The sequence below is a fragment of the Camellia sinensis genome, chromosome 13 (assembly GCF_055761805.1).
Source record: "Camellia sinensis isolate YWXY chromosome 13, ASM5576180v1, whole genome shotgun sequence".
NCBI lineage: Eukaryota > Viridiplantae > Streptophyta > Magnoliopsida > Ericales > Theaceae > Camellia > Camellia sinensis.
The window spans coordinates 47,252,382-47,324,470 of record NC_138973.1 but is presented as its reverse complement, the minus strand read 5'-3'; the positions used below and the strand labels follow the sequence as shown (position 1 = coordinate 47,324,470).

General features: G+C 39.8%; 1 protein-coding gene across 2 annotated transcripts; it reads right to left on the bottom strand.

Moving 5' to 3' along the window:
- Nucleotides 1-29,241: 29,241 nt before the first annotated feature.
- LOC114256479 (uncharacterized) lies at nt 29,242-68,185 on the bottom strand. 2 transcript variants are annotated; one of them, XR_014348821.1, is made up of 4 exons: nt 68,019-68,150; nt 64,708-64,918; nt 62,938-63,003; nt 29,242-29,787 (listed from the first exon to the last, which is right to left on the bottom strand). XR_014348821.1 is itself a non-coding variant. In XM_082902176.1 (4 exons), exons 2-4 carry the CDS (start codon nt 66,071-66,073, stop codon nt 29,389-29,391), a joined length of 471 nt encoding a protein of 156 aa, XP_082758302.1. In that variant the 5' UTR covers nt 66,074-66,121; nt 68,019-68,185; the 3' UTR covers nt 29,242-29,388. The 2 variants fall into 2 exon arrangements, 1 of the variants encoding a protein (XP_082758302.1); XM_082902176.1 differs by lacking the exon at nt 64,708-64,918 and adding an exon at nt 66,068-66,121 and having other exon boundaries at nt 68,019-68,185.
- Between the last annotated feature and the right edge of the window lie 3,904 nt (nt 68,186-72,089).

Below are 72,089 nucleotides of genomic sequence, written 5' to 3'. Positions count from 1 at the left end.
TAGAACTAGAAAAATATATTTGCTCCCACTAACCTTAAGGTATATACGGTTGTCCACAACGTTTTTCAGAAAACCATATGAAGTAATAACATTATGGAACTTTAAATATCACTGTCGGGAAGCTTGTTTTACTCCATATATGGATTTCTTGGGCTTGCAAACTAAGTGACTATCTTTATCAGAATAAAAACCTTCAGGTTGCTTTATGTATACTTCTTCCTCAACATCCTCATTTAAAAATGTCGTTTTCACTTCCATTTGATGTAACTCTAAATCAAAATGAGCTACTAATGCCATGATGATTCTAAATGAATCCTTCTTAGAAACCGGAGAGAAAGTATTATGATAATCGATGCCTTCTCTTTGAGTGAAACCCTTGGCTACAAGTCTGGCCTTATATCTTTCGACATTGCCATTTGAGTCTTTCTTGGTCTTATAGACCCATTTACATCCAATAGCTTTAACTCCCTTAGGCAACTTGACAATTTCCCAAACTTGATTCTTAGCCATAGATTCTAACTATTCCTTCATGGCATCATACCATAATTTAGAATCATCCCTATTCATAGCATTGGAAAACGAAATAAGATCATCCTTAGGTTCGATGTCAAAATCAGACTCCATTAAGTATACAAAATAATCACCAGAAATTGCTAAATTTTTAGCTCTTGAGGATCTCCTTAATTATGTGGTCTCAATTGGGATTTGAGCTATAGGCTCTATGTTGACTTGTTCCTCTTGTGGTGGAAGTTCTTGAATTTGTTGATCTTCAAGGATATCAGGTTGATTATCTTGAAAGACAACCATTTCACCTATATTTACGGGTGTTGTATCTGGATCTCGTTATTCCTTCCACTCTATCTTTCGAGGGTAATTCCCATTAGGGTCAACTTCCTCAATAAATTTAGCATTTCTGGCTTCAACAATTCTAAGCGAATTTGAAGGACAATAAAATCTGTAACCCTTGGAGTTTTCTGCATAGCTTATGAAAAACCACTAACTGTTCTAGGGTCTAATTTCTTTAAATGTGGGTTATACACCCTCACTTCAACTGGACAACCCCAAATGTGTAAGTGTCTTAAACTTGGCTTCCATCATTTTCATAACTTAAATGGTGTTTTGGGAACAACCTTGGTTGAAACCCTGTTTAAGATATATACAGTGGTTTTCAAAGCTTCACTCCACAAATTTATAGGCACATTAGAATAACTAAGCATGCTCCTTATCATGTCCATAAGTGTTCAGTTCCTTCTTTCAGTAACACCATTTTGTTGTGGTGTGCCAGGCATTGAATATTGTGCAATAATGCCTTCTTTCCAAGGTTTCAAAATGTGGTATTACGTAACAGTTGCGATCGCTACGTAACGGTTGTGACGGTAGGCACCACGCGTTACTTCCGTTTTTGCGGTGTGATTGAGATTCACAGGTGTATCGGCCGTTACGGTCGTCGTAGCCTCCGTAACGGTGCCGTAACGGCTCATTACTCACCGTTACACTCTTTTTTTAATTAATTCTTTTCAAAAAAAAAGCAAAAGCAAAGGCTGAAAAATTATGAATGTCATTGTGCATACCTTTATTATGATTGAACAGATTTTGTCTTTTCTCTTTTCAGCCCGTGAAAAATTTTGAGGTGAGATTTCATAATATTCAAAATACATCCACAAATTTTGAGATCTTTATATACTCTACAACTGCAATTGATTCAAATTTTCATATTTACAAATTTTCAACCATCTTTAAAAAGAGTGGTTCATGGGAAGATGAAGACAGAGAGAAGAGGAAACATGGATGAGTGAGAGATAGAGAGAGAGAGAAGAAGGAAAAGATGAACCTGTGTTGAAGATGAAGAAGTAGATGAATATTCAAGGCTGCCTCTGTATTGAAGACAAAGAACATTTGATCTGTTGCCTTATTTATTTTGTTTGTTTGGTTGCCTCTCCGACTATAGCTTTAGAACCCTTGGGAACATATATAATCAATTGTTTTTCTTGGGTGGTCTGCAACCTGCATTTCGATTTTGTTTTTGTTATTGTTCTTGTATTTTTTTTTTTTTTTTTTAACAATGATCTCTAGCTAGTATAAAGTTTAAAATTTTTATGGTGATATATTTAGCAATTTTAATTTAAATATATATATAGCTATGCACTTACTTTTAGCATTTTACATATAATAATTAGTGATTGATTTTTTTTTTTTTTATTATATCTAAAAATCATAACACCTATAATTATATTAATACATTTTATATATATCAGTTTTTATTGAATTTTTTTTTCTTGTAGGTTATTCAAAAAGATAACAAATATTCAAGTGATTGAAGCCCAAAAAACAACTATGTATGAATTTTTTTCTTTATAATTTATAATTTATTTTTTATTTTTTATATGATTACATTAACATGTAAATTCCAAATGTATAAATAGTGGTTGCATTTTTTTTTATAATCATTTCATTTAATATTTAATTATAAATATTTTTTATTTTGTTATTGTAATGTGTTGTGACAACAATGTTGAAGGCATAATTTTTTTTTTAAAAAATATTTTTAAAAGAAAAAAATCAATACCTCAAAAAAAATTCTTTATAATTTTTTTATAAATAATTTTTATCTAATTACATTAGCATGTAAACTCCAAATGTATAAATAGTGGTTGTATTGTTTTTAATAATAATTTCATTTAATATTTAATTATAAATATTTTTTATGTTCTTATTGTAATGTGTTGTGACAACAATGTTAAGGCACAATTTTATTTTAAAAATATCTTTTTTTTAAAAAAAAAATCAATATCTCAAAAAAAAATTCTTTATAATTTATTTTTTAATTTTTATTTGATTACATTAGCATGTAAAGTCTAAATGTATAAATAGTGGTTGCATTTTTTTTATAATAATTTCATTCAATATTTAATTATAAATATTTTTTATTTGGTTATTGTAATGTGTTGTGACAACAATGTTAAAAGCACAATTTTATTTTAAAAATATATTTAAAAAAAAAAAATCAATACCTCAAAAAAAATTCTTTATAATTTATTTTTTAATTTTTATATGATTACATTAGCATGTAAAATCAAAATGTATATATAGTGGTTGCATTTTTTATTACTATTTTATTTAGTATTTAATTTTAAATATGTTTTTATTTTGTTATTTTAATGTGTTGTCACAACAATTTTGATGGCACAATTTTATTTAAAATAAATGTCTTTTCTGTAAAATAAAAAAAATATTTTTTAAAAAAACAATAGGTCAAACAATGCCATGAAAAATGTTTTTAATCCTGATTACAATAGCATGTAAAATCTAAATGTATAAATAGTGGTTGAATTTTTTTTATAATTATTTTATTTAATATTTAATTATAAATATTTTTTATTTTGTTATTGTAATGTGTTGTGACAACAATTTTTTTTTTAAAAAATCTTTTCTATAAAAAAAAATACAAAAAAAAAAAAAACAATAGCTCAAACAATGCCATGAAAAATGTCTTTATTCCTAATTACATTAGCATGTAAAATCCAAATGTAGAAATAGTAGGGGTGCAACTCGGGCGGGTTCGGTCGGGTTGGGGGTCTGCCCGAGCCCAACCCGAATTGTATTTGGCAGTGCCCAAGCCCGCCTAAGCCCGACCATGAACCCGAGCATTGCTGCCCAAGCCCGGCCCAAGCTTTGTATTTTGAACTCGGGTTAGCCCGAATTGCCCGAGTCTAGAAACCTGTAGGTAGATCTAAGGGTAGACATAAAAGATGCTAATCTAATGGTAGAAGACTAACCAAAAAAAAATAAAAAATCAAAATTAAGACTAACTATTTTACTTAATAGAAGACTAACCAAAAAATAAATAAAAAATAAAAATTAAGACTAACTCTTTTACTTAATTTATATATATTATATAATTTATTAAATTATATATATATATATATATTATATTATATATTATATAATTTATATAATATATTAAATTCAATTCGGGTTTGGGTTGCTCGGGTTGGCCATTGGTTCTGCCCAAGCTCAGCCCGAATTGCAATTCGGACATCAAAAATCTGCCCAAGCCCGTCCAAATTACAAGATATAGTTGCCCAAGCCTTAAAAAAACTCGGGCTGGGCTCGGGTTGCTCGGGTTGAGCCCGCCCGAGTTGCACCCCTAAGAAATAGTAGTTGAATTTTTTTTATAATCATTTAATATTTAATTATAAATATTTTTTTTATTTTGTTATTGTAATGTGTTGTAGTGGTTGAATTTTTTTTTATCATCATTTCGTTTAATATTTAATTATAAATATTTTTTTATTTTGTTATTGTAATGTGTTGTGACAACAATTTTATTTTTATTTTTTTTTATGACAAAATTTGTTGTGACAACAATTTTTACGGCAAAATTTTCTTTTTTTAAAAATATCTTTATAATTTATTTTTAATTTTTATATGATTACATTAGCATGTAAAATCCAAATGTATAAATAGTGGCTACATTTTTTTTACAATCATTTCATTTAATAAATGTAAATATTGTTTATTTAGTTAGTTCAAATTTTGTAGAAAAATGATTTTGTAAACATTTAAAATAAATTAAAAAATGTATCAATGATGCAGAATTTAAATCCACAAATGCCACGACAAAAGGGTGTCAATAATGAACCCCCAAGTGATGATATTGGTTGGAAATTTGAAACTCCAGTTAAGGCACTAGGCATCATATTATTTGCAAATTTTGTGGACATCTTATTAAAGGTGAGATTACACGTTTCAAACAACACTTACCACATCAGACGGGGCAAGTGCATTCTTGTCCTAGTGTTAGTAGAGACGTGATGCAAGAAATGATGAAACATTTACAAGATAAGAAAATGAGTAAAGCAGACAAACAAAAGAGAAAAGCTTAATTGGAAGCACATATTAGGGGACATGATCTCTATGATGAGGATGAAGGAGGAGATTTTACCGATATTTAAGATAATGACTCTAACTCTGATCCAGAGATGACTAGGGCTAGATAAGCAAGTATTCGTTCACAACAACAATGGAAGGAAAGGCAACAATTTAGACGAGATACTGCAGATCATGGATCACAATATGATGCAAGTGGTAGTTCTGGTACAGGGGGTAGTGGTCAAAGAATGCCAAAAGGGTCAGGTATTGCTAATGTTTTTCGTCGATCACAATTCGTGCATGAAATTAGTGGGAGTGGACGTAATTGGATTAATTCCAATGCTCCTAAAGCAAGGTTGAGAGCAATGGATATAGAACTCCAAAAGAGCAAGAGTACAAAGCGGCGAAAAATCTCTACAATGAATTTACAGAAGTTAAGAGAGAGATTGAGACGAACAGTATCCAAGTTTATACTCTATAATCGTATTCCATTCAATACAGTTGATTTACAGTATACACAACCCATGCTTGATGTTACTGCTGAAGTAGGGCCAGGAGTAAAGGGTCCTATTGGTTATGAAGTTTCTGAAGTATATTTGGACATGGAGCATGATGAAATAACAGAATGGATAGGATCATTCAAGGGAATTTGGGCAGAGAGAGGTGTATCCATCATGTGTGATGGTTGGAGCAATCTAACTTGGCAACACATCATCAACTTCTTAGTGTACTGCAATAGAGGCACTATATTTCACAAATCAGTTGATGCCTATAATATTATTAGTAGGATTGCTGAATATTATTTTGGGTTGTTAGATAAAGTTGTTGATGAAATTGGAGAGCAATACGTTGTTCAAGTGGTGACTGATAATGAACCTGCACTGAACGCTGCCGACAAAATGTTAATGAGAAAAAGAAAACATTTATATTGGATAGCTTGTTTGGCACATTGTATCGATCTCATGCTAAAAGACATAGCCAATAAAAAAAGTGTAGCAAATGTGATTGAAGATGGTAAAACCATCACCAATTTCATTTATAATAGTGGATGGGTGTTAGATTTAATAAGAAAATTCAATGGAAATAGAGAATTGATTCGACTTGCCATCACTCGATTTCCTACAAATTTTATTGCCATTGAGAGTATTGTTAGATATAAACAACAATTGAGAGCTATGTTTAATAGTGATGAGTGGAAGAAATCTAGATAGGAGAAGGCAAAGACTAGGCAGCCTTAAAAGGTGAAAGAAAATTATTTTAGGAAATGAGTTTTGGTAGAAAGCAACAGAACTTTGTAAAGTTCACGAGCCACTAGTCAGAGTATTGAGGTTGGTTGATGGGGATGAGAAGCCAACAATGGGTTTCATATATGAAGCTATAGATAGAGCAAAGTTGGCAATTAAAAGAGATTGTCGCTACTACACCGAGTATTGGAAAATTATTAATACTCGATGGTCTTTTCAATTACATCAAGATTTGCATTCAGCTGGTAAGTGTTATGATTTCAATTATAAAATGTATATTTACTTACAATTATTAATTGTCCTTTTATTTTTGAAGGATATTTTTTAAATCCTCAATTCCAATATGGTGTTGCCTCATCAAATGAAATAATAAGAGAAGTGATGGATGGATTTAAAAAAGTAATTACCAGATTGGAACCTAATATAGATGCTCAAGTGAAAGCAACAAATCAAGTATGTACCAATTATTTAAATTTTAATAGTAATAATCTAACTTTTGCAAATGTTACTTGTAATGATTGTCCAAATTGTAGTTGTTGCTGTTTCGAGATAAATAGGAAACTTTTTGGCACTCCTGTAGCACAAAAAGTATGGAAATAATCAAATCCAGGTTTTATTTTCAAAATTACAAATTTACAATATATGAATACTTAAATAATTTTCTAGCATATTTTGACTTATGTCTAATGTTATGTAATTTTGTACAGCTGAGTGATGGATTATTCATGGTAGTTGTGCTCCTGAACTTAAATAAATAGCTGTTAAAGTGTTAAGTCAAACCACCACATCATCTCACTGTGAACGTAATTGGAGTACTTTTAGTCTCATCAATATGAAGATGAGGAATAGATTGAAATATAAGAAAATCCAAAGATTAGTCTTCATGTAGACACCCCATTTTTTACCGTCTTCAAGATTTGAATGTCATCCTTGTGCATTCGATGATTATGACTGTATGTGCTCGTTTTAGTGCCCAAAATTCTCGACAGAATGCCCTATCTTTGAGTCTTAAAACCCTGTCCATTCTAAGCTTTGTTTTGGACCAAAACTTTGGTGCTTCAAACCTCAAGACCCTGGGACCAGCAGGCCCCCTCTGGTGGGCTGTCGGCCACCAATTGTGCCCTGCCGGCCATCATTGGTGGCCTGCCAGCCACATTAGTGGCCTGTTAGCCATCAGTGTCTTTTTTGCAGATATTTTGTTGACAGCTGTTCCAACTATTGGCACAATTGGCTTTATCTCTCTACACGTGTATGAAGGGATTTATCTCAGCCAAATGCATGTTTTTCTATATATAAGGGGTCTCTTCCCCCATTTTTGAGGGTTGGAATTTTTGGAGCAAAAATCTCTCTTTCTCTCTCTCTACATTTCTCTCTCTCTCTCTTGCAAATTTGTGCACATTAGCCTACATACTCTACACTTTTGTCTGCACCTTCTTAATCAAAGTTGATCACCTTTGGACTAAGGTTCCTTGAAGACTTCTTGAAGCTCTTGAAGTTGGTTTTGACTTGAATTGTTGTCTAGAATTGATCTTTGCTTCAAGAGGTATAACACTTGTCCTTTTACCTTGCTTTGTATACTTGTTTTTCTATCTTTTCACACTGATTTTGGGCTGTTTTTGGGCTATAAAAACTCTATTTTTGTGGTTTGAAATTGGTGGTTTTATGCCATTAAAGGTTAGGGGGTAGCTTACCCTTATTTATTCCTTGTTTGTAAGGTCTTTCCACTTTTGTTTCCAATTTTCAAAGCATCCTTTTTTGGGATTTTGAACACTAAATTTCAGAGTATTTTCAGTGGTGAAAATCATGTTTTGAAGTCCAAATTTGGAGGGGTTAGCCTCCACTCCTTGTGTCTTGTTTACTAGCCTAGATAGCTCTATGTGTTAGCTTATTTTTCTAACCATTTGTAGCTTAATTCCAGCATGTTTTAGGCTCTGATTTGGACTGCTTTAACTATATTTTCGGCTAGTTGTTGCATTTGAGTCTTGTATTGCATGCTTCTAGTGTAAGTGTTCTCACAAGCTTGATGTATTAGGCCTTTAGACACCACTTGTTTGAGTTGATTGCATGTTTTAGTGTTTTTCTCACTTAATTTCAACACTCATTAATCTCGGCATCCTCCTTCATTTCTTAACCTTTTTATTTGCTTTGAGGGTTGTTTCAACCTTAGGATAGTTTAAGCTTGGGATTGAGGTCCATGCTTAATGGTTTAATCCTCTTTTGAGGGTTCATTATCAACGGCATGACATCTCTCTCTTGCCTTACACTACTCCTTGTTTGACACTTCCTTCTCTTTAGAGGACTTCTCACCAATGGACTTAATTGGTTAAAGAATGGTTGGTAATTAAAATGATTAACTAAAAGTTGAAAGCAAAGATACGAATTTGGTTGTGTTTTGGTGTGTTCAATTGGATGTTAATTGAACACAAAGAAAATTGGGCATTTCATACTTAAAGTAATGAAATGTGCCAATTTTTCTAAGGGCTCCATTGCCCTTGATCATGCATGATAGGGTGATGGTTTTTGGTCTTGGTTGTGCATTTATTGAACTTGTACATCTTGGTTCCTAAGCCATTATGCAATGAAATTGCTTGAATTGATGGTTTGAGAACCAAGTGTATCACTCCTTTGAGATGTTTTGACGATAAGGAGAGATACATAGTACAAACAACCTGTGAGAGAACCATCTCTTTGCCCTGTTTGCTCTTTGTTGCAGCAAGGAATAATGCATCATCAGTGGCCGGCCGGCCACTGTTACTGGCCGGCAACCCCCTATTGGTGGCCGGCCGGCTACCACTTCTGGCTTGCCGGCCACAACTGAATTTTGAGCAGAATGCTTGTGAAGTAGAGCAACTTTGACCTGGAAGTGGAAAATCAGTGCAAGGGTTGTGTAACAAAGGCTTTTGGAGGCAGACAGTGGACTTTCTTCAGGTGGAAACCGAGCATGCATGGGCCTCCCTTGCTTCCCGGGACTAGTTAATTAGTTTAATTAACAATTAGTCATTTATTTGTTGTACTTAATTAGTTGTAGCTAATTAGCAAAGTGTTGTACTTAGTTAACTAATCCATTTTGTAATTAATTAGTTGTAACTAATTAGGTTGTTTTGTACTTATTTAATTAGTCTAGATTTGATTCGTTAAATTAGTTTGTATTGTAAATATTTAATTAGCTTAGCCTAGTTAAATCATTTGATTATTGTGTTTAATTAATTAGCTTAGAATAGTTAGTTAATTAATTCAAGTGTTGTAATAATTAGTTAAGTAGTTTAGCTTAGCTAGTTTATCCATTCGGACTCTCTAGCTTGAGGACATCAATGTTGTAATAATATGTATAGCTCCTAACCCCACGTCTTTCTCCTTTTTATTTATCCACTTTTGATGGTTAGATTAGGGGCATCACGTTTCAATTAGTATATCGCATGTTTGCATCCATTCATTTGTTATACATACACTGAGGCTCTGTTCATCATTCTAACTGTATTTTTGTTTATTACTTCTTTGAATACGTATTTAAACGCAGCAAATAACATGTTAAGTAGCCAAGCTTATTTTAGTTGCATTATTTTATGCGTTGCATTAGCCATCTTGTATAGTTAGAAATCATGCCTATTTTTCTAACTCTTTTGTTTTATCTTAGCTTGAAGTACTAGATAAGCTTTTATTTGCTTTATCACACTTGCATGAGTGTGAGTGACTGCCATGATTAGCATGCTTGCCATGCGGCTAAGTGCTTACTTGTTGAACTGTTTCAGTGCCTGTGAATGAATGTTTGTTGCTTGAATTTGAATGATTCAATGAATTTATGTTTAAGCCCACTTTGTCAAGTGACAAATTCAAGCTTTAAGCCCACTTTTTTAAGTGGCAAATTCAAATCCTTTTCAAAAAACAAACATGAAATTGAATTGTTCTAATTCAGGCAAACTAGTCTATACCTTGTTTACGCGCATCACATAGTAAATGCTAGCCTAAAAAACCGGAACAAGAGCATATAATGTTGATAAAAATCATATCATGATTAGTAGAGGCTGATCTTTGATCGGACGAGCGGGGGTGCTCAATTCATGACCTTCTCCTCTCGTACCTAAGTTCCCGAGCCTAGACAATCTTGGTGATAACGGATACGTGACCTTTGGCACGAGTCATGGATTTCCTAAATTTTTTCAAAATAAAATATTTAGGTGGCGACTCTGTATCTAGAAAAACAGTCCAATTTTGGCATTTTTGATTCAAAATCGATTTTCCAAAAGATTTGCCGGATTTGGACTCTTTGGTGTTTATTAATTTCATATTGCACTTGTGAAATCAGATCAAGAACCGCGGGAGTTCGAACTGTAGAGCTTCTTTCAAACTTTCGAAAGGGGGTGCGAAAAAGTCGAGTTACAGTTTCTGGCGACTCTGCTGGGGATTTAAAGAACTTGACTTGAACTCATGATATGACATTTTATCTACACTTATATGTTTCTTTGCATTGCATTTGCATTGGTGCGTTTAAGTCATTGTGTTTGTTATCTGTTATTCCTGGACGGTTTACCGGAGGCTTGCTTGAAAAAGCTTGCCAAAAGGCTGACTGGTCACAAGCTTTGCCATGATGGGAACACAACCCTTAGATCTGGATTACCACTGTACTATTTGATTCGCCTTTCATTTTTCGGTGTTGGGTGCTAGAGGTCTATTAGGTAGTCTTGCCGAGGTACTCTTTTGACTATTTGGCCTAGTTGCATATTAAAAGCCATAGAGACTGTTCCAAACTAGGATAGGATGCTTACCCGAATACAGGATTGTGTGAAGCCACATTGTTTGAATAGTGAACCCTAGTTCCTGACGAAACTAAGACAGGGTAACCCTACCCCCTCATCGGGGTGTTTTGGTTCTCACTTAACTGGTATGTGCTTTTAGAGTGAAACTCTACAGGAATGTGTGTATCAATTGCAAGTTTGGATGTCAGATCTAGGGGCAGAAATTTAGTGTTGAGTGCAGTCCTACAGCTTTGATTACATCTGTGTGTTGTTCACATCTGAGCTGAGGTGCTGTGCAGTTTCTGATTTTTGTTTTACTTTTGCTTTATTTCTTTTTGCTAGGTAGTCTATCATAATTGCTTCGGATAGTTCGGATACCCCCCAAGAACTCTGGACCCATGTAAGAAGACTTTATAGATCCAAGGATCTTGTTAGGGGACAACTTGTGTTTGCTTCGCTCCCACCGGTTACTAGACGGAGAAGAGTTAGGCACAATGCCCCAGTTCAACAATCACCTGTAGCTAGTCAGGCTCAATTTTCTATATCTAGGCCAACAAAAGATCACTCGCCTATTCAGATGACTCAGTACCCTGCAGCCAGTATAGAGGACCTGATTCATTATCTCTAACAAACAGTGGAAACCATGCAGCAAGATGTTGCTCACCAAGCTGAAGTTACAGCCCATCAGGCTGAGGTCATCAACAGGCTGCAGCAACAGCAACCACAGTCGGCAGCGGCTTCTGCATCTCATGCACCTCTTGCGGGTATCCCAGCACCCGGAATCATTGTCAATGTCCAAGAGAATCTAGGCAATCTAGTAGACCCCATCCCATCGCAAACCTCCAAGGTACCAGTGTACCAAACTGAGTCTCCGTTTGAATTCGAAGTTGACCCGACTGTACTTAAGGTCAACAAGCTGGAGAAACTTTTCAAGCAGGCACAAGGTGTGAACTCAATCCTCGACATCGAGGATGGATATATTGACTCTACAGTAACCTTGCCAGACCGGTTTAAAATGCCACACATGGATCGGTTCGATGGCTCTGGAGATCCTATGGTTCATCTGCGGTTGTTCTCAAACATCCTGCGACCAATGGGCCTCACCAGACTTCAAAAGCTGTCGCTTTTCGGCTAGACCTTGTCAAGAATAGTGGCTACTTGGCATGCAAAGTTGAAGGACTCTGTGAAGCGGAGCTGGGAAGAAATGGCCGAGGCCTTCATCGCACAATACTCATACAATATGCAGATCGAGGTCACCACCCATGATCTTGAGGCAACCCGTCAAGAGCCCAAGGAAGGTTTCTCAGACTTTGTAATGAGGTGGAGGGCCAAGGCTTTGATGATGACTACTAGGCCATCTGAGAAGGATCAAATCAGGATGGTGGTCTGCAATCTACAAGGGAAATTATTACAGAAGATGATTGTCTTACCATTGTTCACATTTATTGAGCTCCATGAAATAGGGGTTCAGATTGAAGATGCAATGAAACAGGGGTTGATAACTGATGAGAAGGAGCAGGCCAAGAGGCATTTTGTGCGCAGTTCCAATGCAACCACTAGTGGAAGCATAGCTGCACGACCATTCGATGTGAGTGTTGTCACCATCACAACAAAGACTGCCAATCCTTTCACCAGTGCAACTCCACAAACCTCAAACAACCAAGCCCGATCCCAGAGGACCTTTACCCCACTCTATATGCCTTTATCACAAGCCCTGAGGGTGCTGATAAAAAAGGGGCACCTCAAGCCGTTATAATCTTGTCCACTATCGGATCCTCTCCCACCGAAACACAATCCAGCAAGTATTGTGCGTTTCACCAGCAACATGGTCACGACACTGACCAATGTTTCAGGATGCGTCACGATATTCAAGATCTCATCGATAACAAGATGATCGCACTACCCCAAAAGCCAAATGTAACCACCAACCCTCTCCCAGTCCACAATCAAGTTCCCCCACTTCGGAACCTAAATCTAATCCATACACTGGCCATCCCATATGACCCCAGCGTATATATTACCCCTTCCCACCTACCTAGACCAACGATGTTCATTCTTGAAATCACAAACTTGTGCGTGATGGACACGTCTAAACCCGTGGTGGTGACATTAGCCGAAGAAGAGAGGTTGGCCTTAGAGGAGAGTATGAGTCCGCTGCCTGAGTGCTCTGAGGATTTGACTGAGGAGAAATATGATCCGTGCCACTACATTGTGCCAGCTGATCAAGTTAAGCCCGAAGTGGTATTGCCAACAGCAGTGGAGGTCAATGTGGTTCGGGAGGATGGCCCGAGCCAAGGTTTGGATGATCTAGTGAAGCTGAAGGAGAACTTAGACAATCTGTAGTTCTATGACGAACAAGATCAGGGAGACATGCATATTGACTGGTTTGATTTGAATGGTTCAACGGATAACTCAGGGTGGTTGAGTGATGAAGCTGACCAGGAGGAAGGAGTTGAAACAAAACTAGAAGAAAAGGGATTAGGAATTGCTACAGTGGCCGAAATGGCTGAGAAAAAAGAGAAACTGCTGAAGAACACCAACATAGAATAATCAGCTCAGGAACTGGGCATTGTTATTACTACTGATACAGAACAAGAAGCTGCGTTGAAGCAGTTTATGTAAGAAAGAGATCAAGACAAACAGGAAGCTGGAATGGCCCAACACCCTGCGGGGGATACTTCTGATGTGAGAATGATCAGAACGGAGCTGGACAATTGTTTGTCGATTGCCGGAGGTGTATGGTGGGATGATAATGATCTACATCTGGCCCACACAGATGAAGACTGGGATGGATGCCTGCCAGACAACACATGGTACGCTGAAAAGATAGACTATATGACTAGAAGTGGGCGGTATTTCAAGCCGTCGCACTTGGACCAAGCTGAAGCCTCCGGGAAAGATAAAGAGGTTGGGAAGTAGAAAGAGAAACAGTTGGAGGAGAAGGCAATGCTGAAACAACTGACGAAAATCCAAGTCGACATTTCGATCTAAGGGTTGCTCATGGCTTCTCGAGTGCATCGACAGGCTGTATTATCAGCAATGGATAAAGCCAAATTGTCCATTAACACCACCCTTGAACAACTTGTGAGATTAGTTTTCACAGGTGGTGCCAGTCTAACCCTAACCTTTTTCGAGAAAAAACTCCTGCCAGAAGGCTTAGCTTACAACCAACCTCTGTACATATCAGTGGAATGCAAAGAAAAGTGGGTGCCAGTGGTATTGATCGACATCGGGTCAGTTATCAATGTCTGTCCTTCTCGTACAACTTATGCCATTGGCCTGAAACCAACAGATTTCATGCCTACAGCCCAGATGATTCGGGCGTATGACAATACGAGCAGAGAGGTTATAGGCATGGTACATATTAGAGTTCAAGTGGGCCCAACTCAATAGGATATCGAGTTTCATGTCTTGGATGTGCCGGCCACCTTTAACTTATTGCTAGGAAGACCTTGGTTGCATTAGGTGAAAGCTGTCTCTTCTACCCTCCACTAAATACTGAAATACCCTTATGGGAAGGGAGTGGCTATTGTGTTTGGGAATTCGTCTATACATCCTCCGCCAGAGGTAACTACACCTGTGCTAGAAATTGTTCATGGCGAGAAGGATGTTTTCCTTTCAGGTTTTACGTTAGCTGAGGCCGGAGCAGTGCAGAACATCTTGGTAACAGATGAGGACATGTATGTCAGTGCCCAATCAATCTATTTCATGCTCAAGCTACAACATGTGCCAGGAATGGGATTGGGAAGAAATGGTTGGAAGGGCATCACAACATTGGCCGATGTGCCGCATAATCCGCATGCCTTTGGTCTTGGCTATGTGCCTACCAAAGAGGATTGGGTCAGGAAGAAAGAAGAGATGGCAGGCAGAGCTAGAGCCAAGTAGGCCGGGAAATGCTATGAGCTTGTTCATAGGCCGATCTAGGGAACGCTAAATGGTCATTTTGTTCGAGAAGGAGAAGACTTCCCATTCTGCGGCTTTCCTGAGCCCTGGTTGAATTCTGAGAAGCAGTGTGTTTCTAGCTTTGAAATTTTCTTTGACTTGCAGCTGCAAGACAGTGATACAGAGAAAAAGGTTGAGCCAACTATTAAAGTTGAGGAGAGCATGGAAAATGACTCAGACAATAGCGAACTTGAAGTAGGGGTAGCACTGGTATGTCTCATTTCAGATCTTCTGGCCGACTCAGTGAGCTTGGGGGATAACCTTATCATCTCCATGATCGGGGACCAGCCGAGTGTGAACCCTTCTAGCAGCATTTTGGATGCATCTGAAACACTATCTCTTGTTTGGCAACTAGAGGAGGGCTACCTGTCTAGTAGTTTTGAGTCGGGTAGTGAGTTAGAATCTGATTCTAGAGTCTGTGGAGTCGTAATCGGATTCCAGTTCTTCTGAGTCTGAGTCCGGTATTTCTGGGGGTGATAACCCGGATGCCAAGGTCTTGTCCAGGTCGTCTTTTTCTTTTTCTTGTGAGTTGGTTGTGACCGAAGAGCTGGATGAGCTGGACCTTTTGAATGAAAATGCCACTGCAAATTCTGAGTATTTCTCTATGCCGCTTGTTTATTGCATTGATCAGGGTTTTCAAAATTTTAATGAAAATAGTAAGAAAGGAATTCTTCTGGGTTTGAAAAATTTGATTAATCGAGAGGAGGAGAGGTTTGCAAAACCCTTTCTTGATGAAACCGAATCAGTGTGTTTGGTTTGAGTTTTCTAGATTAAGATTTTTGAAAATTGAGTTTTTTTTGTTTTCGTATTTTTTTATTTTTAGTGAATATTTTTAAAATTTTAAATATTTTTTTTTTTACTTTTTTTACTTAGATGTATCTAAAAAGTTAAAAAAAAAATGTGAAAAAATATTTTAAAAAATTAAGAAATACATAAAAATACAAAACATGTACTGAATTCTTGTATTTTTTTTTCTATTTTTGGTATTTAGTGAATTTTTAAAACATTTTTTTTTTTACAATTTTTTTACTTTTTAGGTGTATTTATGTTAGGTGTGTCTAAAAAGTAAAAAAATTGCATAAACTATTAAAAAAATTCAGTAAAAACAAAAAAATAAGGAAAATAAGAAAGTAGTATTTTCTGAAAACTGTTTTTAGAAAAATGGAATCAAACATAGCCAAGAAGGATCCGCGTCTGGTCCAGATCGGGTCCACGTTGTCTTCGGAGGAGCGCGAGTGCTTAGTCGCTTTATTAAAAGATTTCAAAGATGTTTTCGCGTAGTCCTACGAAAACATGCCTAGAATCGATCTTGAGGTTGTACAGTATCAGATCCCTCTGGACCCCGAGGCCCAACCCGTCAAGCAAAAGTTGCGGAGAATACGTTCGGATTGGGCTTTGAAAATTAAGGAAGAAGTTACCAAACAGGTTGAGGCAGGGTTCTTGCTTTGTCTGAGTATCCAACGTGGTTGGCCAACATTGTTCTAGTCCCAAAGAAAGATGGCAGAATTAGAGTCTGTGTCGACTTCAGGGATCTGAATAAGGCTAGTCCGAAGGATGATTTTCCCTTGCCACATATTGATGAGTTGGTAGACTTCACCGCGGGTCGTGCATTGCTCTCCTTCATAAATGGATTTTTCGGGTATAACCAGATTCTGATGGCGCCCGAGGACAGAGAGAAAACCGTCGTCACTACGCCGTGGGGAACTTACTACTACAGGGTGATGTTGTTTGGGCTGAAGAATGCCGGGGCTACCTATTAACAGACTGGAACCACTATTCTGCATGATATGATCCACAAAGAGGTCGAGGTGTACGTGGATGACATGGTTGTCAAGTCCAAGAAAAGAGAGGGCCACTACAACACCTTGAAGAAATTCTTTCATCAGATTAGAGAATATAGACTGAGGTTAAATCCACAGAAGTGTACTTTTGGTGTAACAATAGGGAAAATACTGGGCTTCTTAATCACACAGAGGGGCATCAAGGTAGATCCTTCCAAAATCAAGGCCATCCTAGAAATGCCATCACCGAGGACTAAAAAGGAGGTGCGAGACTTTCTAGATAAAATGAAATTCATAAGACGGTTTATTTCTAAATTAACTTTGACTTGTGAACCACTATTTGGTCTCCTGAAGAAAGGAAAGAAATTCCGATGGAATGATCGGTGTCAATTCGCTTTTGAATAAATTAAGCAGTACCTTCAGAATCCACCTATGTTGTTGCTGCTAGCGCCGGGGAGGCCTTTGATTCTGTATCCGTTAGTCACAAATACCACAATGGGATGCATGCTTGCTTAGGAATCTGAGGATAAGATGGAGAAAGCCATCTATTATTTGAGCAAGAAAATGCTGGATTATGAGACCCGCTACATTCCGTTGGAGAAAGCTTGCCTAACCTTAGTATGAGCCACCAGGAAGTTGAGGCACTACTTGTTAGCTCACTCCGTAATTCTGGTTTCGAGATTAGATCCCATCAAATATCTCTTTGAAAAACCAGCGCTTATGGGTAGGCTAGCCCGTTAGTTGCTTCTTCTCTCTGAATGTGATCTGAAGTATGTTACTCGCAAATCGGTCAAGGGAAGAGCAGTAACGGAGTTCTTGGCAGATCACCCAGTGAAAGGAGATGGAGTAGTAAAATATCTGTTCCCAGATGAAGCCATTCTCCAAGTCGAGGTGGAGACTTGGACAATGTACTTTGACAGAGCGTCCAATCAATACGGTTACGGGATGGCTGTGTTGCAAATAGCACCCGACAATTCCCACATACGTTTAGCCTTCAAACTTCGATTCAAGGTGTCACGACCCGAACCCGCCCCCTGTGGGTTAAGGACGTAACTAACCATTAATCACGAGATTATTTGCGGCCTCAAACCAAATCAGATACGTTTTAACAGAGTTAAGGGGGGGCCAAACGGAAGTAATTTCAAACTTTTATCCATAAAGCTGTGCTTACATGTGTAGACGTGCCCGAACGTCCCGGCTCCGCGCGGCGAATGGCGCGAAATCCGTTTTGTTCATTGAGCTACTACAGTTCGGACTCAATGTCACGGTTCTGAATCTAATCTCATAAAGTGCAATGCAAGACCGACAAATCACTAAAGAGTCAAAATCCGGCAAATCATTTTGAAAAACTGATTTTTATAATGAAGTGCCAAACATGGACTGCTTTGCTAGATACAGAGTCGCCATCTAAATATTTTTGTCTTGGAAAATTTAGGAAACCCTGACTCGTGCCTGAGGCCACGTGCCCGTCATCACCAAAGTTGCCTCGGCTCGGGAACTTGGGTACGAGAAGGAAAGGTCATGCAATGAGCACCCGCGCTCGTCCGATCAAAGATCGGCCTTTACTAAGCATGATATTTTGTTTTTGAAAACACATGTGTTCTTATTCCGGTTTTATTAGCTAGCTTACTACGTGATGCGCACAGCATACAAGTATAGACTAGATCGCCTAAGTTGGAACAAAACTTCTCATGTTTGTTTGAAAATGGTTTGAAGTTGTTACTCGCAAGTAGGCTAAGACGTGGATTTGCCACCCTCAAGTGGGCTTAGAAAACATGACTTTGCCACTCTCAAGTGGGCTTAAAACTCGCATTTCAATTAATTGTTCCAATTCAAGCAATCCAACCTTCAGTCACAGGCATTCAGGCAGTTATATCATTTAAGCAGTTAGCCTCATGGCAAGCATGCTATCATGGCAACACTTACACACATGCAATATGCTAAAGCGTAAAAGCTTACCTAGTACTCCAAGCAAAAAAAAAAAAGACGCTAGTTAGTAATCGATGCATGATCCTAGCTATGTTACCTAATGCAACACATGCAAAAATACAACTAAGATAGGCTCGACTATTCTAAGATGTCATGTGAAATGTAACTTGATAACCATGTATTCAAATTGGAATTGAAATACAATGCAGTTAGTATGATGCGCCGAGCCCGGTGCATGCAAAACAGATGAATGGATGCACATATGTAAGCATAAGGATGCTAATTGAAATATGCCCTAAACTAACCATCGAAAGCGGTTAAGTAAAAGGGAGAAAGACGTGGGGTTGGAAGACATTCACACACTCACGCACACTTATTACAAAATTCGCCCTCTCGACGGAGGGTCCGAATAAATCAACTAGCTAGCTACGCTAATTAATTATTACAAAAACCTTAACTAATTAAACAAATTAATTAAGTTACAAAACCAACTAAGTAAGAAAAGAAAGAAGCTAAAAGAAACTGCCACAACCCTGTCTTGGAATGATGAATGAATGATGCATGCTCGGTCGGCTTCGCTTGGAAATCCGTTGCCATGCCTCATGTTGCCTCTATTTGCACTGTTTTAGACTGCTGAAAACTGTGTCAACTTCTGAAACACTTCTGATCCACCTCAGGGATATGCTGAAAGGTCATCAGCTAAGAGGTAAGGCCATCGGCCAAGAGATGAGGGTAATGGACCAGTTTTGAAGCTATCGGCCAAATACTTATAGCCGATCGGCACACCAGATAGCCGATCGGCCATCTCTTCCTGCAAACTGCTCCTTTTGCTGCAACAGAGCACAAACAGAGGCACGACAATGTATTTGCAAGAAAATGTTGTGCAACTACACTCCTTATCATGTTTAAAGCGCAAAGGAGTGTAGTGCTCGACTCTCAAGCCATCAATCACGCATTTCGATACATGATAACCAAAGAGACCGAGTTGCACAAATCAATATCATATGAATGCACAAAAACACATAAATGCCTTAAACTCTATCATGTTTGATCAAGACTGTCGGCGACCGGGGATTGAGGCACGTTTCATCACTTCAAGTATGAAACGTCCCTCGTTCCTCGTGTTTGGCTTGACACCCAAACCAAACACAATGCAATGCAAGTTATGCCAAAGATAATGCAAATAACAAGCATGCAAACAACATGGCATGTAACAAGTATGCAACAATGTCATGCAATGCAACTAGTATGCAACAACATGCAATGCGACAAGCATGCAACAACATGCAACAACATGCAAAATAGACTTAAACTAAAATGGACAAACCTCAAACATGCCAAAATCAGTGGCCAATAACACCAAGACTAAGGTACCAAAAGGCAAAACATGTATGCACACATATTGGTCCATAAGCTAGGCAACAATGCACAATCCTCAATCATGATGAAGAAGTGACAAGTATGAGAGTATGGCAATGAAGTAAGCTCTGAAATCATGTGAGGAATGATGCCAAATCATGCACATAATACAAGCATAGCATGCTAGGAGGTTCAAAGCTTAAGGCTAGCCAAGGAACTTGTACCAAGGCCACATGAATCAAACCCCAAAGGGCCAAGGACAACCAAAACAGTCCTAGAACATGCCAAAATGAGTCTAAAACATGCATGGACCAAAGCTAAAACAAGCCAACATGAAGGGCATAAGGCAAGATGCATGTAAGGCCAATAAAGGGATATTACACTACACCTATCAAGACCAAGCATGGCATGACTTAACCAATAAAAATCAGAGTTATATCATGGCAAAATAACCCTAAATACACATTGAAATGATAGCTCGCAAGCTTAGGCATGAAGGCATACGCAAAGGCTCATGTTCAAGGCATAAAGGACCAACCTTTCAACGCATTGAAAAAGTGAAAGATGTGAGTGCATGGTAATGAAACATGCTCTGAAATCACATAACAAATTATGCCAAATCATTCAAATAGGTCAAGCAATGCATGCTAGTGGACTTGATGCACAAAGCTAACAAGCTAGGATGAACCATAGCTATACAAATCATGGCATGAATGGCCAAAACAAAAAAAAAAAAAAAATCAAAGCTTAAGCATGCTAAAACATGACCAAAAGCTTCTTAGAGTTAAGCCAAAATCATGCTAGAATGACATGTTAAAGCATGATATACATTAGGCTAATTTATGGAATTGCACTACAAGTGCATGGAGCATGCAAGGGCCAACCAAACCAAACCTTAACAGAGGTATGACATGGCAAAACATCACCAAAAACATGCTGAAATAGAATCAAATCATGCTAGAAAGGCATGCTACTTCATGAAGCATACAAGACTAGTTTGTGAGAAATACACTACAAGTGTATAAACCATGCAAGGAGTGAGTCCACCAATCAAAATCAAAGTTATAACATGTCAAAATAACACCAAAAATATGTTTGAACTAAGCTAATTCAAACCACAAAAGCATGCTACTTTGTAAGGCTAACAAGGCTAGCAAAGAGGATTTACACTACAAGTGCAATAAGCATGCAAGAGGTGACCAAGACAACCAAAAACAGAGTTATGGAAGGTCTGATAAGTCACAAAAAAGAGCCTAAACAAAGCCATAAAGAAGTAAAAACACATGCTCATTTGGTTGGCCATCAACACTAGCAAGTAAGACAAGAGGAGAGGGGACCACCCTCTCCTATTTGGGCCCTCAAAACAGGCTTTTTACCACTAAAAATCCTCTAGATTTCAGTGGTTCTAAGGCCAAAAGAAGTTGTTTGAAATGTTTGAAAGTTAGCTCACAAGGCCTTACAAGCCAAGGAGCAAAAGGGAGGACAACCCCCTAGCCAACCAAGGCACAAACCAAGACTTTTAGGAATGAAAAATAGAGGAAAAATAGAGGTTTTTGTAGTTCAACACCACCCCAAAAAACACCTCCAAAGTAGTGTGAAAAGATAGCCAAGCAAGTGTGTAAAACAAGCTTAAAGGGAGGGAGATCTTACCCTTGATGTACAGCTGCAAAACCAGCCCAAAATCTGAGCCAAAACACCTTTTGGAGCTCAAACAAAGTCCCAAGTAAGCTTCAAGCAACCTCCTCCCAAAGATAGGCAACTTTGATCAAGGATGCATAGGCAAACTAGTTGTATTTCTCTACTTCTATGCACTTCTATGCACCAAAAGGCAAGAAAGAGCGGCTTTAGAGCGAGAGGCAGAGATCAAAACTCTGAAAATTGTAGAGAGAGAGGGAATTTAGTGAGAGAAGCTCTTAAACTTTCTTGAGAAGTTCTAACCCTTTAGAAATGAGATATTTGGCTCTATATATAGCAAAAGGCAAGAGTTTGGTCAAAATATCTAAATATGGGACAGCTGGAGGTTGTGTGGAAAAGCTGGAGATAAAATATCTTCAAAAAAAATGAATTTGGGTCACTCTTGGCCGATCAGCCATCTTTTGTGCCGATTTGCCACCTATCTGCTACTTTTTGGCCGATCGGCCAACAAAATTTGCTTTTCAAACCCAACTTCAAATGGGCATAACTCCTTCATATGAACTCCTTTTTAGGTCATTCTTGTATCCAAATTGAATCCCCGAAAGTAAGATTTCCAATGGTGGAAGCCTTGCATCAAAATTTCAATTGTGAAAAAAGTTATGCATGTTTTGGTGAAGCTGCTCAGTTTCGGTCCAACCGGAATGATGCCCAACTTCAACTAACCATATCTCTTCCATCTAGACTCGGTTTGAGGAGATTCTTGAATGAAAAATGAAGCCCTGGAAGTCCTCTTTCCAACGGTGGTGGACTTATAGCTTAAATCCAAGTGTATGGACAGATAGGCCTGATTTAGCGAGGACCGCTTGACTCTCTCTTAGCAATTCATACCCAACTTCTTCCTCAGCTAGGTTTCTTCCCTCTTCTCCTCTATTCTTCAACTCCAAACCCCTAAACAAGGTGTTTTGAAAGATTTTTCAAAGATTTCAACTCTCTTTCATTCATTTTCACTTTGTCCTTGCTCGGTTTACCGAAAAGCGCAACATTTAACAAAATGCGAGCCTCGGAACATTATAGAAACTTCTTTTCAAAAATATTTTGAAAGAGAGGGTTTTAAGGTCTAAAAACCATTCAAAATAGCTTTGGTCCAAAATGGGGTGTGAGGTTAGGATTTGACTTTCCTTTTGCCGCCCTGCACATCTTTCATCACCAAGTAAACCATTAGTAGCGCCCAAGTCTTAAGGGCGGTAAAAAATGGGGTGTCTACAACATGGCACGCATAACAATCTATTTGCATACATGTTAATAACTCACATCAAAACATGTAATAACACAAAGTTCTGTACACACAGGATCATCCAAGTCTTAGTCAGCCTAACCAAAACTTATATACAAAGATAGACCAATGTTTTCGCCAACATGACAAAATATAACAAAATAGCAAAAGGGCGAAAATGAGTCTCATGCGTGAGACGTTTCGGCTGACTCTTCAAAACCTTGACTATTTCACACAACTTCACTGAGGCTGGGTTTGGACCTCCCTTGGCTCACCTACAGACACATGAATGAGCGTGAGCGAATGCCCAGTGAATAATATCAAATAAAGAAGTTATACGAACGGTGCTTAGAACAATAACCATCAAACGGCCTTGGGTCCAATTCATATTTCTATCAGGCATATATATATATATATATATATATAAATATATAGGTCAAGTGACTGAGATTCCAAACACATCAAACGGCCTCGGGCCCAATTCATTCATGTCCGACGGCCTTTAGCCCAATCATTCCTGTCTGACGTCCTTTGGCCCAATCATTTGTATTCATTCATGTCATACGGCCTTCGGCCTATTCATTAGCCCATTCATTCATATCCAACGGCCTCTGGCCCATTTATTCATACCCAACGGCCTCTGGCCCATTCATTCATGTCAGACTATCATTCGACTTAGACTATCATTCATGTCAGACTGCCTTTGGCCCATTCATTCATAGCAGACGGCCTTAGGCCCAACCATATGGCATAGCAAACATTTGTCCACAATTCAAATTAACAAACTTATAAAACTTATCGGGGAATAAGTAATTAGACAAATAACATACTTCAGAATATCCTTATTAAGATATTACTCATAGTGTTCTGCCGGTGGATTCACCCTTGAGCTTGACCTAACACATTACATAACACATATGGGTCACAAACGATTCAATCCGTTCTTAGTTCATACATTCCTCTTAGGCTTCTTTCTTATCCTTTTAATTCATTCTTAATGCTCAATGTATGCCTAAGAGTGCTTAGAAGTGAAAGAGAATGGAAAACGAGACATAGAACATCTTTACAAAATTTCTGAAACAGGGGTCCCTGCTCGAGCGTGGACTTTCCCGCTCGAGTGGACCCATTAGATCTGCAAAAGTACTGGTTGCCTCACTTTTACGCTCGAGCGTGAATTCGGACGCTCGAGATGAAAGTCTCACTACATAGCTCCCCGCTCGAGCGTGAATCTCCCCACTCGAGCGGACATCCATGCCTGCAAAACTTCTGGGAGCTCGTATTTCCCGCTCAAGCGGCGCCTTCCCCCTCGAGCGGACATGCCAAATTCTGGAAAATCCAGAATTGTTCTTGGGGCTTGAACTTGATATTCAAAGGCTCCAAAGCTCGAATTAAGGTACCAAAATAGGGAAACACATTATATATCATGAGTACACAAACAATATGACGCCAATTGCTTAAAATCATGGTCCAATCTTCAAAATTAATCAACATTTCTCTAGTATAATCAAGGCTCATGCATTCAACCCTCATATAAGCTCCATATCTTCTATAATCAAACATGCATGCAAATTTTTGACTTCATTTCTATTTCAAATCATGCAAATGACACTTATTATTATGGAACCCATGAAAATTATGCATGCATGTGAAGATTGGTGCCCAATTCTCCATGTTCAACATTATTCATGCTAGCTTATGCAAATTTCAAGCTCAAACATACAATTCATGGCAATCTCCTACATGCATGTGTCTATTGACTCCCAATTCATCAAAACTAACTCAATTCATGTTCTTGATCACCATTCAACTTTGAATTCACAAAGTTACAAACTAAAATCTATGAATTTACTCACCTAGGAGCTTCAAACACCCAAATTCTAGCCAATTCTTGAGTTAATCTTCAAGATTTCTAAGCCTCTTGCTCAATCTCCAATTGTTTCCCTCTCTCTCTCTCTAGCCGACCCTCACTCTCTTTCTTTAGAGCAATTTTCAGCTTTAAGCTCAAATAAATGAATATAAGTATAATAGAGCTCCTTTTATAGTCTCTCACTAATCACATTTGGTTAGAGTTAAATAATAAAGCTTAATTAATCGTTCTGAATCTAATTATTTTGATCCAAATTAATTTTCAATTAAATTTCACCGTAGGCTCTAAAAATTACGTTAATCACAAAGGTGTAGTCAATTTCGATTTATGTGGCCGATAAGGCCTTCAATTTTTAGTTTATAACAGTAAGTTGAACAGATATTCCTATGGTGAACAGATAGAAATTCAAAACCACATATATTCATATAAGTGGCACACAAAATCATATCAAACACATAATCACAATCGTAATTCAGATTAATTAGCATAATACGGAACAGAGTTATCACACAAGGTATCCAATGACAAAGCAGAATATGAGTCGTGTATTGCTGGTTTGGAAGTCGCCCTGGAACTAGGGACGAAAAGGTTGGATGTTATCGGAGACTCGAACCTAGTTGTGTCTCAAGCAAATGGAGACTGGAAAGTTAAAGAAGAAAAGATGAAGATGTATCATCAGACCCTGGATGTTCTGATTCCTAGGTTTGAAAAGCTGACTTTCATGCATCTACTAAGAGAGAACAACAAGTTTGCTGACGCCTTATCAACTCTATCTTCTATGATAAACATCCCACGTGGAGTCCGAATGCGTCCGATCATCATTGAGTAGAGATACATGCCGACCTACGAGACTATCGCCACAATAGATGAAGCGCAAGACTAAAACCCTTGGTACTATGACATCTGGAACTTCTTGGAAAATGAAGTTTATCTACCAGGGGCAAATGCCAAAAACAAGAGGGCAATACGGCGGATAGTCGTCTAATTTACCATCTGCGCAGGTAAACTGTACAAGAGAGGTCATTTGGGAATGCACAAGTTGTGTGTCGAAGAGGATGAGTCAAAGCGCCTGATGGAGGCCATCCACGGGAAAGAGTGCGAAGTGCATATGAACGGAGTAATGTTAGCCTGGAAGATTCTCAGGCAGGGTTACTACTAGTCTACCATGGAGAAGGATTGTATTGGTTTTGTTCGGCAATGCCACAAATGCCAAATTTATGCCAATCACATGAACATCCCACCGTCAAAACTGTACAACATGACTTCGCTATGGCCTTTTTCGGTATAGGGAATTGACGTCATTGGTGTAGTCACACCAAAAGGATCGAATGGGCATGAATACATTATGGTGGCAATTGATTACTTTACAAAGTGGGTGGAAGCTCAGTCCTACGTAGTGTTGAAAGCAGTACATGTGGCTAAGTTCATCCGAAACATCATTTGCCGATATGGAGTCCTAAACGAAATCATTTCAGATAATGGCTTCCATTTCAAGAAAGAAATGATAGACTTGGAGAAATACAATGTGACTTTTCATAAGTCGTCTACATACCGACCGCAAACCAACGGAGTTGTTGAGGCCGCTAACAAGAACATCAAGCATATTTTGTAGAAAATGGTTGAGACCTACGGGGACTGGCCAAACAAATTGCCATTCGCACTCTCGGGCTATAGAACTTCAATCCGGACGTCTATAGGGGCAACTTCTTATTATCTTGTCTATGGGATGAAAGCTGTTTTGCCAATCGAAATAGAAGTCCCGTCATTGCGAGTTATGGCTGAGTGTCAAATAGTAGAGGCGGACTAGCAGCAGAGCAGGTTTGAAGAACTGATGCTGTTTGATGAGAGAAGGCTGAAAGCATTGTATCATGTTTTGGGCTATCAATGCAGAATTGCTAGGGCCTTTAACAAGAAGGTTAAGTCCCGAAATCTCAAAGAGGGGAATTTGGTGCTGAAAGATAACCAAGCTCCCATCCATGACCCTAGGGGCAAGTTTAGACCCAATTGGATTGGTCCTTACATCATCAAAACTATTTGGTCGGGTGGAGCTGTCATTCTCATGGACCTAGATGGCCTAAAATTTTCCCTACCGATCAACATGGACAAGTTGAAGAAATACTATCCCTGAGAGGCTGGCTAGGTCGAAAACCTGGAAGGGCGACCTAGGCAAAAGTTAGAGCATAAAAAAATTAGAAATAAAAAAAAACTGAGCTCGCAAGGTTGAAAACCCTAAAGGGTGGCTTTGGCAAAAGTTAGAACGCAAAATGAGAGAGATAATACTCGAGTGAACCTAAATCGAGCTACGTAAGGCCTGATTTCCATCTTCGGGATACGTAAGCAACTTCATCCTGAAGTTCGGCCGTAAACACCTCCAACTCAATTGTCCTGTCCATGTGATTGATCAGGTCATCTTTGTCTTTTCTACACCTGAGAGTTTGGTTATGATCTTTACCATGAAAGTTGGTTACAGTGCTGAGTAATGTTATTTAGTCAAGGGGCAATATGTGATCTTTGGATTCGAGGTTGTACATCTCAAGGATTGATTCCGTACGTGTCAAGTGGTGATCCTTTTCGAAAATGGTTTTGGAAAGTTTTGATAAATGTTAATTTTGTTCAAATTTTACCTTTTACAACTTAGGCCATTTTTGGAACAAAAGGAAAATTTTCAGTGCTCACAACTTTAATTTCATTGATTTCAATACAAAGTTCTCCAACTCTCTCGATACAAATCAAAGTTGCTTTTATTATATTGAAAAAAATTGAAAAGAAATATTAAAGCAATAAACTAGGGGCATAGACGAGTCAAGTGCTCCTGCGTCCCCTGCTCGTGCTCGTGGAAGCTTCTGATGCCAAAGTGGGCCCGGTTTGTGCCTCATTCTCAAGCTAAGCCAGGCATTTGCCAGAAAGGACATAACTGAAACTAGGGGCAGGGGCTAGAAGTTCTCTTGTCCTCCAAGCAGTGAGTTATCTAGCCAAATGTGAACCTTAGATGGAGAATGAAACCAGATACTCTACCCCCTCCTCTGGGCAAATATGATCGTGCCTAAACTGGCACCTGAACCAAAAAGGAAAGTAGAATACACAGTGAGTTAGGCCGATCAGCTGAATGCCGGACTGCCAAGCTATGCTGTAGCTCATCTCGGTTAGTTTAAACTAGGGGCAACGCCAGGTTATGTCAGCAGCAGACCTGTTGCACATCCACTCGCACCATCACCCTTCATTCAAGAAATCCACTAGTCGGTGGTGGAAGAAATAGCCTCGAGCTGAGTATTCAAGGCAAGAGTCCACAACTTTCAGCTTATTCATAAGCCACTCTTGGAAAGGGATGAAAGAAAAGAGAGGTTAAAGAATAGAGAGATGTATGTTGAGAGAAAAATGAGAAAAGCGCTCTGAGAGAAAAATAGAGCATGAGTGCCGAGAGATGTGAGAAACACATATTAGAAAGGGTGGGAAACATTACCTGAAGAAGTAGTGGACTTCCCGCGAATCTGGTAGTCTCCCGTCGATAGAAGGCGTTTAAGCCCATCAAAGTCTCGGTCAGTGCCAAGCCAATGCAACTCTTGCCTTCTTTCAGGCCTTGCGCTACCTCGATCAAGCGAATGCTAGATCCGCCAAAACTAGGGGCAAAAAGGAAATGAGCTAGCATACATAAGCAGAGGGCATGCTGTCGAAAACCCCGCCAAAGACAATCGTCGCGGTCACCGGCATTGAAAAATCGACGAATCAAACTGGGAATGTCTAGCTTTCCGTTGTGGGCTAGAGATCAAGCCTCGTGCATAGTGAGCCCACACATCCGTCCTAAAGCTTAGGCGTGGTCAAAATGGGGCTAAGGCATGATCTTCTCATCACGCCAAGATTCCGTTAGCGCTTGAAATTCTTCAATTATTGGGCATATTTCTTGTCCCCCGAAGCTAAAGATGTGTGTAATTGGGTTCCAGCATCTAGCCACGACATGAAAGAACTGAAAACAAAGTGGAGTCTGACTTAATGAAAAAAATGCATTTAAGCCGAAACCCCATAAATTCACCTTTTCCAAGCTGTTCAAAGTCGCATTCCAATCCGCGAGGTTTTGGATAAGAAATGGCTCCACTTGTGGCAAAAACAACGGCTAGAATGAGTTCTGGAGAAGAAATGACGAAGTTGAAGCTTTTGTAGAAGATAAGGCAGTAAGTGGAAGCCAGTTGTTAACAATCTAGAGGTTCTGTACATTGGTGGCTGGCAGGCCACTGCTGGTGGCCGGCAGGCCACATTGGTGGCCGACAGTCTTTCTCCTCTAGCCGACAGTCTCCTTTTTGGCCTATTGTCCACCTGTGTGTTGGAAGGTGTGGGTAGCTTGTGTTTTGTCTTTTTTTTGTGTGTTTTGGATGGTCTTTTGTCCTTTTGTTTTAGTCTTTGCTTGTATTTGTATTTGAATTATTGTTATTCTGTGTATTGAGTTGTATTGAGTTGTTTTGTTTATCGAGTTGTATATTGCATTTTGTATTTTGGTTGTTGGTCGATTCATTATCCGATTAAGCATCTTGTTTTAATCAAGCACTCTTGGACATTTCAATTCTCTGTCCATTTCATGCATATATGGTGCTCATGATACAAAAATGACAACACATTTTTTCATAAAAATATGCGTCGATTTTATTCCAATCATGGCTTTTTATAAAAGAAGGGTACAAGTTTTAAAGCAAAATAGAACTTCCTAAAGCTATACATGTGCTAATGTTACTAACAAAAAGAAACTAAGCAAAATACAAATAAATCAGTGCCAGTCTTCGCAGGTACGAGAGGCCCTCTTTGTCCTCTTCTTGGGTGGAGACTCAGAGCTATCCCCATCAGCGCCGTTGTCCGACTCAGATGCCGAGCCAGAACTAGAATCATCGCCGATGTCTGCTCCAGAGCCTGACTCATCATCACCTCCAGATCTCGAGCCACTATCATGCCCACTCTCGGAAGACTCAGGCTGTGGACTCACTGCCTCCTTGGAGCCACTGGTCTCAGCATTGTCGTCACTCAACACTGGCTTCAAGGGGCTCCTCCAACCTCGACTTCGACGCTCCTCACGGTTGCGTGCTGGGGCCCATCTTTCTCTCCTCTTTGCTGCTGGGGGAGGTAGTGATGGTGCAGGCGCAGTCGCTGGTGCTCTCGGTATGGCTGGAACCTGAAAAAATATAGTATTAATATATCAGATATAATGTATAGTTGTAGATGCAGTATGATAAAAGTGGTGGAATGCAATGAGCCAGCTATAGTACAAATATAGTTGTAGCACGACTTTTTCGTGCCCCCTTTCGGAAGTTTGAAAGAAGCCCTACAGTTCGGACTCCTGCAGTTTTGAATCTAGTCTCATAAGTACAACGTGAAATTGATAAACACCAAAGAGTCCAAATTTGGCAAATCTTTTGGAAAATCGATTTTGAATAAAATTGTCAAAAATGGACTGCTTTTCTAGATATAGTGTTGCCACCTAAATATTTTATTTTTGGGGAAATTTAGGAAATCTATGACTCGTGCCAAAGGCCACATATCCGTCATCACCAAAGTTGTCTCGGTTCAGGAACTTAGGCACGAAAGGGGAAGGTTATGAATTGAGCACCTCCGCTCACCCGATCAAAGATCGGCCTCTACTAATCATGATATGATTTTTATGTACATTATATGTTCCTGTTCTGGTTATTAGGCTAGCATTTACTATGTGATGCACGCATACAAGGTATAGACTAGTTTGCTTGAATTTGAACAATTCAATTTCATGTTTGTTTTTCAAAAAGGGTTTGATTTTGCCACTTAACAAAGTGGGTTTAAAGCTTTTGAATTTGCCACTTAACAAAGTGGGCTTAAACGTACATTCATTGAATCGTTCCAATTCAAACAACAAGCCTTCATCCATAGGCACTCAAACAATTAAACCAAGTAAGCACTTAGGCTCATGGTAAGCATGCTAGTCATGGCAGTCACTCACACTCATGAAAGTATGCTAAAGCACTAAAAACTCACCTAGTACTCCAACCTAAGATAAAACAAAAAAAAAGTTAGAAAAATATGCATGATACCTAATTATACAAGATGGCTAATGTAACGCATGCAATAATGCAACTAAAATAGGCTCAGCTACTTAAAATGTTATTTGCAACAATTTCATAGCATGCGTTTAAACACGTATTCAACGAGGTACTGAAACGATAATGCAAGTTTGAATGATGAACCGAGCCTCAGTGCATGTAAGACAAATGAATGGATGAAAACATGCGATATGATAATTGAAATGTGATACCCCTAATCTAACCATCAAAAGCGGATAAATAAAAGGAAGAAAGACGTGAGGTTGGAAGACATACACGTTACTACAACATTCATGCCCTCGCGCAGGAGGGTCCGAATGAATAAACTAGCTAAGCTAAACTACTTAACTAATTATTACAAAACTTAAATAAATAAATTAACTAACTTCTAAGCTAATTAATTAAGAATTTAACTAGGCTAAGCTAATTAAATATTACAACACAAACTAATTTAATTAACCAATCTAAACTAAGTAAATAAGTACAAAACAAACTAATTAGTTACAACTAATAAATTACAACAAATAAATGATTAATTGCTAATTAAACTAATTAACTAGTGCCAAGAAACGAGGGAGGCCCATGCATGCTCGGTTTCCACCCAAAGAACGTCCACTGTTTGCTCCTGAAAGCCTCTGTTGCACAACTCTTACACTGTTTTCCTCTTCCAGATCAACTCTGCTATGCTTCACAAACACATTCCTCAAAATTCATTGGTGGCCGGCAGGCCAGAAGTGGTGGCCGACCGGCCACTGGCAGGGGGTTGCCGTCCAACAATGATGGCCGGCCAGCCACTGATGATGCACCATTTCTTGGTGCAACAGAGAGCAAACAGAGTAAAAAGAGGGTATTCTCACAGGTTGTTTGTACTGTGTATCCCTTCTTATCATCAAAATAAGCTCAAAGAAGTGATATACTTGGTTCAAAGACCATCAATCAAGCAATTTCATTACATGATGGCTAAAAAACCAAGGTGTACAAGTTTAATAAGTGCACAAACAAGACCAAAACCTTTACCCTATCATGCATGATCAAGGGCAATAGAGACCTTAGAAAAATTGGCACATTTCATCACTTTGAGTATAAAATGCCCCAATTCTCCTTGTGTTCAAATTAACATCCGAATTGAACACACCAACCAAAACAATTCTTATCTTGCAAAATTTTAACTTCCAATTTTGTTTACTCATTTTGCCTTACCAACCATTCTTTAACCAATTAATTTCATTGGTGAGTAGTCCTCTAAAGAGAAGGAAGTGTCAAATAAGAGATAGTTTAAGGCAAGAGAGAGGTGTCATGCCATTGATAATGAACCCCTGAAAGAGGATTAAACCATTAAGCATGAACCTCAATCTTAAGCTTAAACAATCACAAGGTCAAAACAACCCTCAAAGCAAACAAAGAGTGAAGAAATGAGGAAGGTTGCAGAGATTATGCTTGCTGAAAATAAGTGAGAAAAGCACTAAAACAATGCAATCAACTCAAACAAGTGGAGTTTAAAGGCCTAAAACACCAAGCTTGTAAGGACACTTACACTACAAGCATGCAATACAAGACTCAAATGACTTAACCAATCCAAAACAGAGTTAAAACAGTCCAAAATAGAGCCTAAAACATGCTGGGATTAAGCTATAAATGGCTAGAAAAATAAGCTAACATACAAAGCTATTTAGGCTAGCAAACAAGGCACAAGGAGGGGAGGCTAATCCCCCCAAATTTGGACTTCAAAACATGATTTTTATCACTGAAAATACCCTGAAATTTAGTGTTTAAAAGTCCAAAAATAGATGGTTTGAAAGTGGGAAACAAAGGTGGAAATGCCTTATAAACAAGGAATAAAGAAGGGTGAGCCACCCCCTAACCTTAAGTGGTTAAATGGCCTAAAATCACTAATTTCAGCCCACAAAAATAGAGTTTTTTTACAGCCCAAAAACAGCCCAAAATCAGTAGGAAAAGATAGAAAAACAAGTATGCAAAGCAAGTTAAAAGAGCAAGTGTTATACCTCTTGAAGAAAAGATCAATTTTAGGCAACAATTCAAGCCAAAACCACCTTCTAGAGTTCCAAGAAGACCTCAAAGAATCTTAGCTCAAAGATGATCAACTTTGGTTAATGAGATGTAGGCAAAAGTGTGGTGTATGTAGACTAATGTGCACAAATTTGCAAGAGAGAGAGAGAGAGATATTTTTGCTCCAAAAATTTCAACCCTCAAAAATGGAGGAGGAGACCCCCTATATATAGAAAAACATGCATTTGGCTGAGATATATCCCTCCATACATGTGTAGGGAGATGAAGCCAATTGTGCCAACAGCTGGAACAGCTGTCAACAAAATATCTGAAAAAAGACACTGATGGCCGGCAGGCCACACCATTAGCCGGAAAGGCACAAGGGTGGCCGGCAGCCCACCAGAGGATGCTTGCAGGTCCTAGGGTCTTGAGGTTTGAAGCACTAAGGTTTTGGTCCAAAACAGGGCACAAAATGGACAGGGTTTAAAGGCTCAAAGGTAGGGCATTCCGCCGAGGTCTTTGGGCACTAAAATGAGCACATGCAATCATAATCATCGAGTGCACAAGCGATGACGTCCAAGTCTTGAGGACGGTAAAAAATGGGGTGTCGACAATTGCCCCTCTTTGACAGAACTCGGAAGTCATGAAATGACGTGAGTGAATATCAAAGCCCGAAGACGACCCATTTTGACAAGGTCGAAAGACTTGGACAAACAAACAAAAAATGGTTGCGCCCGTAGGCTACCTACATATCCCTTTGCAAGGAATCAAACCAACATAGTTCTGGGGCAAGATGCAAAATGATATGCATGCAAAGCAGTTTGAAGGTTGGAATTATACGCTTCGCGAAGCCGACCGTGTTGAAGACTCATGATCATGTGAGATGATGCATTTAGCAATAACAAATGTGATAATCAAGAATGAATACAAAAAGCAAGATAACAACGTATGAATGAGTAGTTTCAAGCTTAAAACCACCACAAGTTTTGATACAAGAGATAAAACACACTCTAACCTTACCAAAACAAGAGACGAGGAAAGACAACACCACTTATGGTTATGTTTCACACATCTTGAGAAACTGAGAACAAAACCGCTCGAGGTTGTGTTTCACACGTCCCGAGAAACTGAAAATCGCCCAAGACCACGTTTCACGCGTCCTGAGAAACAAAGAAGACCATTTGGGTTCGCATTTCACGCGTCTTGAGAGACAACACAAAAACTGCTCGGGCTCGTGCTTCGCACGTCCCGAGATGAAACTCGCCCAGGGTCGCGTTTCACTCGTCCTGAGAAAAACAACCGCTCGGGGCCATGTTTCACACGTCCCGAGATGAAACGCGCCCAGGGTCGTGTTTCATGTGTCCTGAGAAACAACCACTCAGGCGCACACTTCGTATGTCCCGATGTAAAACCTACCCAGGGCCGTGTTTCACACGTCCTGAGAAATAACCACTCGGGCGCGTACTTTGTACGTCCTAAGGTAAAGCCCATCTAAGGCCGCTTTTCACGCGTCTTGAGAAACAACCATTCGGGCGTGTACTTCGTACGTCCCGAGGTAAAACCTACCCAGGGCTGCATTTCACGCGTCCTGAGAAACAATCACTCGGGCGCGTACTTCATACTTCCCGAGGTAAAACCCGCCCAGGGCCACATTTCACGCGTACTGAGAAACAACCACTCCGGCGCATACTTCGTACGTCCCGAGGTAAAACCCGCCTAGGGCCGCGTTTCACACGTCCTAAGAAACAACCACTCAAGCGCGTACTTCATACGTCCCCGAGTAAAACAACAGAGAGGTGTGCGATAGATGCACCAAAGTGAACAAGTGCGATAGATGCACAAAATGAAGGAGTGCGATAGGTGTGCAATAGATGCACGAAGTGAACAAGTGCAATAGATGCACAAGGTGAACAAGCGAATGTGTGCGATAGATGCACTAAGCAAGTGAATATGTGCGATAGATGCACTCATGATGCTAGCTATTAAGCTATACAAGTTCTCCTACCGAGACACGAATGACTTATCCGAAACTCCTTTGAATGAACCGTACGTACAATACCTTACATTTCTTCGAATGAACCGTACATACAATATCGTTTGTCTGTGTAAGAAAGAAACTTAACAAGTGCGATACAGTAATAATGCACGTTCTATGTAAGACAAACAACCGAGATACAATGTTAATTGAAAGCATGTTCTGCGTGCAACAAGAATGGAAGCATGTTCTATGCGTGATTCATAACGGATGGCAAACGCGCATGCAATATTCGTGAAATGCATATCTTATACAATGACGTATGTGAAATGCATATTCTATGTAGCAAAATGAAATGCATATTCTATGCAAGGAGCAGAGGCATAATTTGACAAAAACAAATTCAGTAGCACCTTCCGATTTACCTCTCAATATGTTTAAAGGATACACCCCGTTCATGTTGACAAGTGACGAACATCGCGTATCAAAAACACAGTTTTGAGCTTCTGTAGAGACAATCTGAACTCAGCAGTGAATCTCCCTTGCACTTCTTGGGAATCAAGGACACAAAACAACATTACGACTCAGAGGGAGGCCGTAGACCACCTGCCGGCCTTCAAATACTGTTGCTAGCCACAAAAGTGGCCTGCCAGCCACTCGTGGCAGATTCGAGCATTTTGGTCTTTTCACCCATGGGTCTTTAAGTATAAGACTCAGGGTCTTATTTTCTCATCCCCCACATCCGAAATTCTTCCTTCTCACCCTCTAGGTGCTCCTTCTCTCTAGGTCCGCGCTTTCTACGTTTTTTCCAACGCCCCACGTGAAGTTTATTCGCTAAACCCTCTTTGTTTCCTCCGTTTTGAACCGATTGAAATTTGATTTCGGTGCTTTTTCTTGGAGTTTCACCACTTGAGGCTTGTTCCTCTAGAGTTTCTCTCGGGTGCTGTGCCTTTTCCTGGGCTTTGACTTTTTCTTCAATTTTCTCTCTCCTAGGGTTGACTTTTTCCAAGTTTACCCTATTTCCTTCATTTTTCTTCATTTTTTGACCACTTTCTTATCTTCTTTCCAGATGGCGGGCGACATTCCACATGACGGAGCTCCCTTCGAGATTCCACCCCAGTTATCACCTCCGACAGAGATGGAGGCTGAGCCTGAGCCTGAGCCCGAGATATTATCGCTGGGAGTACGCCCCTTCGATCCCATGACATACCATCCTCGGACACACGTATTGCCACCTGAGGGTATTAGGCATTTTAGAGAGTTCGCGCGCCGGAGGACCTCTTACTGTAGAAGCCGGACTCCCATTTATCCCATGGCGCCATCGAAGTATACACTGTATTCTAATGCTTTCTTCACTTTACATTGTATTTCTTGCTTTAACTGTATTCCTTGCTTCAACTATATGCTTACACTGCATTCCTTGCCTCTTGCTGCATTTCTTGCCTTAATCACACTCTTGCACTATATTTCTTACACTGCCTTTCATCTGTTTGTTCTCATATCACTGTATATCACTGTTCTGATCATAGGACTCTCGCTCCATCAGGGGCTGCGGAGCCACGTCAACGAGGGACTGGTATCTGGAGCTCCCCGCCGGTGTACGCTACATTATCGATGAGGCCGGCTTTGGCCTGTTCTGCATTGGGCTATCGCGCCATATCCCGAGTCGACCACTTCTTGGCGCATTCGTGGAGCGGTGGTGGGATACCACCAACTCCTTCCACTTCTCCACTGCCGGGGAGATAACGATGACTCCCTATGACTTCTCCATGCTCACAGGAGTAAGAGTAGGGGGTGATCCGATCCCTTACGACATGGACATGGACGAGTGGGAGGCCACATGGATACTTTTGCTGGGAGCACGCCCACCTTTCTTCTGACCGGCCATGGTCTGATACAGCTGGTTCATCGAGCACTTCTGCGGGAGAGAGCCAAAGACCCCAGAAGAGACTGAGCATTACGTCCGGGGCTTTTTGATGTTCCTTTTCGGTACCACCTTGTTTGCGAACAGGTGGAACATCGTAGGGCTGTATCTACTGAGCGCTCTGGTGACCCTACCTCAGGTCCGGCTCTATGACTAGGAAGGAGCTAGCCTTGCCACACTATATGGCTATATGAGCTCGACTTCCCACAAGAGGGGAGACAGGGTTGGAGGCTATTAGAGAGCCTAGGAGGTATGCTTTACATTACTGCTTTACATTTTCTATCTTTTATTTTTATACTTTCTGCTTTGCACTTTTTGTACACTGTATACTACATTCTTTACATCTATACACTGCGCATATCCTGCATCATCTGCATCTATACACTGTATGCTCACTGTTGCCTTCTACTTTCTATATTATGCATTCTACATTCTGTATTCTCGGTATCTGTACTTTGTATACTCACGGTTTCCTTTTGCTTTGAGCTTTGGGTATATGCATATTTCCCGACCCTTGCTTTGGAGCTAGAGGTAGAGATGCCCCCCGTTGTACCGTAGTCTCATCGGTATGATGACAGATGCCTGCGGAGGACCCGAGAGACCTTCTCATTCTTCCACCGGTACTTCGACACAGTGACTGCGAAGGAGGTAACCCAAACTCACAGTTATTTTTGTTTTATCAACAACTGATAATGACTAACAATCTGTATATTCCCTATTTGCAGATCGCTTGGCAGCCTTGGGCGACGATGCCGGCTGGAGTTAGAGACTAATACGCCGAAGCTTGGGGGGCCTCCCATTTTTGGCTTCTACTGGAGGACCCAGTTTACCGAGCCTGGCTTCTAGGCGAACAGTTCGTGCGCCAGACTATTGGTTTGTCTAAGCCAGTAGTTCTTATGACGCCTCCAGCATCTATGAGGACTAAAAAGAGCCTCTCATTCCAGGAGATAATTCAATTCACCGGGGCTTGGATGCTGAATACTTCCTCGAGGAGGGAGATTATCCGACATTCATCTAGACACACCTCATGCCTCCATTGACGGGTTCTCGTGCAGACAGAGCAGCGGGTGCCCCCATGGCAAGTAAGACTCAGGCGACAAGGGCCAGAACTGGAGGGGTTCCTTCTGTTGGACAGGCTACCGATTGGCCAAAGATCCCAACCATGCTAACATGTTGGAGGTCAGCCGGGACGTCCTACCAGATTCTGATCAAGCCGGCAGAGGCTGAGCATAGATACATCCGAGCTCGCGATGCACCTCAGTATGTACCATATTTTCTTCAGCTTTTCGTTTTCTTTCTGATATTTGTTCCTTCCGGATACTGATCATTCCCAATACATCTACAGGCACCCCCAGAGTATACTGAGGGACTGCTCGAGCTAGTAGTTTCGTTCGAGAGCATGATACTAAGGAGGGAGGCACTACTTAGTCTCCACGGCATCCAGGTATTCTCCTCTATTTTCTATCCGCATTTCAGCATTTTCCACACTGTTGTGCACATCATTCTCACTGAAGCATTGATACTCATATCACAGCATGCATTTTGCCCCTTGTCCCATCACACGGATATGCTGCACTGACACACTGCAATGCATTTGCACTGTATCTGGCTCATTGCATTCCACCACTTTCATCATACTGTATTTGCAACTATACATTACATCTGATATGTTGGTACTGTATCTTTTCAGGTTTTGGCAATCCTAAGAGCACCAGTGGCGGCGACTGCACCTGTACCAGCACCACCTTCTCCAATAGTAGATGGGAGAGAGAGACAGGCCCCAGCACGCAGCCGAGAAGAGCGTCATGGTCGAGGTTGGATGAGCCCCTCGAAGCCAGTGTTGAGTGACGATGATGCTGAGACCAGTGGATCTGGGGAGGCTGTGAGTCCACAGTCTAAGTCCTTCAATAGTGGAGATGATGGTGGCTTGAGATCTGGAGGTGATGCTGAGTTAGGCTTTGGAGCAGAGAGCGGCAACGATTTCAGTTCCGGACCGGCATCTGAGCCAAACAACCGCGCTGATGGTGACAGCTCTGAGTCTCCACCGAGGAAGAGGACAAAGAGGTCCTCTCGAGCCTAAGATGACTAGCGCTGGTTTATTTGTACTTTTGCTTAGTTTCTTTTTGTTAGTAACATTAGCAGATGTATAGCTTTAGACAAGTTTCATTTTTTTGTTAAAATTTGTACTCCTCTTTTGTAAAAAAAACCATGATCGGAATAAAAACCTTGCAGTTTTTATGAAAAAGAGTGTTGTTATTTTTGCATCATGAGCACCATATATGCATGAAATGGACAGGGAATTTGAAACCAAGAATGCTTGATTAAAATAAGATGCTTAATCGGGTAATGAATCGACCAATAACCAAAACATGAAATGCAACATACAACTCGATAATCAACACAACAACAACTCGATAAGCAAAACAACTCAACAAACTCACTAAAACCAAAAGGACTCAAAACTAGACCTTAAAACACACAAAGAGCAGAATAAAACACATGCTTCCAGCACTGTTCAGCACAAGGATGGATAGCAGATTTGAGAGGAAGGGTTCCAGCACTGTTCAGCACAAGAAATGGCCTGCCGGCCATCAGCAGTGGTCTGCCGGCCACTAATGTGCAAAACCTCCAGATTTTTGACAGCTGGCTTCCACTTATTGCCTTATCTTCTACAAAAGGTTCACCTTCGTCATTTCTTCTCTAGAACTCATTCTAACTGCTGTTTTTGCCATAAATGGAACCATTTCTTGCCCAAAACCTCACAGATTGGATTGCGACTTTGGACGGCTCAAAAAAGGTGAATTTTTAGGGTTTCAACGTAAATGTACTTTTTTCATTAAGTCGAACTCCACTTTGTTTTCCGTTCCTTCACGCCGCAGCTAGATGCTGGAACCCGATTACACATGTCTTTAGCATCGGGGGACAAGAAATATACTCAACAATCGAAGAATTTTAGCCATTAATGGAATCTCGGCGCGATGAGGAAATTATGCCTCAGCCCTGTTTTGGCCACGCCCAAGCTTCGAAACGGATGTGCAAACTCACTATGCACGAGGCTCGATCTCTAATCCACAATGGAGAACTGGATATTCCCAGTCTGATTCATCGATTTTCTAACATCGGTGACCGAGGCGACCTTCTTTGGCGGGGTTTTAGGCAACATACCTTCTGCTTATGTATGCTGGCACATTTCCTTCTTGCCCCTAGTTTCGGCGGGTCTAGCATTTGACTAGTCGAAGTGCCCCAAGGTTTGAAAGAAGGTAAGAGTTGCATTAGCTTGACATTAGTCGGGACTTTGATGGGCTTAGACGCCTTCCATCGGCGAGAGACTACCAAATTCGCAGGAAGTCCACTACTTCTGCAGGTATTGTTTCTCGCCTTTCTCATATGTATTTCTTATATCTCTCGACACTCATGCCCTGTTTTTCTCTCAAAGCCCTTTTTCTCACTTTTCTCTCAACATACATCTCTCTATTCTTTAATCTCTCTTTTTTTTCATCCCTTCCTAGGTATGGCTAATGAACAAACTGAAGGTAGTGGACCCTTGCCCTGCATACTCATCTCGAGCGTACTTCTTTCGCCACTGACTAGTGGATTTCCTAAATAAGGGATGGTGGTGCCATTGGATGTGCAACATGTTTGCTGTTGACATTGCTTGGCGTTGCCCTTGGCTTAATCTGACCGAAATGAGTTACAACATGACTCGGCAACCTGGCATTCAGCTGATCGGCCTTACACACTGTGTATTCTACTTTCCGTTCAGATTCAGATGTCAGTTTGGACATGATCAGGTTCACCCAGAGAAAGGGGTAGAGTACCCGGTTTCATTCCCCATTCGAGGTTCACATTTGGCTAGGTATCTCACTGCTTGGAGGACAAGAGAGCTTCTGGCCCCTGCCTATAGTTTCAATTGCGTCCTTTCTGGTGAATGTCTGGCTTGGCTCGAGGATAAGGCACAAACCGGGCCCACTTTGGCTTCAGAAGCTTCCACGAGCACGAGTAGGGGACGCAAGAGCACCTGACTCATCTATGGCCCTAGTTTATTGCTTTGACTTTCTTTTCAAGTTTTTTTTTTTGATGTAATAAAAGCAACTTTGATTTGTATTGAGAGTTGGAGAACTTTGTATTGAAATCAATGAAATTAAAGTTGTGAGCACTGAAAATTTTCCTTTTAATCCTAAAATGGTCTAAGTTGTAAAAGGTAAAATTTGAACAAAATCAACTTTTATCAAAACTTTTTAAAACCATTTTCGAAAAGGATCACCACTTGACAGACACAAAATCAATCCTCGAGATATACAATCCCGAATCCAAAGATCACAAAATGCCTCTTGACTGAATAACACTGCTCAGCACTATAACCAGTTCTCAGAATAAAGATCACAATCAAACTCACAAATAAAGAATCGACAAAGATGACCTAATCAAACACATGGACAAGACAGTTAAGTTGGAGGTGTTTACAGCCGGACTTCAGGATGAAGTTGCCTACGTATCTTGAAGATGGGAATCAGGCCTTACGTAGTTTGGTTCGGGTTCACTCAAGTATTAACTCTCTCATTTTGCACTCTAACTTTTACCAAGGCCACCCTTTAGGGTTTTTAAACTTGCAAGCTCAATTTTTCTTTATTTCTAATTTTTGTGCTCTAACTTTTGCCTAGGTTGTCCTTCCGGGTGTTCGACCTAGTGAGCCTCTCAGGGATAGTATTTATTCAACTTGTCTATGTTGATTGGTTGAGAAAATTCTAGGCCATCCAGTTCCATCAGAATAACGGCTCCACCCGACCAGATAGTTTTGATGATGTAAAGACCAGTCCAATTGGGTCTGAACTTGCCCCTAGGGTCATGGATGGGAGCTCGGTTGTCTTTCAGCACCAAATCCCCCTCTTTGAGATTCCGCGACTTAACTTTCTTGTTAAAAGCCCTAGCAATCCTATATTGATAACCTTGAACATGATACAATGCTTTCAACCTTCTCTCATCAAACAATATTAGTTCTTCAAACCTGCTTTGCTGCCAGTCCGCCTTTGCTAATTGACACTCAGCCATAACTCGCAGCGATGGGACTTCTATTTCGATTGGCAAAATAACTTTCATCCCATAGACAAGAGAATAAGGAGTTGCCCCTGTAGACGTCCGGATTGAAGTTCTGTAGCCCCAGAGTACAACTGGAAATTTGTCTAGCCAGTCCCTGTAGGTCTCAACCATCTTCTGCAGAATATGCTTGATGTTCTTGTTGGAGGCCTCAATAGCTTCATTGGTTTGCGGCCGGTATGTAGATGACTTATGGAAAGCCATATTGTATTTCTCCAACAAGTTTATGACTTCTTTCTTGAAATGTGAGCCATTATCTAAAATGATCTCGTTCGGGACTCCATAACGGCAAATGATGTTGTTTCGGATGAACTTAGCCACATGAGCTGCTTTCAACACTGCGTAGCACTGGGTTTCCACCCACTTTGTGAAGTAATCAATTACCACTAGAATGTACTCATGCCCATTCGACCCTTTTGGTGTGACTGCGCCAATGACGTCAATTCTCCAAACTGAGAAAGGCCATGGTGAAGTCATGTTGTACAGCTTCGACGGCAGGATATTCATATGGTTGGCATGAATTTGGCATTTGTGGCATCGCCAAACAAAACTAATACAATCCTCCACCATAGTAGATCAGTAGTAACCTTATCTGAGAATCTTCCGGGCTAACATTACTCCATTCATGTGCGCTCCGCTCTTTCCTCCATGGATAGCCTCCGTCAGATGCTTTGACTTCTCTGCTTCGACCCACAACTTGTGCATTCCCAAATGACCTCTCTTGTACAGTTTACCCCCGCAAATGATAAATTGAATGGCCATCCGCCGTATTGCCCTCTCATCTTTGGCATTTGCCCCTGATGGATAAACATTTTTTCCAAGAAGTTCCAGATATCATAGTACCAAGGGTTTTGATCTTGCACTTCATTTATTGCAGCAATAGTTTCATAGGCCGGCGTGTATCTCTGCTCAATGATGATCGGACGCATCTGGACTCCAAGCGGAATGTCTATCATAGAAGATGGAGTTGATAAGGCATCAACGAACCTGTTGTTCTCTTTCAGTGGACACATGAAAGTCATCTTTTCAAACCTAGGAATCAAAACGTCTAGGGTCTGATGATAGATCTTCATCTTTTCTTCTCTGACTAAGTCTTCATTTGCTTGAGAAACAACTAGGTTCGAGTCCCCGATAACATCTAACCTTTTTTCCCCTAGTTCCAAGACAGCTTCCAAACCAGCAACACATGCCTTGTATTCTACTTCGTTATTGGATACCTTGAACCGAAGTTTGAAGGCTGAAGGTATATGGGAATTGTCGGCTGCTATCAACAACACACATATCCCATAACCTTACTGATTAGACGCTCCGTCAAAGTACATTGTCCAAATCTCTTCCTCAACTTGCAGAATGGCTTCATCTAGGAATAGGTATTCTACTGCTTCATCCCCTTTCACTGGATGATCTGCCAAGAACTCCGCTACTGCTCTCCCCTTGACCGACTTGCGAGTGACATACTTCAGATCGAATTCGGAGAGAAGAAGTAACCAACGAGCTAACCTACCTATAAGCGCTGGTTTCTCAAAGAGATATTTGATGGGATCTAATCTCAAAACCAGAATTACAGAGTGGGCTAACAAGTAGTACCTCAACTTTCTGGTAGCCTATACCAAGGCTAAGCAACCGTTCTCCAACGGGGTGTAACGGGTCTCGTATTCCAACATTTTCTTGCTCAAATAATAGATGGCTTTCTCCATCCTATCCTCGGATTCCTAAGCAAGCATGCATCCCATCGTTGTGTCCGTTACTAACAGAAACAAAATCAAAGGCTACTCCAACTCTGGCGGTGACAACACAAGTAGATTCTAAAAGTACTGCTTGATCTGCTCAAAAGAGAATTGACATCGATCATCTTATCGGAATTTCTTTCCTTTCTTCAGGAGACCAAATAGTGGTTCACAAGTCAAGGTTAATTTAAAAATAAACTGTCTTATGAATTGCACTTTACCCGGAAAGCCTCGCACTTCCTTTTTAGTCCTTGGTGGTGACATTTCTAGGATGGCCTTGATTTTGGAAGGATTAACCTCGATGCCCCTTTGTGTGATTAAGAAACCCAGTATTTTTCCTATTACATCGAAAGTACACTTCTACGGGTTCAACCTCAACCTGTAGTCTCTGATCCGTTGAAAGAATTTCTTCAAGGCAGTGTAGTGACCCTCTCTTTATTTGGGCTTGACAATCATGTCATCCACATACACCTCGACCTCTTTGTGGATCATGTCATGTAGAATAGTGGTTGCAGCCCTTTGATAAGTAGCCCCGGCATTCTTCAACCCAAACGGCATCACTTTGTAGCAGTAGGTTCCCCACGGTGTAGTGAAAATGGTTTTCTCTCTGTCCTCGGGCGCCATCAAAATCTGGTTATACCCGAAAAACCTGCCCATGAAGAAAAGCAAAGCATGGCCTGTAGTGAAGTCTACTAATTCATCAATGTGTGGCAGGGGAAAATCATCCTTCGGACTGGCCTTATTTAGATCTCTAAAGTCCATACACACCCGGATTCTGCCATCTTTCTTCGACACTGGGACGATGTTGGCCAACCAAGTTGGATACTCTGATACTAGCAAAAACCCCACGTCGATTTGCGTGGTAACTTCGTCCTTAATCTTTAAAGCCCAATTCGGACGTATTCTTCGTAACTTTTGTTTGACGGGTCGGGCCTCAGGGTCGAGAGGGATCCGATGCTGTACAATCTCAGGATCGATTCTAGGCATGTCTTCATAGGACCACGCGAAAACATCTTTGAAATCTTTTAATAAAGCGACTAAGCGCTCACGCTCCTCCGAAGACAACGTCGACCCGATCTGGACCAGATGCGGATCCTTCTCAGTACCCATATTAAAAGCAATGATTTCATCAGCAAGGGGTTTTGCAAACCTCTCATCCTCTCGATTAATCAAATTTTTCAAAACTAGAGGAATTCCTTCCTCTTCGTTTTCATTAAAATTTTGAAAATCCTAATCAATGCAACAAACAAGCAGCACAGAGAAATACGTAGAATCTGCAGCGACATTCTCATTCGTAAAGTCCAGCTCATCCATCTCTTCGGTTACAACCGACTTAAAAGAAAAAGAAAAAGAGAACCTGGACAAGACCTTGGCATCCGGGTTATCACTCCCAGGAACACCGGACTCAGACTCGGAAGAACCGGAATCTGATTCTAACTCCACAGACTCTGTGAAATCAGATTCTGGTTCACTACCCGACTCAGAACTACTAGACAGGTAGCCCTCCTCTAGTTGCCAAACGAGAGATGATGCTTCAAATGCATCTAAAATGCTGCTAGAAGGGTTCACACCCGATTGGTCCCTGATCGTTGAGATAGTCAGGTTATCCCCCAAGCTCTTTGGTTCGGCCGGAAGATTCGAAATGAGACATGCCAGTGCTACCCCTGCTTCAAGTTCGCTGCTGCCTAAGTCATTTTCCATGCTTTGTCTTGCTTCAGTAGTCAGTTCGGCCTTTTTCTCTATATCATTGTCTTGTAGTTGTAAGTCAAAGAAAATTTCAAAGCCAGGAACATGCTGCTTCTCAGAATTCAACTAGGGCTCGGGAAAGCTGCAAAATGGGAAGTCTTCACCCTCTTGAACAAAATGGCTGTTCAGTGTTCCCCGGATCGGCCTGTGAACAAGCTTATAGCACTTCCCGGTCTGCTTAGCTCTGGCTCTGCCTACCATTTCTTCCATTTTCCTGCCCAATCCTCTTTGGTGGACGTATAGCCAAGACCAAAAGCATGCAGATTATGCAGCGCATCGGCTGATGCTATGACACCTTTCCGACCATTTCTTCCTAACCCTATTCCTAGCACATGTTGGAGCTTGTTCATGAAATAGATTGATTGGGCGCTGACATATAAACCCTCATCTGCTGCCAAGATGGTCTGCACTGCCCAGGCCTCAACTAGAGTAAACCCTGAAAGGAATGCATCCTCCTCGCCATGAACAATTTTCAGCACAGGTGTGGTTACCTCTAGTAGAGGATGGATGGACGAATTCCCAAAGACGATCGCCACTCCCTTCTCGTGAGGGTATTTCAACATTTGGTGGAGGGTAGAAGAGACAACTTTCACCTGGTGCAACCAAGGTCCCCTTAGCAGTGGCTGGCACATCCAGGACATGGAACTCAATATCCTATTGAGCTGGGCCCACTTGAACTCTGATCTGTACCGTGCTCATAACCTGTCTACTCATATTGTCATAGGCCCAAGTCACCTAGGCTGTAGGCACAAAATCTGCTGGTTTCAAACCGATAGCATAAGCTGTACAAGATGGACAAACGTTGATAGCCGACCTAGTATCGACCAACACCACTGGCACCCACTTTTCTCTGCACTCCACTGATATGTATAGAGGTTTGTTGTGTACTAAGCCTTCTGGTGGCAGTTCTTTCTCAGAAAAGATTAGGGTTGGACTGGCACCACCTGGGAAAACTAACCCCACAAGCTATTCAAGAGTGGTGTCAATGGACAATTTTGCTTTGTCTATCGCTGATAGTACAACCTGTTGATGCACTCGAGAAGCCATAAGCAGGCCCCATATTGAAATATCGACTTGAATTTTCTTTAGCTGTTTCAGCACTGCCTCTTTTTCTGACTATTTTTCCTTCTGCTTTTCAGCCTCTCTATCTTTCCTGGAGGCTTCAGCTTGGTCCAAGTGTGGCGGCTTGAAGTACCATCCACTTCTTGTCATGTGGTCAATCTCCTCAGTGTACCAGGTATTGTCTGGCAGGTCTTCACCCTAATCTTCATCGGTGTGAACCAAAAGTAGATCATCATCTTCCCACCATACACCTCCAGCAATCGACAAACAATTATCCGGTTCCAGACTAATCATTCCCTTATCACAAATATCCCCCATAGGGAGTTGAGCTATTCCAGCTTTCTGTTTGTCTTGATCCCTTTCTTGCCCAAACCGCTTCAACGCGGCTTCCTGTTTTGTATCTGCAGTACTCACAGCACCCAGTTCCTTAGCTAAATTCTTGATACTGGTGCTCTCTGGCAGTTTCCCTTTTTCCTCGGCCATTCCGCCCACTGCAGCTATTCTTGCTTCCTTTTCTGTAGGTTTTGGTTTAGTTCTTTCCTCCTTGTCAGGCTCGTCACTAAGCCACCCAGAGTTGTCTGTCGACCCATTCACATCAAACCAGTCAATCTGCACGTCCCCCTGATCTTGTTCGTCATAGAACTGCAGATTGTCTAAGTCCTCCTCCAGCTCCACTAGATCATCCAGTCCCTGACTTGGGCCATCCTCTCTAACCACATTGACTTCCACTGCTGTTGGCAATACCACTTCGTGCTTGGCTTAATCAACTGGCACAATGTATTGGCACGAGTCATACTCCCCCTCAGTCAAATCCTCAGAGCACTCGGGTAGTGGACTCATACTCTCCTCTAAGGCCAACCTCCCTCCTTCTACCATTGTTACCACCACGAGTTCAGGTTGAAGTGTGGACGTGTCCATCATGCACAAGTCCATTACAACGTCGGTCTGGGTAGGTAAGAAGGGGTAATATATACGCTAGGGTCATAGGGGATGGTTAGTGTATGTATTAGATTTAGGTTATGAGATAGGGGAACTTGGTTGTGGGCTGAGAGAGGGTTGGTGGTTACATTTGGCTTTTGAGGTGGTGCTATCACCTTGTTGTCGATGAGATCTTGAATCTCATGATGCAGCCTAAAGCATTGGTCAGTGTCGTGACTGTGCTACTGGTGAAAAGCACAGTATTTGGCTAGGTTGTGTTTTAGTATGAGAGGATCCGGTAGTGGGCGAGGCTGTAATGGCTTAAGATGCCCCTTTTTGATCAGCACCCTCAGGGCTTTTGATAAAGGCATATAGAGTGGGGTAAAGATCCTTTGAGACTAGGCCTGGTTGTTTGAGGTTTGTGGAGTTGTACTGGCGAAAGGATTGGCAGTCTTGGCTATAGTGGTGACGACATTCACATCAGATGGCCGCGCAGTTGTGCTTCCACTAGTGGTGCATTGGAACTGCGCGCAAAAGGCCTCTTAGCTTGTTCCTTCTCATCCGTTATCAACCCCTGTTTCATTACATCTTCAATCTGAACCCCTATCTCATGGAGCTTAGTGGATGTGAACAACGGTAAGACAATCATCTTCTGTAATAATTTCCCCTGCAGATTGCGGACCACCATCTTGATTTGATCCTTCTCGGATGGCCTGGTAGTCATCATCAAAGCCTTGGCCCTCCATCTCGTTACAAAGTCTAAGAAGCCCTCTTTTGGCTCTTGACGGGTTGCCTCAAGATCACGGGTTGTGACCTCGATTTACGTATTGTATGAGTATTGTGCGATGAAGGCCTCGGCCATTTCCTCCCAGCTCCGCTTCACAGAGTTCTCTAGCTTTGCATACCAGATAGCCGCTATACCCGACAGGGTCTGGTTGAAAAGCGACATCTTTTGAAGTCAGGTGAGGTCCATCAGCCACAGGATATCTGAGAACAACTGCAGATGAACCATGGGATCTCCAAACCCATCAAACCGATCTATGTATGGCATTTTCAATCGATCCGGCAAAGTTACCGTGGAGTCAGTATATCCATCTTCGATGTCGGGGATTGCGTTCACGCCCTGTGCCCGTTTGAAAAGCTTCTCCAGCTTGTTGACCTTGAGCACAGTTAGGTCAACTTCAAATTCAAACGGCGCCTCAGTTTGATACACTGGTGCCTTCGAGGCTTGCGATGGGATGGGGTTTACCGGGTTGCCCTGATTCTCAGCTTAGGTATTAGCAGTAATTCCGAGTGCTGGGATACTCGCAGGAGGTGCATGGGAAGCAAAAGCCGCTGCCGGCTGTGGTTGCTGTTGCTGCAGCCTGTTTATCACTTTGGCTTGATGGGTTGTAACTTCAAACGGCGCCTCAGTTTGGCAGGCAGCATCTTGCTGCATGGTTTTCACTGTTTGTTGGAGATGACGAATCAAGTCCTCCATACTGGCTGGAAGGTACTGAGTCATCTGAATAGGCAAGTGATCTATTAATGGCCTAGATGTAGAAGATTGAGCCTAACTAGATGCAGATGATTGCGGAACTGGTGAATTGTTCCTAACTCTCCTCCGTCTAATAACCAATGGCAGCGAAGCAAACACAGGTTGTCCCCTAACAAGATCCCTGGATCTGTAAAGCCTTCTAACATGGGTTCAGAGTGCTCGGGGGATATCTAAACTGTCCGAAGAATTGTGATAAACTATCTAGCAAAAAGAAATAAAGCAAAAAGGAAAGCAAAAATCAAAAACCGCACAACACCTCAGCTCGGAAGTAAACAACACTGTAGACGGGCCCTTGGGCCTCACTACAGTTCAGGACTCAAAGTCACAGTCCTGTATCTAATCTCGTAGAGTGCAATGCAAGATCGATGACTCATCAAAAAGTCCAAATCCAGCAAATCATTTTGGAAAACAGATTTTTTGAAAGAAGTGCCAAACATGGACAGCTTTGCCAGATACAGAGTCGCCACCTAAATATTTATTTTGGGGGAATTTAGGAAACCCTGACTCGTTGCCTAAGGCCACGTGTCCGTCATCACCAAAGTTGCCTTAGCTCGGGAACTTGGATACGATTGGGGAAGGTCACTTCGTGAGCACCCTCGCTCGCCCGATCAAAGATCGGCCTCTTCTAATCATGATATCTAGTTTTGAAAACACTATGCGTTCTTATTCCGGTTATTAGCCTAGACTTACTATGTGATGCGCACAGCATACAAGTATAGACTAGATCACCTGAATTGGAACAAAACATCTCATGTTTGTTTATTTGAAAATAGTTTGATGGTGCTACCCGCAAGTAGGCTAAGACGTGGATTTGCCACCATCGTGTGGGCTTAGAAAACAAGATGATTTGCCACTTTCAAGTGGGCTTAAAACTCACATTCGATGAATTGTTCCAATCCAAATAACCCAACATTCACCCGCAGGCATTCAGGCAGGTATATCACATAAGCAAATAGCCTCATGGTAAGCATGCTATCATGGCAGTCACTCACATACATGCAAGGATGCTAAAGCATAAAACTTACCGAGTACTCCAAGCCAAAACAAAAGATATGTTAGAAATCCATACATGATCCTAACTATACAAAAATGCCTAATGCAACACATGCAAAAATGCAATTACAATAGGCTCGACTATTCTAAACATAGCATATGAAATGCTACAACTAACAAGTATTCAACTTGGAATTGAAATACAATGCAGTTAGTATGATGTGCCGAGCCCGGTGCATGCAATACAGATGAATGATCCAAACATGCAAGCATAAGTATGCTAATTGAAACATGCCCTAATCTAACCATCAAAAGCGGATAAATAAAAGGGAGAAAGACGTGAGGTTGGAAGACATATATCACACGCACGCACACTTATTACAATTGTGCCCTCGCTCGGAGGGTCCGAATAAATAATACAAGCCACCTAATTAACTAGCTAACAAGCTACTTAATTATTACAAAACCCTATGAATAACTAGTTATAACTAATTATTACACAACTTAATAAGTTAATTATTATAAATAACAAATGCTAACTACTTAGTAAGCAGTAAAAGAGAATTGCTCCAGCTCTGTTTGAAGAAGAGGAGGGTATGCATGCTCACTTCGGTTCCTTGCCTCGAAACGCCTTCCGGTTGCTCTTTAGAGGCTCTGTTTGCAGGGTGTCTTCCAGTGTTTGTTGCTGCAACTTACCAAAACACTGCTGGGGAATTCACCAGTGGCCTGCCGGCCATGAAAGGAGAGATACCGGCCAACAACAGGGCACTGCCGGCCAAGGGTGTGACACTGCCGGCCATCAGTGGTGCACTGTCGGCCACTGGTGTGCTGTGACACCAAACTGCAACAAAGCACAAAATAGAGGAATGGGAGGGTCTCCTAAGGGTATAGACGCACTATGCCGCCCCAAATCACCTCAAAACATCAAGGGAGAGGCCTAGTCGGATCCACGACCATCAATCATGCATCCCGATGCATGATGGCCAAAGATCCAACTTGTGCTAATCAATATGAAAATGAATGCACAAATAAAGCAAGTAAAGCCTAGAACTCTATCATGAATCATCAAGAGCTTCGGCGACCGAGAATTGAGACACATTCCATCACTCGGAGTATGAAACGCCCCTCGTTCCTCGTGTTCGGATTAACACTTAATCCAAACAATGCAACGTGTAAGGATGGCAAACATGCAATGTGAATAACCTAACAAGGCTAATGACATGAAACAAGCACATAGGCATGATATGAGGTGACAACCTTGAACAACATGGCAAAATGCAACATGGATATGCAAACATGCAAGGCACGCAAATGTGGGCAAGTATGCAACAACATATAAGATGAAACAAGCATGCGACAACATGGTAAGATGGGCTTACACCAAAGATGGGCAGCTTTCAAATAAGTCCAAATCAGTAGCCATAAGTGATGAATTGATGGCATGAAAAGCATGAAATGGCAAGGCAAACATGTATGCCAAGTGGCTCAAGTATTAAGGCACAAAGAGGACAACTCTTAAACACACTTAAGGAGCAACAAACACGGATGTATGACAATGAGGTAAGCTCTGAAATTTCATATAAAGTGATGCCAAATCAAATCAACCATGCAAGCATAGCATGTCATGATGCTCAAAGCTCAAGGTAAGCAAAGGGACTTAAACCACGGCCATACAAGGCAAGCCCCAAGGGGCTGAGGGGACCTAAAGCAGTCCTAGGGTAGGTCCAAACAAGACCAAAACTAAGCTCAAAGCTAGCCAACAAAGGCTAGAACACAAAACCAAAAACATGGAGCATGCAAGGCTTTAAAGAGGCAATGCATTACACCTATTGAAACCAAACATGGCATGGCTTGGGCGACATAAAACAGAGTTATATCATGGTATAATAGGACCCAAAATGTGCTGAAATGATGAGCCAAAGGCTTAGGCTTAATGGCATGCACAAAAGCTCATTCTTGAGGCATAAAGCACAAGCTCTATAAAGCATTCAAGGCATGTCAAATGCAAGTGTATGACAACATTTCATGGACTGAAATAGCATATGGAATGAGGGCAAAGCATGCAAACATCACATGTATGGCATGGTAGGGGCCTCAAAACCCAAGACTAGCCTAAGCATTTACACTATAGCTATACAAAGCATGAGTGATATGTCCATGGCAGCCCAAAACAGTCCTAGAACACTTCAAAATAAGCATAAAATCAAGTTTGAGTAAAGTCAAAATATGCTAGTATAATGAGTCAAAACATCATGCACAAGAGGCTAGTAAACAAGATTTGTTCTACACCTATATGGAGCATGCAAAGGATGATCGAACCAACTATGGATAGGGTCATAACATGCCAAATGATGACCAAATATATGCTGAAATGTAAACCAAACAAGCTAAAATGACATGGCATGGCATGGCATGGATCATATGAAGCTAGTTTAGGAGATTTACACTACAAGTGCATCATGCAAGCATGGAGTAACAAAACCAACCCAAAACAGGTTCATGGCATGGTAAAACATCACCAAAAACCCACTGAAATGGACTCAACACAAGCTAAGCACACATGCTACTTTGATGAGCTATGGATGGAGTTACACTACACATACTATATGCATGCAAAATATGACCAAACCAGCCATGGACAGGGCCAAGGCAGGTCCTAAAAGTCACAAAAATAGGCCTGAACCAAGCCTCAAAAATACATAGAAGGATGGTCCTTTGGAAGGCCAAAAATGCAAGCAAAGAGGAACCAAAAGAGAGGGGGCCACCCCCTCTGATTAAGGACCTCAAAACCACACCTTTACCACTGAAAATCCACTGGATTTCAGTGGTAGGAAGGCCAAACCAAGGCTAGCTCGGAGGCCTTAAGGCATGGCTTAAAACAAAGCCAAACAAAGCATGCAAGAGGGCTACACACCCCTAACAACAAAATGACCTTAAAAAAACTTAAAAATGACTTAAATACAAGACTTTTTTCAGTTATAAGCAAAGCCTAAATCAATATGCAAAGAGGGCTAAAGCAAGGTGCAAGAAAGTGCAAAAATGGGGAAAATACTTACCCTTGAAGACCCTCTTCGAAACCAGCAACTTCAGGGGGTAGAAACTCACTTTCAGACCTCAAGAAGACCTCCCAAGAAGCTTTTTCCAATGGTGGTGGTGTACCTCTAGGTGTTGTAGTGTAAAAGTGCAAGGAAAATGGACTAAACTACAACAATATAGAGAGAGAGCAAGAAATATAGAGAGAGGGAGCTGTATCTCTTGTAAAAATGCTGAACCTCTGATAAGTAGAGAGGACCTCTCCTTATATAGAGGAAAATCAATTCAAAGCTTCTTGAACAAGCTTGGCAAGAGCTTCATCCCTCCATACACGTGTATGGAGGGGAAATTAAACGATTCTAGCTGGCTCAAAAGATCTGCCGTGAAACCTACTGAGAGAGGGATGCTGCTGGCCATCAGTGATGACAGGCAGTGGCTCATTGATGGCCAGCAGGGGTCACTTTTGGCTGGCATTGGCCAATCATGGCCGGCACACTCCCATAGAGGCCGACAACAAAAATCAGTCCTAGTCCCCGTTTTGAAGAAAGCCTAAATCCTTCATCTAGATGCCTTTTCAGGTCATTCTTGAGCCTAAACTGTAGCCCCGGAAGTCTTCTTTCCAAATTTGGAAGCCTCACCTCAAAATTCCATGTGTGCTAAGAGATATCCCTCTTTTAGAGAAGACTGCTCAGTTTCGGTCCAACCGAATTGATGCCCAACTTCCAACAACCATATCTCTCCCATCCAGACTCGGCTCGAGGAGATTCTTGAATGAAAATTGAAACCCCGGAAGTAAGCTTTCCAACGGTGGTAGCCTCATAGCTGAAATCCAAGTATTAAAAAGGATAGGCCTGATTTGGCGAGGACTTCTCGTCTCTCTCTTAACGGTTCATGCCCAACTCCTTCCCCGACTGGGTTTCTTCTCTCATCTCCTCTTTTCTTCAACTCCAAACCCTAAACAAGGTGTTTTGAAAGATTTTTCAAAAGAGTTCATCTCTCCTTCATTCATTTCCACTTTGTCCTTGCCCGGTTTACCGAAAAGCGCAACATTTAACAAAATGCGAGCGTCGGAACATCGTAGGAACCTATTTTCAAAAATGTTTTGAAAGAGAGGGTTTTGAAGGTCTCAAAATCTTTTGATCAAGATAGTTTTGATCCAAAAATGGGTATGAAATTGGGATTTGACCCTCTCCTTGCCGAAGAAATCGAACCCTTGCACTGCACAACTTTCACCACGAAGTAAACCGTTAGTAACGGCGTCCAAGTCTTAAGGGCGGTCAAAAATGGGGTGTCTACAAACACACAATTGTAATCAAAAGTTGTAGAATTACACTCAACACTGACTTTTGCCCCCAAATTTGATACCCAAACTTGCAACTGATACACACATTCTAGTAGAGTTTCACTCTAAAGGCACATACCAAGTAAGTGAGAGCCAAAACACCCCTATGAGGGGGTAAGGTTACTATTCAAGCAAAGTGGTTTCACACAATCCTATATTGGGGTGAGCATCCTGTCCTAGTTTGGAATAGTCTCTATGGCTTTCAATATGCAACTAGGCTAAATGGTCAAAAAGGGTACCTCAGCAAGACTATCTAATATACTTCTCACACCTAATACCGAGAAGTGAAAGGAGGATCAAATGGTACAGCAGTAGTCCAGATCCAGGGGTCGTGTTCCCATCGTGGCAGAGCCCGCGACCGGTCAGCCTTTTGGCAAGCTTTTAGGCAAGCCTCCGGCAAACCATCCAGAAATAGCAAATAGCGAACATAGTGACTTAGGCGCACCAATGCAAATGCAATGCAAAGAAACATATAAGTGTAAATAAAATTTTATATCATAAATTTCGAGTCAAGTTCTCTAATTTCCCTAGCAGAGTCGCCAGAAATTGTAGCCTAACTTTTTTGCGCCCCCTTTCGGAAGTTTGAAAGAAGCCCTACAGTTCGGACTCCCGCGGTTCTGAATCTAATCTCACAAGTGCAATGTGAAATTGATAAACACCAAAGAGTCCAAATCCGACAAATCTTTTGAAAAATTGATTTTGAATCAAATTGCCAAAAATGAACTGTTTTGCCAGATACAGAATCGCCACTTAAATATTTTATTTTTGGAGAAATTTAAGAAACCCATGACTTGTGCCAAAGGCCACGTATCCGTCATCACCAAAGTTGTCTCGGTTCGAAAACTTAGGTACGAGAGGGGAAGGTCGTGAATTGAACACGCCCGCTCGCCCGATCAAAAATCGGCCTCTACTAATCATGATATGATTTTTATGTACATTACATGTTCTTGTTCCGGTTATTAGGCTAGCATTTACTATGTGATGCACTCACACAAGGTATAGTCTAGTTTGCCCGAATTGGAACAATTCAATTTCATGTTTATTTTTCAAAAAGGGTTTGACTTTGCCACTTAACAAAGTGGGCTTAAACGTACATTCATTGAATCGTTCCAATTCAAACAACAAGCCTTCATCCACGGGCACTAAAACAGTTAAAGAAAGTAAGCACTTAGCCTCATGGCAAGCATGCTAGTCATAGCAGTCACTCACACTCATGCAAGTATGCTAAAGTACTGAAAACTCACCTAGTACTCCAAGCTAAGATAAAACAAAAAAAAAGTTAGAAAAATATGCATGATACCTAACTATACAAGATGGCTAATGCAACGCATGCAATAATGCAACTAAAATAGGCTCGGCTACTTAATATGTTATTTGCAACAATTTCATACCATGTGTTTAAACACGCATTCAACGAGGTATTGAAACGACAATGCAAGTTTGAATGATGAACCGAGCCTCGTTGCATGTAAGACAAATGAATGGATGAAAACATGCGATATGCTAATTGAAACGTAATACCCCTAATCTAACCATCAAAAGCGGATAAATAAAAGGGAGAAAGACGTGAGGTTGGAAAACATGCATGTTATTACAACATTGATGCCCTCGCGCAAGAGGGTCCGAATGAATAAACTAGTTAAGCTAAACTACTTAACTAATTATTACAAAACTTAAATAAATAAATTAACTAACTTCTAAGCTAATTAATTAAGAATTTAACTAGGCTAAGCTAATTAAATATTATAACACAAACTAATTTAATTAATCAATCTAAACTAAGTAAATAAGTACAAAACAAACTAATTAGCTACAACTAATAAATTACAACAAATAAATGATTAATTGCTAATTAAACTAATTAACTAGTCCCAAGAAACGAGAGAGGCCCATGCATGCTCGGTTTGCACCCGAAGAACGTCCACTATTTGCTCTCGGAAGCTTTTGTTGCACAACTCTTACATTATTTTCCTCTTCCAGATCAACTCTGTTATGCTTCACAAACACACTCCTCAAAATTCATTGGTGGCCGGCAGGCCAGAAGTGGTAGCCAGCCAGCCACTAGCAGGGGGTTGCTGTCCAACAATGATGGCTGGCCGGCCAGCCAGAAATAGTGTCCGGCCGGCCACTAATGATGCATTATTTCTTGCTGCAACTGAGAGCAAATAGAGTAAAAAAGGGTATTCTCACAGGTTGTTTGTACTGTGTATCCCTCTTTATCATCAAAACAAGCTCAAATGAGTGATACACTTGGTTCAAAGACCATCAATCAAGCAATTTCATTGCATGATGGCTAAAGGACCAAGATGTACAAGTTTAATAAATGGACAAACAAGACCAAAAACCTTTACCCTATCATGCATGATCAAGGGCAATGGAGAGCTTAGAAAAATTGGCACATTTCATCACTTTGAGTATGAAATACCCCAATTCTCCTTGTGTTCAAATTAACATCCAATTTGAACACACCAAACAAAATAATTCTTATCTTGAAAAATTTTAAATTCCAATTTTGTTTACTCATTTTACTGTACTGTAGACACTCCATTTTTGACCGTCCTAAAGACTTGGATGTCATCGGTTGAGCGCTCGATGATTGTGCTCGTTTGGAGTCCCCCAGGTTTTCAGTTGCGCGCTTTGCCCCTAAGTCTCTGAACTCTCTTGGTTTTGTGCTTGTTTTAAGCCAAAACCTTGGTGCCCCTTTTGCCTGGAGGGAGAAACAGTGGTGTAGACCACTTTTCTCCCCTGTAGACCACTTTTGGTGGTCAGTCAGCTAAGATCGGTGGTCGGTCGACCAACCTAAGTGGTCAGCAGCATGCCACCACCTTCTCCTCTCTTGGGAGACCCCTTTTTTGCCCTGTCGACCAGGTATTTTCCCTGTCGACCACATGAGGTGGTCGGTCGACTGGGTGGGGTGGTCAGTCGACCACTTTGAGTGGTCGGCGGCCATTTTTCACTTTCTGTAGATATTTTTAGTGCCAGCTGTGCCAGTTGTTAGGCACAAAATGCATCCTCCCTACACATGTAGAGAGGGATTTGAGCAAGCTTTAGCTTGCATTTCTATACAAGGGGAAGTGCTTCCCCCTTAGAGAGTGTTCAGATTTTTTAGAGCAAAAAATCTACTCTCTCTAGAATTCTCTCTCTATATATTTTTGTGCTTAAAAGTGCTAGAAAGTGGGAATTCTTGGTGGATTTGCAAAGGAACTCTTGATCAAACACCACTATCATTGAGCTAAGATACTTGGGAGCCTTATTTGAGTGACTTTGACCTGATTTTGCCTCAAAAGTGGCTGGTTTTGAAGTTGGGCTTCAAGGGTGAGTAATAGCCTCTTTAAAGCTTTATTTCCATTGCTTATTTAGCCACCTTTGCATGCTATTTTAGGCTTAGTTTTCAACTGAAAAAAGTTCTGTTTTGAAGTATTTAAAATGGTTGTTTAAGGCTTTGTATGAGTTAGGGGTGGTTTAACCCCTTTGGTGGCTTGTTTTTCCTTGCTTTGTGCCATCTTTTAAGGCCTTTGAGACCATCTCTTTTTGGCCTTCTCACCACTGAAACTCAGAGGAATTTCAGTGGTGGAAAAGTGATTTTGAGGTCCCAAATGGGCAGGGGTGGTCCCCCCCTCCTCTTCTCTTGTTTGCATGTGTTGATGGCCCTCCAAAAGAGCATGTGTTTCTACTTCTTAGAGGCTTTGTTTAGGATCATTTTTGTGACTTTTAAGACCTTCCGTAACTCTCTTTTTGGCTGTCTTGGTCACCTCTTGCATGCTTCTTATACTTGTACTGTAATCCTCCTTGTAGCCTTGCAAAGTAGCATGTCTTTGTGCCTTGAATTGGCTCCATCTCAGTATGTTTTTAGCCATTATTTTCCACGTCATAACTCTGTTTTGGGTTGGTTTGGTTGCCTCTTGCATGCTCCTTGCACTTGTAGTGCAATTTTGTTCACTAGCCTAGTATGTTTGGTGTTTTAGCCTATTGATCTAGCATGTGTATGCTCTAATCCAGCACATTTTGGTTATGTTTTGACCTATCTTAGGACTGTTTTGAGTGATCTTGGTCCTTTGGGGCTTGCTTGATATGGCTATGGTGCAAGTGCCTTAGCTAGTCTTGAGTTTTGTGCACCCTAGCATGCTTTGCTTGTGATGGTTGCATGTTTTGGCATCATTTAACATGTAATTTCAGAGCATATACATGTGTCATGTTCTCACTTCTTTCACTCCTTGAGAGCTTTTGAGAGTTGTGCCCTTGTGCCTTATTTGTGAGCTACCAAAGGAGCATGATTTTCTACTCCTTTGAGCCTTAGTTTGAGCATTTTTTGCCACTGATTTGCCATGATATAGCTCTGTTTTGGGCTGATTTGGTTGTTTGTACATAGTATTGCATAGTCCTAGTGTTGTGTACCTCACTTGCTTTAATGCCTTAACTTCTAAACATGCCATGCATGCATTGCTTACATGATAGAGCCTTGTGCATGCCACTCTAGCATTGATAGATAAGCATGTTGTTTGCATGTGTGTTGCATTGCATTGTGTTTGGATCGGACGTTAATCCAAACACGAGAAACGAGGGGCATTTCATACTTGAAGTGATGAAACGCGCCTCATTTCTTGGTCGTTGTCCCCCTTGATTGTGCATTCATCGAGTTTTGCGCATGCTTGATCCTTTGGCCATCATGCATTGAAAGTGCTTGGTTGGCAGCTCGAGAGTCAAGTGCCATACTCCTTTGAGCTTGAGATATGATAAGGAGTATGGAAGTGCATACATTTTCTTGCAAATACACTGTCTTGCCTCTGTCTATGCTCTGTTGCAGCAACAGGAGGAATTTCAGCCCTCAAGGTGTTCTTGAGATCAGAAAGAAGCAATTTGGAAATCAGTGTAATTTTTAAAGATTCAAAAGAGTGCAAACAGAGGCGTCTCGAGGCAAGGCGGTGGATTTTCGAGAGGACGCAACCGAGCATGCATGTCCCCCTCACCCGCGAGGCCATTTATCGCTTTTGTTAGCTAGTTATAGTTGATTACCTGTGTTGTAATTGATTTAGCTTAATGCTTTGTAATATTCTAATTAGCTTAGATTAGCTAGTTATTCAATTTGGTTTGTAATAATTAATTAGCTAGAATAGTTAGTTAATTAGTTGGTTTGTAATAGTTAGCTTAATTAGCGTAGCTAGTTAGCTTTCATTTTATTCGGACCCTCCGTCGAGAGGGAAAATGTTGTAATAAGGGTGCGCGTGTGTGTGTGTGTGTGTGCATGTCTTCCAACCCATATTTCTTTCAATTAGCATACCTTATGCTTGCATGCGTGCATCATTCATTTGTCTTGCATGCACCAAGCTCGGCGCATCATACAAACTGCATCGTATTTCAATACTTACTTAAATACGTGTTTCACAGCATGCTATCAAGTGTTGCATTCGTATGCCATCTTAGATGGCCGAGCTTATTTAGTTGCATTTTTGCATGCATTGCATTAGGCATCTTAACATAGCTAGGATCATGCATTGATTTCTAACTAGCTCCTGTTTTGGCTCGGAGTACACTGTAAGTGTTTACGCTTTACCATCCTTGCATGTGTGTAAGTGATTGCCATGTTAGCATGCTTACCATGAGGCTATGTGCTTAAATGATTAACTTAACTGCATGAATGCCTGTGGATGAAGGCTTTATTGCTTGAATTGGGACAATTCATCAAATATGCGTTACAATTCATCAAATGTGTGTTTCAAGCCCATTTTGCGGAGTGGCAAAATCATGTTTTTAAGCCCACTTGAGGGTGGCAAATCCGCGCTTTAGCCTACTTGCAAGTAGCACTTTCAAACTATTTTCGAAAACAAACATTGAATTGTTTTGTTCCAATTTAGGTGATCTAGTCTATAATTGTATGTTGTGCGCATCACCTAGTAAGTTAGATTAATAACCGGAATAAGAACACATGTGTTTATAAAATAACATATCATGTTAGTAGAGGCCGATCTTTGATCGGGCAAATAGGGGTGCTCATTTCCAGACCTTCCCCTCTCGTACCCAAGTTCCCGAACCGATGCAACTTTGGTGATGACGGACACGTGGCCTTAGGCACGAGTCAGGGTTCCCTAAATTTTTCAAAACAAAATATTTAGGTGGCGACTCTGTAATCTGGCAAAGCAGTCCAGTTTGGCATTTTTGATTCAAAATCTGATTTTCCAAAATGATTTGCCAGATTGGATTCTTTGGTGATTTATCAGTTTTACATTGCACTTTGTGAGATTAGATTCAGAACCGCGATAGGAGTCCGAACTGTAATAGTTATGAACCCAATTCACGCCTCGCGCGCGGAGAGAGTTCGGGTGATCTACAGTTTCTGGCGACTCTGCTAGGGATTTAGAGAACTTGACTCGAACATCATGATATGTTGTTTTATCTACACTTATGTGTTTCTTTGCATTGCATTTGCATTGGTGCGCTTAAGTCACAGTGTTTGCCATCTGCTATTCCTAAACGGTTTGTCGGAGGCTTGCATGGAAAAGTGTGCCATAAGACTGACCGGTTATGGGCTCTGCCACGATGGAAACACAAACCTCAATTTTTACCAAGGCACCCTTTTTGACCATTCGACCTAGTTGCATATCGAAAGCCATAGTGACCATTCTAAACTAGGACAGGTTGCTTACCCGATTGAGGTTGTTTGAAACCGCTGCGTGCATAGTGAAACCCTAGCTCCTGACAAGATAGGATAAGGAAACCCTACCCCTCCATAGGGGTGTTTTGGCTCTCACTTGCTTACTATGTGTTTTTAGAGTGTGTCTCTACAAGAATGCATGTATCAGTTTGCAAGTCTGGGTATCAATCTGAGAACATCAGTATTTGGGGGTATCAGATTTGAGGCAGTGATTTGAGGGCAGCAATCAGTGTTTGAGAATAGTTCTTTCAGCTTGTGATTATCAATTGTGTGTTGTATTTATTTAAAGCCGAAATGCTATCCATTTTTTTGCTTGTTGTTTCCTTATTTTGCTTTATTTATCTTTTTGCAAAGTAGTATAGCATCATTGCTTCCGAGGAGGCAGTTTTCCCCAAAGCACTCTGGGTTAGAGGTAGAAGGCTTCATCGATCTGAGGATTTAATTGACGGACAAGCAGTGTTCTTTTCATTACCCCCGGTTACAAGGCAGAGGGCAGTTAGGCAGGGAATATCAGTGCAGTAGTCGTTGGTTCAACAATCATTGTCCACCCCACCAATGAGTAGTCGGGCTGAGGTTTTCGTTTCTACCACAGAAAGAGATACACCTATTCAGTTAGAAACATGATTTGAGAATCCATTTTCTGTAGAGTTTTGGAAACGTGATTTGAGAATTGGTTTCAAACATCATATTTGAATATGGGTGTAGAATCATTGTTTGGAAACACAACCAAACACAGCCAGAGTTTTTTAAGCCCAAAAACAACCCAAAATCAGTAGGAAAAGATAGAAAAACAAGTATGCAAAACAAGTTAAAAGAGCAAGTGTTATACCTCTTGAAGCAAAAATCAATTTTAGGCAACAATTCAAGCCAAAACACGCAAAACACGCAAGCTCACAATCACAATCTCAACACTTAACTCGTTACACAAGCTCACATACATCTTCCAAAACACACAACATATCACCTTATTATGAAATATGTGCAACTTAAATGCATTCTAGACACGCTAATGCTCAATGGACACGTGTGTGTGATCATAACTCGTGCTCTGATACCAACCGTCACAACCCAAACCCGTCCCTAAAACTTTGGTCCATGACCGGCCTGTACTTAGGCCTCAAAAAAAAAATTAAATAATATTTATCCAAATATGGGGCCTTAAGCAGAAGTAGATACCAAAAATAATAACAGAACGTCCATTGAGCAGTGCTTAAATGCCAGGATCTTTAAACATTACATCAAATATACAAATGTCACATACGCAGTTCATGGATATACAGTCCAAGTCATATAGGTATAGGCAAAAGTTCACAACCCAAAATTTACATATGAACCTAATGCACAACAAAGCCATCATAGCTTGAAAAAAACTAAGCTTGGTAAATTATACTACGTCTCTACGCGGAGACACTTCTTGGGTGGCTTGACAGATAGGCGGACCGCGATACAACTCTAGTGTTGATCCTCGATGGCTCACCTACATAACGCCTAGTGAGTAATATTAAAGTAAAGAGGGTAATGGATGATGTCCTTAACATTAAGAAAACATATTTCACAATTCTGAAATGTAACTTAAATCATGTTAAAACAAACTTTATTGTATCAAAATCCATGCTTTTTCAAATGGAATGTATATTTGACATCATCACAAAACATTTTGCGTGGTACGTGGTACTAGATTCACATTTCAAAATAGAACATCCATTCATGCATATCAAATAATATTTTGTAAACATGAGACATATAACGATGTAAAACCATTCATATTCATACCATAGTTTCGGAATGACCTTGGGTCCACATATAACAAAATGGCCTCAGGCCCAATCATATATATCAAACGATCTTAAGTCGAAGCGAATCATATCGTATCACTATATCTTGTTATGGAATAAATGGAACATCGACATTTCTCCACCTCTCCTTGGGCCCAATTCATATATGTATGGACCCAAGAGGCGTCTCGTACGGACCATAGAGGTGACTCACACTATAGCACTTAGTTTCGTACAACACTTTGTTCCATACCAAAATGATTAGGCCTTAAAGATCGAACAATTCATATCATGCCATAGCATAAGAGGAACGGATAAACAAAACGGCCTTGGGCTCACCATATCATATTATAAACAATTCACATTTCTTATTCATGACTCATTTTAGTTTTCTTCGAAACTTGTGCATTTTAACAAAATAAGATATTTAGAGAATCATGTCACACAATAGATAATGAAAAACATACCTTTACTATACTGTTACTCACAGTGATGGGCTTCTGGTAGCAACTGGATGATGTCCTCGTCTTGACCTACAATCACAAGTACATAACACAACATATGAATATAACCGATCCTTTTCTTTGATTTTTAATCAATTAGTTATTTTGGTTATAAACTCATTAGTCCTCAATAGGTCATAATCCATGTGTAAGAGAATAGGAGAAAACGAAAGGAAACTGGGTTAGAAGAAGAAATGGTATAAAATCGGTAGACAGAAAGTGAACAATTTTCACTAATTTAGGCATATCTATTTGTGTACTTAGAATTTTGGAGTGAAACCACCACCATTGGAAACTAGACTTTCGAGGCATGAATTTAGGCTCAAGGATCACTTAAAACGGAGTCTGGATGCAAGAGATATGCTTATTTGAAGTTGAGTTGAAACAGAGGTGCCCCGCACGTGCGGGAAATAGGGCCGCACGTGCGGGAATTGGGCTACACGTGCGGGACAACGTGCTTTTATTTCAGAATAAATTTAGGTGCTGGAAGTGGACTGTCCCACGTGCGGCTCTAGGCAAAATCTGTTGTCCGAAAATCCCTGTTGGCTCTAACACTTGTTTTTCCTCTTTCTAAGCTAGGTTTCAACTCTAATCACTCAAAAACATATAAAATTACCCCACAACATGATAAACTAACATCATTCAAGTGTAATTTCATCTCAAATACATTAATCTTGCTTAAAGTTATAAATCAAAGTCTCATCTTTTCCATATATTCAAAATTCATAATATATGTCCACAATCATGTAAGTACATCTTACACATGGTTGATTCTCACACCAAATCTTGTTATTCCATGAATCATTCTTAAGATTGAACTCGAATCAAACAAATTTAAGGAAATCAAGGTTCAATTCCTTGAATCCAATCCTTTTCATTCATAACCCAAATCTCCAATTTAATCGTTGATTTCGTGTGGTAGATGAATTATTTACAAAGATAATAATTAAAGCCACATACCTTAACTCAAATCCTTGCTTTTCCCCTTGAATCTTTTCAATTTTCCCAAGCTTTCATGGTTGATCTTCTTCATTTCTCTTAAATCTCTTCAAGTTCTTCTTCTTAAATTTTGTCTTCAAATCCCATGAATGTTGAGCTCTCTCTCTCTTAGAGAAGCTCTTTATCTATCTCTCTCTCTCTCTCGGTTCTTCTCCAGAACCCGCCCGTCAAAATATCTCTTTCTCTCTTCTCTTTTTTTTTTTTTTTGTTGAGCCAAGCAAGGCTCATATACACAAATATATATATAATATATAATAATTAAAGAAAATCAATTTAATTCATTCTAAATCAGATTTTTACGAAACTTCATACGAGGCCCTAAAAATCATGTTGATCATAACTATGTACTTCGTTCTAGTTTCTGAAGCCTCTAGGGTCTTTAATTTGCAGTGCAAAGTTAACCACCCAAACACACCTTAACGAATCAGACAAAATAAATTTTCAATTAACTTTTTCAAATGGCTCTAAAAATTCCCATTAGCATATCCATGTACTCAATTTTGATTTCTGAACCCATGAAAGTCGGCAATTTCAGTTTTAAAGTCGTAACTCAACAGATAATTCATCAATTCAAACAGATATAATTAAATTAAAGCACATTAACCCATAATTAAATAAAGATAATTTCTGATACACATTTTGTGGTCGTTACAATTGTAGACCCGAATCAATCCACCAATCATATCGATGAGTATTAACAAAATTATATTCATAACACACGAGATATGAGATTACCTTTCTTCTCGAGCCATTTCTTATACTTGGGGTAGTCTTTCTTCATGTGACCTTTTTTCTTGCAGAAGAAGCATGCATCCTTATTGCCATGATTTTGAAATGGCACTTTACCAAACTTCTTTCATTTCTGATCACCTTTGCCCTTTTTCCATTGCCCTCTTTTATGTGTTGTTAAATGATCATTTTCCACTTTTCCATGCTTCAATCTCTCCTGCTCACACATGGTCAAAAGTTCATTGATAGACTATTTTTCCTTCTGTATGTTGTAAGAAATTTGGAATGCTCCATATTCCACAGGAAGAGAATTGAGTATGAAATTGACAAGGAATGACACAGAAATCTCAATCTTTAAGGACTTAAGACGACCTGCAATGTCTCTCATCTCCATAGTGTGCTCACGTACACTCCTAGAATTATTATGCTTCAAACCTGATAGTTTGTTCATTAGGGTGCTTGTCAATGCTTTGTTAGAACTAACAAATTGCTCTTTAATAGCCCTTATGTAGTTCTTGACCTTATCAGATAGTGGAATTGAGCCCCTAATGCTCTGGCTGATATGTGACTTTATAAGCATTAGGCATAAGCGATTAGATCGCTCCTACTTATCATAAACACTCTTTTCTACAGCGGAACTCTAGTCCGTGGGTTCAAGAGGTTCATCCACACGGAGTGCTAGATCGAGGTCCATGCACCATAATGTTAGAAGGATTTTGTCCTTTCAGTCCGAAAACTTATCACCATTTGAGAATAGAATACGAGAAGACTCATTAGACAGTGTAGATGGAGAAATCACTACAATTACCAAAACATTATTAATGCTTTGAAATAATAACTATAGTCTGAATCAACCAATGTTAAATTCAATAACAAATCCAAACCTTCCTATGGGTAGAGGCCACTAAACTTTATTAGATTTGCTATTAGTTTATAACAAGACTAATGGATTTCGAAATATTCAAGAAAAAGAAAACTCGTACCTGGGTTTAGAGTGTCCAATCCCTTTAATACCCAATTCATTATCTTATTCCAATTAAATTTTATAAATAACTACTTTCCTGTGGAACCGAGAAATTATTCATAAAACACAATTGCAATATGAAAAATGCAAAATTAATTTTTAACTCTATGTGATCATAATACTAAGGATCACTACATCTTTATGTTTTTAAGATGCTCTGGTAGTCTTAAAACAGAATAAAATCTTTTTAATTATAGCATAATTTATTAATGTGAGCAAATCCATATAGTCACAATCAAGTACATAACCTTATAATGCACATAATATATGATACATGCAATCAGAATAATATCACATGAAAATTCCAAGACCAAAACCCATGTTGTCAAGATCCAAACCTACCTCCATAGGTTTAGCATCGTAACCGGCCAGTAATTCTGGGATTACCGAATACCTCTGAGACAGATTAACATAATATTAGGGGCTAGTGGAAGCAAATAACAAATATATAATATCCATTAAGTTGTGCAGACTTACATGAGACAGAAAAATTTTAAACTTTTTATATACATATTTACACATCATTCTTATGTCATCATATATATAAATATATATACAGATTAGACAAAAAGCGAGTTAGCCCTATTTACAAAATAAACAAAGACTTGTTTAACCAAACAAGAAAATAAAACTTAAACTTTATGCACTTAGCCATAACCACTAGACATATTCGGAACCTCCACGGGAGGCACATAGGTTGGTTGACAAAACAGAGTCCAGGTAAATACTCTAGGCTTGGTCACGCACCTGATCACCCACATACATAAATAATACAGTGAGCTGAAGCCCAATGAATAATAACAAAGTAAAGGGTTTTAATGAATGATATCCATCATAGAGTCAGAAATCAGAGTTTATATCAGAAATAGATTCTTATCAGAAACATAGTCTTATGCATATTCAGATTTCAAATGAGAAACAGATTCATATACATGTTCATAGTTATATTCATATTCATATTCAGATTTTGCATAAGATCATACGTGGTACACCCATTAGCGCTAACCGATTAGATACAGAGCATTAAGGGTCATACTTGACCAATTCCATAAAAGAGCCTCCGGTATTGGGAACACAAAACATGCTTAAGCCACGGTATTGTTACCCTCAGGCGAGAGCCATGAGACCACGGTATTGTTACTCCCGAGCAAAGGCCATGAGACCACGGTATTATTGTTGGGATATATCTCCTTATTGGAGTTTGAGACCCAATTGGTTTTGAAAAAAGAATTTTAGTTTGGTTTGAGTATAATATATTTTAATATATTATATCTAACTTTTAGAGATCCAATTCAATTTGGTAACAATTAGGGTTTGATTTTAAAACCCAAGATTCAATATATATATATATATATATATATTGTTTATTCTTCACCAAAAGGGATGTACGACTTTTACAAATTTTGTTCAAACTTTTCCGAAGTGGTGCCCCTGCTATAACATCTTTTTATGTTGAACTCATGATTCAAAACATAATATTTAAATCAAAACCCATGAACTCATGATTCAAAACTTTTTTTACAAAATCAAATGCATAATAACTTGCATGGCTCAAATCAATCCTTAATTTAATATCTATAGTTTTGATTCATATATAGATGATTTATAATCCACAGAAAAACATTTGTGTACAAAGAAAACAAGGTCATTTTTAAACCCAAAATGATTATTTCATAAGTTAATTTCTTGATTCCATATCCTATTCCAAATTTCCCATCCCTTTCATTATTCCTTTCTAATTATATGAAGTCAATCTCAAACTCTTTTCTTTTTCTCTTCAAAATCCAAAATTGAGATTATAAAATTCCTAGAAAAGATATTTACATGTGCACAATTAAAATTACAACTAACAAATTTTATATATATTTCAAAATCAAGACATAATTAAGTTCCTAATTAAATCCTTAATTTGCTTTAATTTAGGTTTCTATCAATTTTCTGCATGTACAACCCAACCTTAAATTATGATCATAGAGCTTCCAAACATGTTTAAATTGAATAAAATAAAAACTCTCAAATTAGATTTACAAGCATAGATTAAGAACCAACATCAACAAATTCTTAATTTGATATTCAGATTTATGAGTTTAATCTGTATATAGAATATTATAACCTAGAAAAAGATTTGTCTACAAAGAATTTGGGAGACTAATTGACTTAAACACACTATCTTGAAACCCGTTTTACCTCAAAACCTCTTCAACATTCATCTTTAATCATCTCAAAACTCATCTTAAATCAATTTATATCTACATTATTTAAACAATAGAAGGAAGAGGATGAGATTTCTTACCTTAGGATGATTTTTCCACAATTTTTAACTTGAATTTTGATGTCTCACAAAGCCCTCTTCTTCCTCTCCTTCGATTCTCCCTCTCTATTTCTCTCACTCTTTTTCTTTACTTCTCCAAATGTTTGTTGCGAGCGAAATGAAGTTACACCTCTTCTTGAACTCACCCACTCACATACACAACTCACCCTTTGTCCTCAGCCTTACACGTGCGCGCGCGCACACGTCAACATATACACACACCCACGAATTTGCTAAATACACCCATGCTCATTACACCCTTAATTCCAAATTCTTCCACAAATTAATTTATGTTTAGGATTAATTTAATTGAGCCTCACTTAATTTTAATAAATATTGATTAATACATAATTAAATTAATTATAACTAATCATAAATCCCACATAATTTAACTAGTCTAATTTGACTTCCATTAAAGCTCAATTAATTATCCTTAAATTATCAATCTGAATCAGATTTTAATCAGACTTCCAAAAGGCTCCAACTATTAAATTAAATTTATTTTCATCCTCAATTTTGGTTTCTTAAATCATTAACGCCTTCAAGTTCATATTAAACTTCAAAATCTTCGTCAATAAATTACATATTCAATCGAATACCTCAATTGAATACCTCACAAATAAATTTAATTCATAATAACCTTAATTCCCAATTCTCATAGCTTAATCAATTCAAATTCAGACCCAATTAATCAAATCTCAATTTTACAAATCTGGCTTGAATATTTAATTAAACTCTCATACGGTCCGATACTCGAAATTAAATAATTCAATCAATCAATTATACTCTCTTGAGCCATGTAGGCTTTCAATCTCTAATTCCAAAATAAATTCTCAATAGAATTATATACAAATCAGTCTCCATTGTTTTCATAAATCTCAGATTAAATTGGAATAATTAACAATTAAAATTCAAATCTCTTTAATTAATTAAGTACTAATTATTATACGTGGTGGGGTTGTCACGCATGTAATCAACCTTATACAAGATTTGGCTTAAAAATTGGACCAAAATAAATTCCATAAATCCAACACACATGCTCTTAATTCACATAAATTTTGATGGCATAAATAATCTTAACATCTGTAACACGATAATACACTATACTAGAGAGCATGTTAATTAATATGAAAATTTTAAAAATAGTTCACAGTATGAAATTCAAAAGAATTTACTAACTATTTACACATACAACTATGATAAACAAAATATCCTTAATATCACGTTCTTACAAGAATCTAGAAATAAATTTAAGTCTTTTATGTTTTTAAAATTAACTGAACAAATCCAAATAAAAGCATGAAAATTTCTAGATTTGATACAAAATGGTCTTCAATGTGTGTCGATATATGAAAATTCATACTTAATCACATACAGTAAGTTTCCAAAACATAGCAAATTTTAGAATAGAAATACTTCTAAATTAATGTTAACAGTGCTATTATAGAACAAGATAAATTCTATTGCCTCTAATTAATATACATTAAGCAACAATTTATCTTTAATAGTGAGAAAACAATCCAGCGAATTTCAGATTTTATTTTATTTTTTAAAAAATAAAAAAAAAACCAAGAGAAACCAAACAATAAATGTTTATACTGATTTGGTCTAAGGCGCTAGTTTCAACTACTGATCCGAAAGGGTTTAAACAGTACAAAAATATGCAAGTAAAACTACAAATTTTATATAATAATGGTCACTATATAGATCTAAAATTCACCACTAAGTAATAGACTATCAATCCTCTACATATACAACTTCACTTATAATGGTCTGCAAGTTTTAGATTCTCTTCACAAGAGAAAACAAAGCAAAGGTGTAAGGGCTCATGGTGGTGTATCAGAATGGACCAACATGCGCAGCGAAAGCGTAAAAGATAATAATATATTAAAATTAATTAAACAAACGCATAAAATTGCCAATGTCTACGTCATAACAGAACAGATGTCTAGGAAAATATGTATAACGTATTGGCCTCCATAAAAATACAGTAAGGCTAAACAACATAACAAAAGGAAATCCTGATATTAATTGTGAGAATTAAAATAATTTTAATTTGAAAAGAAAAATACATCATGTCATGATGTCCAAGCCTTTGAATCTTTATTCTTAAATAATCAAATCTTGAATATATAAACAAAACTCACCCACAGAACACTTTTACAGAACCATATGAAAAAAAGTAGAAGGGACAGAGTTTCAAGCATATTAAATTCACAAAACCTCTGTGTTTGATGATTGTCACAAACATATATATGGATATGCTTGTTAGTTACCCATTACCCATTAAACTGATTAAATATATATAATATACATAAATAAATAAATAAAACAAACATGTAGCATATGAATTACTTTATGAATATTCTTACAGAAAAGCGTTTGCTTTCTAACCTTTTATTTCTTTCTTTCTGATTTTTAGACTCGTTCACGGTTGTTGGACTTGATAAAGACTCTAACTGTTGTTCATTCAGCTTCATGTTTCCCTAGTCTAAGTGTGTGGGTGATTTTCTGATCACACTGCCCGTTTAATAATCAGCTAGAGAGCACCGGCAGAATAGATGGCTTCAGCTAACCTGTAACAGAAAGAGAAGGCTCCGGCGGTGGTTCTTCCACTCGGGGGCACTCCGACGATCAAGTCAGTATATCTCTCAAAGATAATCAAGTGCTAAATTTACTACTCAAAGCATAAAATTGCGTACCTTAGACCCACGGGGGTGCCTCTCTTTTATAGTTAACTCAATCCTAGTCCCACTAGAAGCCTGACTTCTATGGACTCCAATTCAGTACTTACTTTGGACTCCTCAAGAGATAAAGATAAACTCCCTAAGAGTTTTTATCCTCATCTTGACTAAGTCTCCTCCTCATTCTAGGACTCTTGTCCTTTATCCGTTTATCTCGGATTCCGATATCTTTGGAGATAACCTCGGCAAGGCCGAGATAACCTCGGCATAATGACCAGGACACGTGGCACCTCGGCTGACACATCGGCGTCATCTTGCCACGTGTTGGTACTCAGAAAATATATCCCCACAACTGCCCCCTAGGTTCTATTACCTCGGCATTTTGAGGTGATGGAACCTATATCGGTATTTCCTTCTGTACATCGGCTCAATAACTCCTCAGCCGAGATCATTCATTTCAGGCTGACATGTTTTCTTCAGAGAACAAGAATTCTAGTGAATTCTTTCACGTGTGTGAGCTGTCACGTATCATTTACTCAACCGTTTCATTCACGCGTCTCCACCTTATTGGACCGTGCCTATGACGTGCTTGCAAGCCATTTTGCGTCTGTGTGCGCCGTCTGACGTATGCGTTGTCCCAGGCGCATTCAATGCTTCGTTTTGCTACCGTTTCAAATTTTTGACAAAACTTTTCCCCCTTTCTTCATTTTTCACTTTTGTATTCGATTTCTCTTCGCTTTTTCTCTCTCAAACTTTACTCTTTTTGAGTCCACCATTGTTCAAGCTTTTTTGCTCTGAAACTTATTCCGTTCACCCCTTCCGGCGTGTTTTGCACCATTTTGTTGCCTTCACGACCGTCATCTGATTTTAGCGATCTTTACATCGGCTTCATATTTTCTGGTAAGCAATTTGTTTCTTCTTATTCCAGTTTCTTGAGTTTTTCTGGAATTTCTTGTTTACTACTGCCTTGCTCAAACAATTAATTTGTGAATCATATATCTGAATGCGTTGATTTCACTTTTTACTTATGCCTTAAATACATGTACTGTTCATAGTTTTCTTGCACATCTTGCCACTGTTCTTGGCCTTCAACCCTTTGTATTCTTCATGTTCTTGATAGTCCATCTCTATTCTTGATTCTGAAACTCCGCTTTTGTTTTCTGTTTTTTGTGTCTTTTCCAGATCTGTGCCTTTGATCTTCATCTCCATAGTTTTAGGTTTGGGATTTGTCTGTAGAACCCACATTTTAGAAAAAACTAAAACATTCCTTACAAATTTCTGCACCAGTTCAAACCTAGGTTTTTTGCCGAGGTCTTATTAATCCTCTTAAAACATTTTTTCTCTGAAATCCAACCCCTCTAATTCAGGC

Bases quoted from the DNA above. Each gene is read 5' to 3' on its own strand.
- LOC114256479 (XM_082902176.1), bottom strand. The intron at 29,788-62,937 runs GTATGTTTTTCA...ATATTTTTTCAG, and splicing joins TGAGTAACAGTATAGTAAAG to GTTCCAGCCATACCGAGAGC.